The 72,089-nt window shown below is 45.6% G+C and overlaps 2 protein-coding genes and 2 pseudogenes across 4 annotated transcripts; 3 read left to right on the top strand and 1 right to left on the bottom strand.

The window, feature by feature from the left end:
• The window catches only part of LOC123129165 (disease resistance protein RGA5-like), a 5,427-nt pseudogene extending 3,724 nt beyond the window's left edge, over positions 1 to 1,703 (top strand).
• A 32,802-nt stretch (positions 1,704 to 34,505) lies between these two features.
• On the top strand, positions 34,506 to 38,634 carry LOC123129861 (disease resistance protein RGA5-like). The gene is made up of 2 exons (XM_044549844.1): positions 34,506 to 35,323; positions 36,618 to 38,634. The coding sequence occupies exons 1-2, from the start codon at positions 34,506 to 34,508 to the stop codon at positions 38,632 to 38,634; spliced, it is 2,835 nt and encodes a 944-aa protein (XP_044405779.1).
• A 9,156-nt stretch (positions 38,635 to 47,790) lies between these two features.
• LOC123129167 (histone acetyltransferase HAC1) lies at positions 47,791 to 49,984 on the bottom strand. Of its 3 annotated transcripts, none has more exons than XM_044549398.1 (3): positions 49,484 to 49,984; positions 48,355 to 48,575; positions 47,791 to 48,243 (listed from the first exon to the last, which is right to left on the bottom strand). In XM_044549398.1, exons 1-3 carry the CDS (start codon positions 49,868 to 49,870, stop codon positions 48,171 to 48,173), a joined length of 681 nt encoding a protein of 226 aa, XP_044405333.1. In that variant the 5' UTR covers positions 49,871 to 49,984; the 3' UTR covers positions 47,791 to 48,170. The 3 variants fall into 3 exon arrangements, with proteins under 3 accessions (XP_044405333.1, XP_044405334.1, XP_044405332.1); XM_044549399.1 differs by having other exon boundaries at positions 48,418 to 48,575; XM_044549397.1 differs by having other exon boundaries at positions 47,791 to 48,575; positions 49,484 to 49,979.
• A 2,452-nt stretch (positions 49,985 to 52,436) lies between these two features.
• On the top strand, positions 52,437 to 57,521 carry LOC123129860 (disease resistance protein RGA5-like; annotated as a pseudogene).
• The last annotated feature ends 14,568 nt before the right edge of the window (positions 57,522 to 72,089 follow it).

The following is a 72,089-nucleotide window of genomic DNA, read 5'->3' as shown; positions in this document are numbered from 1 at the left end:
CTTGCCTCTTATACCTAAGCATATATCTAGAAGATTCTACTATTGAGAAGAATGGCCTGATAAGAAGATGGATTGCTGAAAAATTCATTCATAGCGATGGTAGATACACGGCATATGAGTTCGGAGAAAGGTATTTTAGTGAACTACTTAATAGAGGTTTGATCCAACCTGGAGAGACAAATAGATATGGCAAGGTGAAGAGTTGTCATGTTCATGACACAATTCTTGATTTCATCATATCCAAATCAATAGAAGAGAACTTTGTTTCTTTACTTGGCGTTCCCATTCTGACAATTGGGAATCAAAGCAAAGTTATTCGTCGACTCTGTCTACAAGGTGTAACAGAAGGAAATTCAACAGTACTGACAGCAGGTCTTGTGTTGTCCCATGTCCGATCACTTATTGCGGTTAGAGGTCTGTTGGAAATCCCTTCTTTGAAGGAGTTCAGGCATCTGCGTGTTCTCCACTTGATGGATTGCTCCGAATTCAAAGATCATCATCTTGAAAATATAGTGAGGTTGTTCCAGCTGAGGTACCTGAATCTCAGAGGTACAGGAATAAGCAAGCTCCCAGAACAAATTGGTCGTTTAGGATGCTTAGAGGTGCTGGACCTAAGAAAGACTTTATGTAAAGGAATTACCTGCATCTATTGTGAATCTCAGAAAATTGATGCATCTACTTGTTGATGGTGTTGTTTTTCCTGATGGGATTGCAAAGATGAAAGCACTAGAGACGTTGAAAGATGTCGATGCCTCCATTCAGCCATTAGACTTCCTATGCGGCCTTGGTCAACTAATGAATTTGAGGAATCTGCGGCTTGCCCTTGATTTCGAATTTGATTCTGACACTGAGGAACAAAAAAAAGCTCTTGTCTCCTCCCTGCGTAAGCTAGGCACCCGGAATCTCCGCTCCCTGACTATTGGGCACCTCTTACATGAGGAATCTTTGTGCCTGCCTACCCTTGAGGACCTTTCTATTCGTTTTTCGGCCTTCCCACAGGTTCTGACATGGGTTGGTTCCCTCAGAAACCTCCAACGGCTGTGCCTTATTGTGGAGGGGCTCAAGCAGGACGACCTCTGCACCCTTGGGGCTTTACCCAGTCTGCTCGTTTTGTATCTGGTGGAACCTCCCTTGATGACATGGTCAAACGGAAAGCTCAGATTCAGTGGTGAAGTTGGGTTCCGATTCTTGAAGATTTTTATTTATCATGCACGTTATGGATCATTAGATCTGATGTTCGGGGCAGGGTCAATGCCAAAGCTAGAAAAACTCGAGCTTAAAAAGTTCTGCATAGATGAAGCAAACTCTCTCGGCTTTGGAATTGAGAACCTCCTTTGCCTCACCAGTGTCAAATGCATTAAGGTTACTGGTGATGATGGCATAGTTGAAGTCGTCAAGACTGCCATGGAGAGAGCAGCCAGCAAACATCCCAACCACCCAAGTCTACTCTTTCAGAAATTACGCTGATACTTCGAATTAACAAGCCAAAAACAGGGGAGTTGCTTCTGCTCGTCGTCGGGCCGGCCAGCCGGTTCTCAAGTTTAATACTAGTGTCTAGCTCGATTCATCTCTCTTTTATGATACACTATTCTCTCCGTCGCATAATGTACTATGGATAATCATACAAAATTGTAGAATTGAATAAGACTGCTACTGTACTGCTTTCTATAATAATCAGTCATCCGTGTGTTGATGCTTTAATATTATTGGGGGACCATTCGTAGTCGCCATGCTATTTGGCAATTCGTCATTATGTAGCTGTACCGGTAATGCATTTCTCCTTTGCTCTTTTATCCACCTGTGTGTAGTGGTCGTGCTCTTTTATGAAGCATGCTTTTGTGCCCCTGTTACGCTCTGCTTCTTCTCAATAGTTCTCTCTACAATTCAGACGTTGTAATATATGTTTGCTTACGGTTGTTTACAGCTTAATATAATCCTGTCAACTGGTATATATTACTGTCAGTTAAATCTTAATTTCACAGTTCATCTGTTAATCAATTGCAGTGGTAACCAGATCAGTACTGGCTGATTATTGGGTGCTTGAGTGCTGTATCTGATCTATGTTGTTGGAAACCATCTTGAGGCCAGATTAATTGCTGCTGTCAACAATCCCCGTTCAGAGTTGTCGTTCAGAAAATGTGTGCTCTTCTGAATGGGTAAACTGCCTTCAGTCAGAGATTGGTGCTGACAGTTGTTTAAATTATGCAATGCCATTGCATTCTTGGTTAGCTATTTCTGAAGTTGGTAATTTTGAAGGGAGCTCAGTACCCCTATTATATTGCATTCTTGGTTAGCTATTTCTGAACTAAACACTTGATGAGCTCCTCTTGTTTCCACGACAATTTGTATGCTGTTATATATGATTACAGTCTTTCATAGTTCAATATACTATTGATATATTATATATATTGCTGTTAAAATTTGATTACCAACAATCAATTAATTTACATCAGCAGATGACCATTGCTGACTACTCTCCTGATGCTTCGGTACGAGTCTGCAATGGATGTGTCTAAGTTTCTGCAGACATGTCCTTTCTGCTCGTCTTGTACGTGGTAGGGGATCAAACGTGCAGGTACCTGAGAATACATTGCTCTTTGAAAAGCCAGACATGCATCAAGCAAGCTTTTGTGCCCATGTTACAGCTGGACGAAACACTTGATAAGCTCTGCTTCTTGTCATTAGTTCTCTTGATAATTACAGCCTGACTATGGTTGTTTACATCTTAATATACGCCTACCACCTGGTATGTACTACTGTCAATTAAACTCTTGACTTTGCAGTTCATCTGTTAATCATTTCCAGTAGTAACCAGATCAGTACAGTCCGATTGGGCACTTGAGTGTTGTGGCTGATGAATGCTGTTGGCAACCAGATTGCGACCAGATTAATTCCTGCAATCAACAGTGTGCGAGCGGTAAACGTCTTACCCTTGTCGAGGGCGACGTGTTCACGTTATATAGCAGGGGAGCCAAAACCCTAGATGGCTTTACATGCGGTTTGAGAGAGAGATAAGAGAGAATCTAAGATACATCTTGAGAGAGAAGAAAGGAGGAGATGGTTACAAGAATATCTCCATACAAACTACCTCCTAGCCTTATCTCTAATATGTACCGAACAGATATCTCATGACACATATATGTACCGCATATGATGGTGTTTAACATCCCCCCCCCCTAATCACAACTTCATCAGGTTGAGATTATGCTTAAATTCTTCTAAGCTTCTGATAGGCAAGGCTTTAGTAAACCCATCTGCAACTTGATCTCTGGAATGAATGAACCGAATATCAAGCTGTTTCCGTGCAACTCTTTCTCTGACAAAGTGAAAATATATCTCTATGTGCTTTGTTCTAGCATGAAAGACTGGATTTGCAGATAAGTAGGTAGCACCAAGATTATCACACCACAAACATGGAGTTTGAGGACTTCGGATACCAAGTTCCTTTAGCATTGATTGAACCCATATGATTTCAGCTGTGGCATTTGCTAATGCCTTGTACTCTGCCTCTGTGCTAGACCTAGACACTGTGGCCTGTTTTCTTGCACACCATGAAATCAAGTTTGGTCTAAAAAATATTGCAAATCCACCAGTGGAGCGCCTGTCATCCAGACAGCCTGCCCAATCAAAATCAGAGAAAGCACTAACAAGAGTTGAGGATGACTTGCTGAAACTAAGACCAATGCTCAAAGTATGTTTGACATATCTGACAATGCGTTTTGCAGCAGTCCAATGCACAGTGGTAGGAGCATGCAGAAACTGACATACCTTGTTGACAGCAAAAGAGATATCAGGCCTTATTAGAGTCAAATACTGTAGTGCACCTACCAAACTCCTGTACTTTGTACTGTCCTCTTGATTCAAGAGTTGCCCTTCTGTGAGAGATAGCTTTTCTGAGCTAGATAATGGAGTGAAGGAGGGTTTACAACCTTGCAAGCCTGCCTTTCTTACCAAATCGGTTGCATACTTCTCTTGAGAGAGATGAAGTCCATCCTTGTGTTTATTCACCTCAATTCCAAGGAAAAAAATGCAAATCTCCAAGATCCTTGAGAGCAAATTCTGCACTTAAATCCTTCAACAATGATGCAATGGCCTCACTAGATGAACTTGTAAAAATAATATCATCAACATAGATGAGAACAAATATGCATGTATTGAGCTTATTGTAAATAAATAGTGAGGTATCTGACTTGGAAGGGACAAAACCAAGTGATTGCATCTTGTGACTAAGACGGGAATACCACGCCCTTGGGGCTTGCTTCAAGCCATAGAGTGCTTTATCAAGTTTGCACACAAACGAGGGATTAGACTTGCTCTTAAACCCAGGAGGATGTTTCATATACACCTCTTCTTCCAGAATACCATGGAGAAACGCGTTCTGTACATCTAGCTGTCTGAGACTCCATCCTCTAGAAACAGCAATAGACAGAACAAAGCGAATGGTGGCAGCTTTTACAACTGGACTAAATGTATCCTCATAATCAATATCATATCTCTGTTTAAAGCCTTTTGCAACAAGCCTAGCCTTGTATCTATCAATAGTTCCATCAGATTTTCTCTTAACTCTGAACACCCACTTGCAATCTATGAGATTTTTACCTTGCCGTGGGGGAACCAAATGCCATGTTTCATTTTTCTTCAGTGCCACATATTCTTCCATCATTGCTTTTCTCCACTTCTCATCTGTAGAACAAACGAGGCCATATTTGCTTAGATTTTTGTAATTAAGGGGTTGAGTTACACCTTTTTGTAACCGTGTGAGCCGCTTAGATTGCACTGCTGAATCAGCCGGCGTCGAAGATTCGAAGCCGCGCACAGGAGTCCCTGGTGCAGGCGATCCCGAGGCAGATTCACCTGGCACCCGCACCGGATCCTCTGTGGCTTCAGGACATGATGGCGAAGTTGTATCAGCCGCAGAAGATCCTAGCGCACCAGCCGGCTCATCATGAGCCAATGATTGCGCGGGGCCATGAGGATCAGCACCGAAGCCCGCGCCCTCCTGGCTGGTGGAGTCAGTGCTGGATCCCGCGTCGGTCAGCCGCGCCTGGGCCCGCCGCTTGTAGCAGTGCGGTTGGTCGGGGAAGCACACGCCGCCGCCCGCTCCACTGGGACGCCGCCGCGTGGCATTGGGCGAGCCGCCAGCCGAGGGCTGGTCCGCACGCGCGGCAGATTCCGTCACTGGCGGGTCTGGCGCGTCTGCCAGCGCTGATCCCGGCGCGGATCTTCTGGACTGCAGCTGGTTCGTCGCCGATCCCAAGGAGGATTTGTTCCCCAAATCTGGACACAGCCAATATGGCACTTGGGGGCCATTTTCTTCATCATTTTTTTCGCTGGTTGTTCCTGCAACATCACCATAGAACTCGGTTGACCATTAGGAGGGTTAGTCGGCATTGAATCATCACAAGTAATTCCCCCATGATCAAGGCCGGTGAGAGAAGAAGGCAAGAGTAGAATTTGTTTGCGAAGTAAGGCACCGGCGTTGGGATAAAGATCAGTGAAAGGAAACTTTGTTTCGTCAAAAACAACATCACAGGAGATATAAACTCGCTCCGTAGACACATCTAGGCACTTAACACCTTTGTGTTGGGTGCTATACCCAAGAAATACACATTGCTTTGACCGAAACATAAGTTTGTGTTGATTGTATGGACGAAGATTAGGCCAACATGCACACCCAAAAACACAAAGAGACATGTAGTCAGGTTTAGTGTGGAGTAGCCATTCTACTGGAGTTTCATTATTGATAACACGACTAGGAAGCATGTTAATGATGTGAATGGCAGTGAGAAAGGCTTCATCCCAGAATTTCAAAGGCATGGAGTGAAGGAAATATGCCCTAGAGGCAATAATAAAGTTATTATTTATTTCCTTACATCATGATAAATGTTTATTATTCATGCTAGAATTGTATTAACAGGAAACATAATACATGTGTGAATACATAGACCAACAAAGTGTCACTAGTATGCCTCTACTTGACTAGCTCGTTAATCAAAGATGGTTATGTTTCCTAACCATGAACAAGGGGTTGTTATTTGATTAACGAGGTCACATCATTAGTAGAATGATCTGATTGACATGACCCATTCCATTAGCTTAGCACCCGATCGTTTAGTATGTTGCTATTGCTTTCTTCATGACTTATACATGTTCCTATAACTATGAGATTATGCAACTCCCGTTTACCGGAGGAACACTTTGGGTACTACCAAACGTCACAACGTAACTGGGTGATTATAAAGGAGTACTACAGGTGTCTCCAATGGTAGATGTTGGGTTGGCGTATTTCGAGATTAGGGTTTGTCACTCTGATTGTCGGAGAGGTATCTCTGGGCCCTCTCGGTAATGCACATCACATAAGCCTTGCAAGCACTGCAACTAATAAGTTAGTTGTGAGATGATGTATTACGGAACGAGTAAAGAGACTTGCCGGTAACGAGATTGAACTAGGTATTGGATACCGACGATCGAATCTCGGGCAAGTAACATACCGATGACAAAGGGAACAACGTATGTTGTTATGCGGTCTGACCGATAAAGATCTTCGTAGAATATGTAGGAGCCAATATGGGCATCCAGGTCCCGCTATTGGTTATTGACCGGGGACGAGTCTCGGTCATGTCTACATTATTCTTGAACCGTAGGGTCCGCACGCTTAACGTTACGATGACAGTTATTATGAGTTTATGCATTTTGATGTACCGAAGGTTGTTCGGAGTCCCGGATGAGATCACGGACATGACGAGGAGTCTCGAAATGGTCGAGACGTAAAGATTGATATATTGGAAGCCTATGTTTGGGCACCGGAAGTGTTCCGGGTAAAATCGGGATTTTACCGGATTACCGGGAGGGTTACCGGAACCCCCCGGGAGGTAAATGGGCCTATTGGGCCTTAGTGGAAAAGAGAGAAGAGGCAGCCCACACCTGGCCGGCGCCCCCCCCTTTCCCAAGTCCTAATAGGACTAGGAAAGGTGGGCCGGCCCCCTCTTTCTCCTTCCCCCCAAGAAACCTAGTTGGAATAGGATTGGAGGGGAGGAGTCCTACTCCCGGTGGGAGTAGGACTCCCCCCTGCGCCTCCCTCCTAGCCGGCCGAACCCCCTGCCCCTGGCCTTTATATACGGGGGCAGGGGGCACCACAAGACACACAAGTTTATTGTTCCTTAGCCGTGTGCGGTGCCCCCTGCCACCAAATTCCACCTCGATCATACCGTTACAGTGCTTAGGCGAAGCCCTGCGTCGGTAGTACATCAAGATCGTCACCACGCCGTCGTGCTGACGGAACTCTTCCTCGACGCTTTGCTGGATCGGAGCCCGAGGAACGTCATCGAGCTGAACGTGTGCTAAGAACTCGGAGGTGCCGGAGTAACGGTGCTTGGATCGGTTGGATCGGGAGGAAGACGTACGACTACTTCCTCTACGTTGTGTGATCGCTTCCGCAGTCGGTCTGCGTTGGTACATAGACAACACTCTCCCCTCTCGTTGCTGTGCATCACCATGATCTTGCGTGTGCGTAGGAAAATTTTTGAAATTACTGCGTTCCCCAACAGTGGTATCAGAGCCTAGGTTTTATGGTTTGATGTTATATGCACGAGTAGAACACAAGTGAGTTGTGGGCGATACAAGTCATACTGCCTACCAGCATGTCATACTTTGGTTCGGCGGTATTGTTGGTTGAGACGATCCGGACCAACCTTACGCGTACTCTTACGTGAGACCGGTTCCCTCGACGTGCTTTGCACATAGATGGCTTGCGGAAGACTGTCTCTCCAACTTTAGTTGAACCAAGTGTGACTACTCCCGGTCCTTGAGAAGGTTAAAACGGAGTCTATTTGACGAACTATCGTTGTGGTTTTGATGCGTAGGTGAGATGAGTTCTTACTTAAGCCCGTAGCAGCCACGTAAAACTTGCAACAACAAAGTAGAGGACGTCTAACTTGTTTTTGCAGGGTATGTTGTGATGTGATATGGTCAAAGCATGATACTGATTTTATTGTATGAGATGATCATGTTTTGTAACTAAGTTATCGGCAACTGGCAGGAGCCATATGGTTGTCGCTTTATTGTATGCAATGCAATCGCGATGTAATGCTTTACTAGATTACTAAACGGTAGTAATAGTCGTAGAAGCATAAGATTGGCGAGACGACAACGATGCAACGATGAAGATCAAGGTGTCGCGCCGGTGACGATGGTGATCATGACGGTGCTTCGGAGATGGAGATCACAAGCACAAGATGATGATGGCCATATCATATCACTTATATTGATTGCATGTGATGTTTATCCTTTTATGCATCTTATCTTGCTTTGATTGACGGTAGCATTATAAGATGATCTCTCACTAAATTATCAAGAAGTGTTCTCCCTGAGTATGCACCGTTGCCAAAGTTCGTCGTGCCCAGACACCACGTGATGATCGGGTGTGATAAGCTCTACGTCCATCTACAACGGGTGCAAGCCAGTTTTGCACATGCAGAATACTCAGGTTATACTTAACGAGCCTAGCATATGCAGATATGGCCTCGGAACACAGAGACCGAAAGGTCGAGCGTGAATCATATAGTAGATATGATCAACATAACGATGTTCACCATTGAAAACTACTCCATCTCACGTGATGATCGGTTATGGTTTAGTTGATTTGGATCACGTGATCACTTAGAGGATTAGAGGGATGTCTATCTAAGTGGGAGTTCCTAAGTAATTTGATTAACTGAACTTAAACTTATCATGAACTTAGTACCTGATAGTATCTTGCTTGTTTATGTTGCTTGTAGATAGATGGCTCGTGCTATTGTTCCGTTGAATTTTAATGCGTTCCTTGAGAAAGCAAAGTTGAAAGATGATGGTAGCAATTACACGGACTGGGTCCGTAACCTGAGGATTATCCTCATTGCTGCACAGAAGAATTACGTCCTGGAAGCACCGCTGGGTGACAGGCCTGCTGCTGGAGCAACGCCAGATGTTATGAATGTCTGGCAGAGCAAAGCTGGTGACTACTCGATAGTTCAGTGTGCCATGCTTTACGGCTTAGAATCGGGACTTCAACGACGTTTTGAACGTCATGGAGCATATGAGATGTTCCAGGAGTTGAAGTTAATATTTCAAGCAAATGCCCGAATTGAGAGATATGAAGTCTCCAATAAGTTCTATAGCTGTAAGATGGAGGAGAACAGTTCTGTCAGTGAGCATATACTCAAGATGTCTGGGTATAATAATCACTTGATTCAGATGGGAGTTAATCTTCCAGATGACTGCGTCATTGACAGAATTCTCCAATCACTGCCACCAAGCTACAAGAGCTTTGTGATGAACTATAATATGCAAGGGATGAACAAGACTATTCCCGAGCTCTTCGCAATGCTGAAAGCTGCGGAGGTAGAAATCAAGAAGGAGCATCAAGTGTTGATGGTTAACAAAACCACTAGTTTCAAGAAAAAGGGCAAAGGGAAGAAGAAGGGAAACTTCAAGAAGAACAGCAAGCAAGTTGCTGCTCAGGAGAAGAAACCCAAGTCTGGACCTAAGCCTGAAACTGAGTGCTTCTACTGCAAGCAGACTGGTCACTGGAAGCGGAACTGCCCCAAGTATTTGGCGGATAAGAAGGATGGCAAAGTGAGCAAAGGTATATGTGATATACATATTATTGATGTGTACCTTACTAATATTTGATACTGGTTCTGTTGCTAATATTTGCAACTCGAAACAGGGACTACGGAATAAGCGGACACTAGCAAAGGACGAGGTGACGATGCGCGTGGGAAACGGTTCCAAAGTCGATGTGATCGCGGTCGGCACGCTACCTCTACATCTGCCTTCGGGATTAATATTAGACCTAAATAATTGTTATTTGGTGCCAGCGTTGAGCATGAACATTATATCTGGATCTTGTTTAATGCGAGACGGTTATTCATTTAAATCAGAGAATAATGGTTGTTCTATTTATATGAATAATATCTTTTATGGTCATGCACCTTTGAAGAGTGGTCTATTTTTGTTGAATCTCGAAGATAGTGATACACATATTCATAATGTAGAAGCCAAAAGATGCAAAGTTAATAATGATAGTGCAACTTATTTGTGGCACTGCCGTTTAGGTCATATCGGTGTAAAGCGCATGAAGAAACTCCATACTGATGGGCTTTTGGAATCACTTGATTATGAATCACTTGGTACTTGCGAACCGTGCCTCATAGGCAAGATGACTAAAACACCGTTCTCCGGTACTATGGAGAGAGCAACAGATTTGTTGGAAATCATACATACCGATGTATGTGGTCCGATGAATATTGAGGCTCGCGGCGGATATCGTTATTTTCTCACCTTCACAGATGATTTAAGCAGATATGGGTATATCTACTTAATGAAACATAAGTCTGAAACATTTGAAAAGTTCAAGGAATTTCAGAGTGAAGTTGAAAATCATCGTAACAAGAAAATAAAATTTCTACGATCTGATCGTGGAGGAGAATATTTGAGTTACGAGTTTGGCATACATTTGAAAAATTGTGGAATAGTTTCGCAACTCACACCACCCGGAACACCACAGCGTAATGGTGTGTCCGAACGTCGTAATCGTACTTTACTAGATATGGTGCGATCTATGATGTCTCTTACTGATTTACCGCTATCATTTTGGGGTTATGCTTTAGAGACGGCCGCATTCACGTTAAATAGGGCACCATCAAAATCCGTTGAGACGACGCCTCATGAACTATGGTTTGGCAAGAAACCAAAGTTGTCGTTTCTTAAAGTTTGGGGCTGCGATGCTTATGTGAAAAAGCTTCAACCTGATAAGCTCGAACCCAAAGCGGAGAAATGTGTCTTCATAGGATACCCAAAGGAAACTGTTGGGTATACCTTCTATCACAGATCCGAAGGCAAGACATTCGTTGCTAAGAATGGATCATTTCTAGAGAAGGAGTTTCTCTCGAAAGAAGTGAGTGGGAGGAAAGTAGAACTTGACGAGGTAACTGTACCTGCTCCCTTATTGGAAAATAGTACATCTCAGAAAACTGTTTCTGCGACACCTATGCCAATCAGTGAGGAAGCTAATGATGATGATCACGAAGCTTCAGATCAAGATACTACTGAACCACGTAGATCAACCAGAGTGAGATCCGCACCAGAGTGGTACGGTAATCCAGTTCTGGAAGTCATGATGCTAGATCATGATGAACCTACGAACTATGAAGAAGCGATGGTGAGCCCAGATTCCGCAAAGTGGCTTGAGGCCATGAAATCTGAGATGGGATCCATGTATGAGAACAAAGTATGGACTTTGGTTGACTTGCCCGATGATCGGCAAGCAATTGAGAATAAATGGATCTTCAAGAAAAAGACTGACGCTGACGGTAATGTTACTGTCTATAAAGCTCGACTTGTCGCGAAAGGTTTTCGGCAAGTTCAAGGGGTTGACTACGATGAGACCTTCTCACCCGTAGCGATGCTTAAGTCCGTCAGAATTATGTTAGCAATTGCCGCATTTTATGATTATGAAATATGGCAAATGGATGTCAAAACTGCATTCCTGAATGGATTTCTGGAAGAAGAGTTGTATATGGTACAACCAGAAGGTTTTGTCGATCCAAAAGGAGCTAACAAAGTATGCAAACTCCAGCGATCCATTTATGGACTGGTGCAAGCATCTCAGAGTTGGAATAAACGCTTTGATAGTGTGATCAAAGCATTTGGCTTTATACAGACTTTTGGAGAAGCCTGTATTTACAAGAAAGTGAGTGGGAGCTCTGTAGCATTTCTGATATTATATGTGGATGACATATTGCTAATTGGAAATGATATAGAATTTCTGGATAGCATAAAGGGATACTTGAATAAAAGTTTTTCGATGAAAGACCTCGGGGAAGCTGCATACATATTAGGCATAAAGATCTATAGAGATAGATCAAAACGCTTAATTGGACTTTCACAATGCACATACCTTGACAAAATTTTGAAGAAGTTCAAGATGGATCAAGCAAAGAAAGGGTTCTTGCCTGTGATACAAGGTGTGAAGTTGAGTAAGACTCAATGCCCGACCACTGCAGAAGATAGAGAGAAAATGAAAGATGTTCCCTATGCTTCAGCCATAGGCTCTATCATGTATGCAATGCTGTGTACCAGACCCGATGTATGCATTGCTATAAGTTTAGCAGGGAGGTACCAAAGTAATCCTGGAATGGATCACTGGACAGCGGTCAAGAACATCCTGAAATACCTGAAAAGGACTAAGGATATGTTTCTCGTATATGGAGGTGACAAAGAGCTCACCGTAAGAGGTTACGTTGATGCAAGCTTTGACACTGATCCGGACGATTCTAAATCGCAAACCGGATACGTATTTACTTTAAACGGTGGAGCTGTCAGTTGGTGCAGTTCTAAACAAAGCGTCGTAGCGGGATCTACATGTGAAGCGGAGTACATAGCTGCTTCGGAAGCAGCAAACGAAGGAGTCTGGATGAAGGAGTTCATATCCGATCTAGGTGTCATACCTAGTGCATCGGGTCCAATGAAAATCTTCTGTGACAATACTGGTGCAATTGCCTTGGCAAAGGAATCCAGATTTCACAAAAGAACCAAACACATCAAGAGACGCTTCAACTCCATCCGGGATTTAGTCCAGGTGGGAGACATAGAGATTTGCAAGATACATACGGATCTGAATGTTGCAGACCCGTTGACTAAGCCTCTTCCACGAGCAAAACATGATCAGCACCAAGGCTCCATGGGTGTTAGAATCATTACAGTGTAATCTAGATTATTGACTCTAGTGCAAGTGGGAGACTGAAGGAAATATGCCCTAGAGGCAATAATAAAGTTATTATTTATTTCCTTACATCATGATAAATGTTTATTATTCATGCTAGAATTGTATTAACAGGAAACATAATACATGTGTGAATACATAGACCAACAAAGTGTCACTAGTATGCCTCTACTTGACTAGCTCGTTAATCAAAGATGGTTATGTTTCCTAACCATGAACAAGGGGTTGTTATTTGATTAACGAGGTCACATCATTAGTAGAATGATCTGATTGACATGACCCATTCCATTAGCTTAGCACCCGATCGTTTAGTATGTTGCTATTGCTTTCTTCATGACTTATACATGTTCCTATAACTATGAGATTATGCAACTCCCGTTTACCGGAGGAACACTTTGGGTACTACCAAACGTCACAACGTAACTGGGTGATTATAAAGGAGTACTATAGGTGTCTCCAATGGTAGATGTTGGGTTGGCGTATTTCGAGATTAGGGTTTGTCACTCCGATTGTCGGAGAGGTATCTCTGGGCCCTCTCGGTAATGCACATCACATAAGCCTTGCAAGCACTGCAACTAATAAGTTAGTTGTGAGATGATGTATTACGGAACGAGTAAAGAGACTTGCCGGTAACGAGATTGAACTAGGTATTGGATACCGACGATCGAATCTCGGGCAAGTAACATACCGATGACAAAGGGAACAACGTATGTTGTTATGCGGTCTGACCGATAAAGATCTTCGTAGAATATGTAGGAGCCAATATGGGCATCCAGGTCCCGCTATTGGTTATTGACCGGGGACGAGTCTCGGTCATGTCTACATTATTCTCGAACCGTAGGGTCCGCACGCTTAACGTTACGATGACAGTTATTATGAGTTTATGCATTTTGATGTACCGAAGGTTGTTCGGAGTCCCGGATGAGATCACGGACATGACGAGGAGTCTCGAAATGGTCGAGACGTAAAGATTGATATATTGGAAGCCTATGTTTGGGCACCGGAAGTGTTCCGGGTAAAATCGGGATTTTACCGGATTACCGGGAGGGTTACCGGAACCCTCCGGGAGGTAAATGGGCCTATTGGGCCTTAGTGGAAAAGAGAGAAGAGGCAGCCCACACCTGGCCGGCGCCCCCCCCCCTTTCCCAAGTCCTAATAGGACTAGGAAAGGTGGGCCGGCCCCCTCTTTCTCCTTCCCCCCAAGAAACCTAGTTGGAATAGGATTGGAGGGGAGGAGTCCTACTCCCGGTGGGAGTAGGACTCCCCCCTGCGCCTCCCTCCTAGCCGGCCGAACCCCCTGCCCCTGGCCTTTATATACGGGGGCAGGGGGCACCACAAGACACACAAGTTTATCGTTCCTTAGCCGTGTGCGGTGCCCCCTGCCACCAAATTCCACCTCGAACATACCGTTACAGTGCTTAGGCGAAGCCCTGCGTCGGTAGTACATCAAGATCGTCACCACGCCGTCGTGCTGACGGAACTCTTCCTCGACGCTTTGCTGGATCGGAGCCCGAGGAACGTCATCGAGCTGAACGTGTGCTAAGAACTCGGAGGTGCCGGAGTAACGGTGCTTGGATCGGTTGGATCGGGAGGAAGACGTACGACTACTTCCTCTACGTTGTGTGATCGCTTCCGCAGTCGGTCTGCGTTGGTACGTAGACAACACTCTCCCCTCTCGTTGCTGTGCATCACCATGATCTTGCGTGTGCGTAGGAAAATTTTTGAAATTACTGCGTTCCCCAACATGGAGGCGCCAGCTAAGAGAGCTAGACCGACCTCAACAATGTGCCTGTGCTTGCGTTCAACAGAGCCGTTTTGTTGGTGAGCGTGGGGGCACGACACATGGTGAGAGATGCCGAGAGTTTGAAAGAAAGAGTTTAATTTCTCATACTCTCCGCCCCAGTTTGATTGGACAGCAAGTATCTTGCTGTCAAATTGGCGTTCAACGAGTGCTTGAAAGTTCTTAAAAACTTGAAAGACATCGGATCTTTTCTTAAGAAGATAAATCCAGGAAAATTTACTGTAGTCATCAATGAAACTCACATACTACGTATGTCTACCTACTGAGTTGGGGGCAGGACCCCAAACATCTAAAAAAAATAATTGCAATGGTTTGGTAGACACACTAGTGGATATAGGATAGGGTAGCTGATGACTCTTAGCTCGTTGACAGAAATCACAAATAGTTTCAATATTGCGCTCATCAACAAACGGGAGCTTATTCTTTCTAAGTAATTTTTCAACTAAAGAAAAAGAAGCATGTCCTAGACGATCATGCCATCGTGTGGACGAAAGCTTGATAGCACCACAAGCTTGTATATTCAGTCTCCTAAGCTCCGGAATCAACGGGTAGAGTCCACGAACGCATCTACCTCGATAGAGAATTCTCTTCGTCACCTGATCCTTGATCAAAAAGAAGTAAGGGTGAAACTCAAGGAAGACATGATTATCAAGAGCAATTCTATGGACAGAGAGAAGACTTTTGTCGGCATTAGGAACATGCAAAAATTTTCTAAGATGGATTTTACGAGAAGGGGTACTAAAACTTAAATGACCAATGTGACTGATCTCCATACCTTCACCACTAGCCGTGTGGATTTGGTCCTTGTTGCGGTATCTCTCCTTCACGGTCACCTTCTCGAGCTCGTTGGTGATGTGGTTGGTGGCGCCGCTGTCGACGTACCAGTTGATGTCGATTCCGGAGGAGCCATCTGCAGCCGCCGCCACCTTGTCATCATCTTGAGAGGAATCGTCGTCCTCTTCGTAGCGGTACCAGCAATCTTTTGCTGTGTGCCCCAACTTGCCACATATCTGGCACCGAGGGGCATCAGGACGTGCGCGAGGATTGCCGCCCCCGCGGCGAGATCTGTTGCTGGTGGGAGCACGCCCGCTGTTGCGGGAGTTGGAGCCACCGTCGTTGCCTCCTACATTGGACCTCCCCCTGCCATGGGAGAAGCCGCCACGCCGAGAGGAGCCACCACGTCCACGAGAGGCCGAGTTCGCGGAGGACTTGAAGCCGCCGCCGCCGTTACCGTGGAAGTGTACCATCCGCTGATCGAAATTGGAGAGCATGGCGAAGAGCTCGTCGATGGTGACGGGGGTGACACGAGCATCCAGCGCAGAGATCAGCGGCTGGTAGTCGGCGTCGAGCCCGTGGATGATGTAGGAGATGAGCTCATCATCGAGGATCGCCTTGCCCGTCGCGGCCAACTCGTCGACGTAGCCGCGCATGGTGGCGAAGTAGGAGGCGACGGAGAGGTTGCTCTTCTGCGCATTGATGAGAGAAGTACGGATGTTGTTGATGCGACTCACCGATTGCGACGAGTACATGCCAGCGAGCGTCGTCCAGAGCGCTCCCGCGATGGTGACCGTGGTCACCGTGAGGAGCACCTCCATCGTGAGGTTGCTCAACAGGTAGCCAAGGACTTGCTGGTCCTCCCGGACCCAGATTGGGTGGAGAGGGTTGGGCGTTGAAGTCTCCTTGCCTTCTTTGTCGGTGGTGACGAGGAGCTTTGCCGGCTCCGGCTGGGTGCCATCGACGTAGCCGAAGACCCTGGCACCGCGCAGTTGGGGTATGATCTGCGTGCGCCATAGCACGTAGTTCGTGCGGGATAGCTTCTCGGTGACCTGGCCATTGAGACTAGGCTGGAAGGAAGCGCCGGAGGAGGAAGACATGGTGTGGCTTCGATATAGGTGGTTCTGGTAGCTAGATGAGTTGAAGAAGAGGGGCTCTGATTACCATGTGCGAGCGGTAAATGTCTTACCCTTGTCGAGGGCGACGTGTTCACGTTATATAGCAGGGGAGCCAAAACCCTAGATGGCTTTACATGCGGTTTGAGAGAGAGATAAGAGAGAATCTAAGATACATCTTGAGAGAGAAGAAAGGAGGAGATGGTTACAAGAATATCTCCATACAAACTACCTCCTAGCCTTATCTCTAATATGTACCGAACACATATATGTACCGCATATGATGGTGTTTAACAAACAGTTCCTAAAGTTAGAAATTTATAAAGTCATATGTGTGCACCTGTTACAGGTTCTTGAACTGAACACTTAATGAGCTCCTCTTATTTTCTCAACGATTTGGATGCTTTTATATCTGAACGCAGTCTTTCAGGGTTCAATATACGACTTCTATATATTGCTGTTAAAGTTTGATGTTACCAATCATGAATTAATTTGCACTAGCAGATGAGCATGCTGGCTACTCTTTCGTTTCTGCTTCGGTAGCAGACTGTAATGGATGTTTCTACTAGGACAAGCACTGCCATTGCGAGAAAGCTAATCAACCTCGCAGTTTCTTTGGACACACACACACACACACACACACACACACACACAGTGATGCCCGCTTCAGAGTTTCAGAGAAGAAGGAGGAAACAGAGAATATCAATTTGCTATATTTTTGTAGCTTTTGTGTTGGCTGTTGTTTCTCCTAGAGAGCCTTGTTCTTGGCTTCTTGCTGACGTTTTGGTCCTTTGGCTAGAGATGTACCGTTGGGCTGATGATGCATGGTGGCTTGGTTGAGATACTAATTGTTGATGCAAAGCAAATTCGTTGAAGCTGCAATCTCAAAAGTTTGTTGTTGTTTCGTAGATCGACGGGTCGGTTCATCGTTCTGCGGTGAGTGCTTATTGTTGCTGAGATGCAAGCACTGCTGCTTTTTTTTTTAGAAAATTTGGCTACGGCCACTGCGAGAAAGTTAATGAACATGCAAACTGTGTAGGCCTCTCTCGCTCTCTATTTTCTTCAGCGTCTCAGAGAAGAAACAGAGTAACGGAAAACAGAGGAGCAGTAGTACAACGAATGCCTGAAATATTTACACAAGATTGCGTTGCCAACACAACCAACTTAAACACTGAACCGTCGCATCCAACTGGTTCAACTCACCAGGACAGCATAACCGGGGCTTGGGTTGTTTGCATCAGTAGAGTATAATGGCTCGTGGTCGTGGGTCACCAAGCCAAAAACCAGGAACATCACCAAGAGGGGAGTTGCTGCTGGCTCAATTCGGTGTCCACCTTGATATTTGCTTCTTACTGGCTCATCCGCTTCTCAAGTTAATTTTTCAGAGTTTTCGGCTGCAAACTTCTCTCAACAAGTAAACCGTCTCTCTCTCTGTTGCAAAATGCAGTAACCCATGGGGGTTTACCTTTAACCATAATCAGCATATCAGCATGTGCATCATGAAAAAAAAAATGTGGTAACTACCAGCATAGGTGTCTGCAGATCGTTTCCAGCGAAAGTTCAACTTTGGAGAGCTTGAGTGTCTCGCATACATCAATGGAGCCGAGTATTTTCTATCAGGTTATAGCTTAAACAGCTCTTTCTTGTTGGGAAACTCTTTGAGACATCACTCGTTTTCTGGGATGAGTGTGCCAAAGTTCTTATTTGTAAAGTGCTTGCTCAATTCTGTGTCCACCTTGATATTTGCTTCTTACTGCTACTTTGAAAAATATGTTTTTGAGGTGCATGCATGCCAATACGTCATCCTGCATTATGCAGCTGGTATTTGAATTGGCAAAGCTTCTTTGCATTATGTACACTTGTGTGTTGTACGGATGAGTTAGCTTAGCTGGGCTTGCTACTTACAGGTTCTTGGACTAAAAATGTATTAGGCATGTCCTACAGTACACATGTAGTAAAAAAATGTGGAATAATATAAAATCTGTTTTCCAAATCATCCATGCTGTGATTAAACATATGTCGAAGATTCTTAATTTCAGTGGCGCAAACCGCAAATATGTGGTAGTGGAGATTTTTGTTTACAAAGTATCGTTGCCCACTATTCCAGTAATATGTGAGTGAAAGCATCGCAAATACTATGTAAATTAGCACTGATCAGGGCATCAGTAACAAAAAAGATTACTGACTAACTAGCCACGTCTACCTTTGAACAAAACTTTAAAGGAATAACTCGGGCCAAGAAAACTAATACTGACGCCTAGCAGCGGCACGCCCTGCGAATGCAGAGTTCCAGATGAGAGTTGAAATGGAGACAACCCTTGCCTTACTTAATAACTAATGTAATGGCTGGTAAACCTAACGAATCTTTGCTTTTTTTAGGGGAAAACGAATCTTTGCTGAAATTAGGGCGCATGCATGCATATACCTCGTGTCGGCAAAATGGCTTTTGGTCTCTCTACAAGGGCAACTTCACAATTTGATGCCTTCTCCCCGTTCTTTGTTGTTAATTAACTGGCAATCTCTGGACGAGACAACTATTGCTCGACTGACATCACGGATTTGTTGGAAAGCAGTGCATTGTAACTACATCCGTCTCAGTTTATGTGGTGTCTATGTATTCTAGGGATCAAGTTTAACTATCAATCTGATCAACAAATGTAGAATATGTGTCATAGAAGTTATACTAAAGAATTCACAGAACAGTGTTCTTAATAAAAGCAGTAACGACAACTGCATAAAGATCAACTAGGAAAGCAAGCAGGGCATTAGTAACCAAGACGACTGATTGTACTAAAGAAACCAAGACAACTGATTGTCTGACTGGGTACATCGATCTTGATTGACTATAGGTTCTTGTCTGTCCTGATGATCTTGTTTATGTTGGGTTGTCTCTTCACTGGTAGAAAAAGAGGCTTCCGTCCAGCCCCATTAGTCGCGAAACTGTAGGAACCGCGACTAATGAAGTCTTTAGTCGCGGTTCGGCAGACGAACCGCGACCAAAGGCGGCCCAGGGCGCTCGGTGGCCAGCTGGTGCACGTGAGGGGCTTTAGTCGCGGTTGGCCAGCCTTTAGTCGCGGTTGGCCAGGCCAACCGCGACTAAAGCTCCTCCCCTATATATACCAGTTCAGCACACTCACTTAGCCATTTGGTGCCACTTCTCTTAGCAAGCTTCACAAGGGGGTGTAGGTTTGCTTTTGGTTCCTCTTATGCACACAAGGTGTTTGATGAAATGCCCCAAGAGCGTGAAACAAACATGATATGAAGTGTTGGAGCCACACTTGAGGTTCCTCATTTATTTTTTCCTCCTCGATCGCGGTTAGCAACTTGAACCTTTCATGCATGTGTGTCATTGATAAAATATGCATGTGTGTTGTTCATTGTTTAATTTCTATTGTTTATAGCTAGTTAGTTTAACAAATGCATGATGGTTAATTATATATTTTATATTATAATAATGCAGATGAATCGGCAATGGATGTACGGTAACCGACTCTCCCGCGAGTTCACTACGGGTTTGAAAGATTTCCTCGTAGTGGCTAATGCGAACAAGCAGAAGGGTTTTGTTACCTGTCCATGTGTTGACTGTAAGAATCAGAAGGGTTACTCTTCCTCAAGAGAAGTTCACCTGCACCTGCTTCGGCACGGTTTCATGCCAAGCTATAATTGTTGGACCAAGCATGGAGAAAGAGGGGTTATAATGGAAGAAGATGAAGAAGGGGATGATTTCATCGATGAAAGCTATCTTGCTCATTTCGGTGATACTTTCATGGAGGATGCTGAAGGTGAAGGGGAAGGTGAAGGGGAAGGTGAAGGTGAAGAAGAGGCACGTGATGAGACCGTTGATGATCTTGGTCGGACCATTGCTGATGCACGGAGACGCTGCGAAACTGAAAAGAAGAGGGAGAATTTGGATCGCATGTTAGAGGATCACAGAAAGTCGTTGTACCCCGGATGCGATGATGGTCTGAAAAAGCTGGGCTGCACACTGGATTTGCTGAAATGGAAGGCACAGGCAGGTGTAGCTGACTCGGCATTTGAAAACTTGCTGAAAATGTTGAAGAATATGTTTCCAAAGAATAACGAGTTGCCCGCCAGTACGTACGAAGCAAAGAAGGTTGTCTGCCCTCTAGGTTTAGAGGTTCTGAAGATACATGCATGCATCAACGACTGCATCCTCTACCGCGGTGAATACGAGAATTTGAATGAATGCCCGGTATGCACTGCATTGCGTTATAAGATCAGAGGCGATGACCCTGGTGACGATGTTGAGGGCGAGAAACCCAGGAAGAGGGTTCCCGCCAAGGTGATGTGGTATGCTCCTATAATACCACGGTTGAAACGTCTGTTCAGGAACAAAGAGCATGCCAAGTTGTTGCGATGGCACAAAGAGGACCGTAAGTCGGACGGGGAGTTGAGACACACCGCAGATGGAACGCAATGGAGAAAGATCGACAGAGAGTTCAAAGATTTTGCAGCTGACGCAAGGAACATAAGATTTGGTCTAAGTACAGATGGCATGAATCCTTTTGGCGAGCAGAGCTCCAGCCATAGCACCTGGCCCGTGACTCTATGCATCTACAACCTTCCTCCTTGGTTGTGCATGAAGCGAAAGTTCATTATGATGCCAGTGCTCATCCAAGGTCCGAAGCAACCCGGCAACGACATCGATGTGTACCTAAGGCCATTAGTTGATGAACTTTTACAGCTGTGGGGCAGACCTGGTGTCCGTGTGTGGGATGAGCACAAAGAAGAGGAATTTGACCTACGAGCGTTGCTTTTCGTAACCATCAACAATTGGCCTGCTCTTAGTAACCTTTCGGGACTGTCAAATAAGGGATACAATGCATGCACGCACTGCTTACATGAGACTTAAAGTGTACATTTGCCAAATTGTAAGAAGAACGTGTACCTTGGGCATCGTTGATTTCTTCCGAAAATTCATCCAGTAAGAAAGAAAGGCAAGCATTACAACGGCAAGGCAGATCACCGGCCGAAGCCTGCGGAACGCACTGGTGCTGAGGTATTTGATATGGTCAAGGATTTGAAAGTCATCTTTGGAAAGGGTCCTGGTGGACAATCAGTTCCGAAGGGAGCTGACGGGCACGCAGCCATGTGGAAGAAGAAATCTATATTCTGGGAGCTAGAATATTGGAAAGTCCTAGAAGTCCGCTCTGCAATCGACGTGATGCACGTTACGAAGAATATTTGCGTGAACCTCCTAAGCTTCTTGGGCGTGTATGGGAAGACAAATGATACAAAGGAAGCACGGCAGGACCAGCAACGTTTGAAAGACCCTGATGACCGGCATCCGGAATGGTTTCAAGGTCGTGCCAGCTACGCTCTGACCAAAGAAGAGAAGGTCATCTTTTTTGAATGCCTGAGCAGTATGAAGGTCCCGTCTGGATTCTCGTCCAATATAAAGGGAATAATAAACATGGCGGAGAAAAAGTTCCAAAACCTGAAGTCTCACGACTGCCATGTGATTATGACGCAATTGCTTCCGATTGCTTTGAGGGGGCTCCTGCCGGAAAATGTTCGAGTAGCCATTGTGAAGCTATGTGCATTCCTTAATGCAATCTCTCAGAAGGTAATCAATCCAGAAGTTCTACCACGGTTACAGAACGATGTGATCCAATGTCTTGTCAGTTTCGAGTTGGTGTTCCCGCCATCCTTCTTCAATATTATGACGCACCTCCTGGTTCACCTAGTCGAAGAGATTTTCATTCTTGGTCCTGTATTTCTACACAATATGTTCCCCTTCGAGAGGTTCATGGGAGTATTAAAGAAATATGTTCGTAACCGTGCTAGGCCAGAAGGAAGCATCGCCAAGGGCTATGGAAATGAGGAGGTAATTGAGTTTTGTGTTGACTTTGTTCCTGACCTTAAGCCGATTGGTCTTCCTTGATCGCGGCACGAGGGGAGACTAAGTGGAAAAGGCACGATCAGAAGGAAATCAACGATATGTATGGACGGCCATTCTCTGACTGAAGCACACCACACTGTACTGACCAATTCCAGCTTGGTGGCTCCGTACTTTGAGAAACACAAGAATATTTTACGCTCGGACAACCCGGGGAAGCCTGAATCCTGGATTAGGAAGGCCCACATGGAGACTTTCGGCAGTTGGTTGAGAAAACATTTAATGAATGACAATGATGTTGTAGATCAGCTGTACATGTTGGCCAAGACACCATCTTCGACTATAACGACTTTCCAAGGGTACGAGATAAATGGGAATACATTTTACACGATCGCCCAAGATAAAAAGAGCACCAACCAAAACAGTGGTGTCCGCTTTGATGCAGCAACCAAGAATGGGCAAAAGGTCACATATTATGGTTACATAGAGGAGATATGGGAACTTGACTATGGACCCTCCTTTAAGGTCCCTTTGTTCCGGTGCAAATGGTTCAAGCTAACAGGAGGTGGGGTAAAGGTGGACCGGCAATACGGAATGACAATGGTGGATTTCAACAATCTTGGTTACCTTGACGAACCATTCGTCCTAGCGAAAGATGTCGCTCAGGTTTTCTATGTGAAGGACATGAGTAGCAAACCGAGGAAACGGAAAGATAAGAAAACGATCAGTACATCATGCGATGATCCAAAGCGCCACATTGTTCTTTCAGGGAAAAGAAACATCGTGGGAGTGGAGGACAAGACAGACATGTCAGGAGATTATAATATGTTTGCTGAAATTCCGCCCTTCAAAGTGAACACCGACCCAAGCATTAAGTTAAATGATGAGGATGCTCCATGGATACGGCACAATCGTAAGCAAGCAGGGACACAAGGGAAGAAATGATGTGTAATAATTTATTGTACCAAACTTTGTTGAATGGATCATGTGAATTATATTACCCGTGATGTGTTTGGTGTCCATTTTCGAATGATTCGAGATATCACTGATGATACATGAAATTTGGAGTGATTTAGTCATACTCCTGCCTAGGCGTATAATATGCATACTCGTAGTCTTCATAGCCGCCGTCGTTGTACTGGTAGTCGTCGCCTTCTAAGTTGCCGCCGTCGTCGTCGCTGCTGTCGTCGCTGTCGTCGGGCGGCGCTCGTGGCTCGAACTGAGGGTAGCGCAGGCGGGGGATATCGCCGGCCGTGATGTAGTCCATGACGCTCTGCAGAGTCCGGCCGTACCACCATAGCCGATGGACGGCCTCGTGGAAGTTCCCAGGAGGCAGACCGTCCTCCTCATACCTGGCGAGCGCCCTCTCACGCCGATTGATGAAGAAGGCGTCCCAAGTATGCTGGTTATCGGGATGCCAGCGGGGATTCATCCGCTGCTCCGGCGTGAGGTGGAGGTAGTAGTGGTTCGTGATGGCCGCCCGGCGCGCAGTACCCTGAGGGACGGGAGGGACCGGCACGCCGCCGGCGCTTAGGCTCCAGCCGGTGGGGACGCGGTAGCCCGGTGGACAAGGGTAGTTCGAGGCGCAAAGCTCCTCCACCTGCTGGTAGGTTAGAGTGGGTGCGGTGGAAGCCATGAGAGAGTGATGAGAGATTGTAGAGATGTGATAATGCTGGCCAAGCCGGGCTACATATATGTAGTGAGAAATGGCGGGAAAAATGGGAGCGGGAAGACAGGAGGCGGGAAGAAAGTGGCGGGAAGAAAGAGGCGGGAAGACAGGGAAGAAATGGCGGGAAGAAGAGGAATCCAGAGCTGGTCATCTAACCTTTAGTCCCGGCTGGTTGGTGCAACCGGGACTAAATGTGGTTTTTGTGTCATCTAAGAAAACTGTCGGTGGGATAAGGACGTTTGGGTAAGCTTTAGTCCCGGCTGGAGGGTGCAACCGTGACTAAAGCTGTCGGCAGGATAAGGACGCGTGGGTAGCGCACGACGCCCTGTCGGAGGAACAAGACAAAGCAGAAGCGGCGCCGTGCCTATAAAAGGAGCATCGATACGCGGGAAGATAAAGGCGTGAAGAAATGGCGGGAAGACATAGGCGGGAAAGAACTGGCGGGAAGACTGGCCGGAAAGAACTTGTGGGAAGACAGAGGCGGCCGGGAAGAACTTCTCTAAATTTTTTGATATATTATTTGTATTTTTAGAATTTTGAAATGAATTAGTTCTATTTTTCTGAATTTTTTGATATATTATTTGTATTTTTAACATATTGAATTGAATTAGTTTTATTTTTCTTAATTTTTTGATATATTATTTTTAACATACAGCTCGATTACGATCCCCGGGCTCCGATCCAACAATGCTTTGGGGAGGAGTTCCGTCAGCACGATGGCGTGGTGACGATCTTGATGTACTACCGACGCAGGGCTTCGCCTAAGAACTACAACGGTATTATCGAGGTGGAATATGGTGGCAGGGGGAACCGCACACGGCTAAGGAACGATCTCAATGATCAACTTGCGTGTCTAGAGGTGCCCCCTGCCCCCGTATATAAAGGATCCAAGGGGGAGGGGCTGGCCAGCCAAGAGGAGGGCGCAGGAGGAGTCCTACTCCTACCGGGAGTAGGACTCCCCCCCCCCCCCAATCCTATTCCAAGTAGGATTCCCAAGGGGGAAAGAGAGAGAGAGGTGGCCGGCCACCTCTCCTAGTCCTAATAGGACTAGGGGAGGGGGGAGGCGCGCAGCCCATCATGGCAGCCCCTTTCACCTTTCCACTAAAGCTCAATAAGGCCCATATGGCTCCCGGGGGGTTCCGCTAACCTCCCGGTAATCCGGTAAAATCCCGATTTTACCCGGAACACTTCCGATATCCAAATCTAGGCTTCCAATATATCAATCTTTATGTCTCGACCATTTCGAGACTCCTCGTCATGTCCGTGATCACATCCGGGACTCCGAACTACCTTCGGTACATCAAAATGCATAAACTCATAATAACTGTCATCGTAACGTTAAGCGTGCGGACCCTACGGTTCGAGAACAATGTAGACATGACCGAGACACGTCTCCGATCAATAACCAATAGCGGGACCTGGATGCCCATATTGGCTCCTACATATTCTACGAAGATCTTTATCAGTTAGACCGCATAACAACATACGTTGTTCCCTTTGTCATCGGTATGTTACTTGCCCGAGATTTGATCGTCGGTATCCAATACCTAGTTCAATCTCGTTACTGGCAAGTCTCTTTACTCGTTCCGTAATACATCATCCCACAACTAACTCATTGGTTGCATTGCTTGCAAGGCTTAAGTGATGTGTATTACCGAGAGGGCCCAGAGATACCTCTCTGACAATCGGAGTGACAAATCCTATTCTCGAAATACGCCAACCCAACATCTACCATTGGAGACACCTGTAGAGCTCCTTTATAATCACCCAGTTACGTAGTGACGTTTGGTAGCACACAAAGTGTTCCTCCGGCAAACGGGAGTTGCATAATCTCATAGTCATAGGAACATGTATAAGTCATGAAGAAAGCAATAGCAACATACTAAACGATCGGGTGCTAAGCTAATGGAATGGGTCATGTCAATCAGATCATTCAACTAATGATGTGATCCCGTTAATCAAATGACATCTCTTTGTCCATGGTTAGGAAACATAACCATCTTTGATTAACGAGCTAGTCAAGTAGAGGCATACTAGTGACACTCTGTTTGTCTATATATTCACACATGTATTATGTTTCTGGTTAATACAATTCTAGCATGAGTAATAAACATTTACCATGATATAAGGAAATAAATAATAAGTTTATTATTGCCTCTAGGGCATATTTCCTTCAGTCTCCCACTTGTACTAGAGTCAATAATCTAGATTACAAAGTAATGATTCTAACACCCATGGAGCCTTGGTGCTGATCATGTTTTGCTCGTGGAAGAGGCTTAGTCAACGGGTCTGCAACATTCAGATCCGTATGTATCTTGCAAATCTCTATGTCTCCCACCTGGACTAGATCCCGGATGGAATTGAAGCGTCTCTTGATGTGTTTGGTCCTCTTGTGAAATCTGGATGCCCCTGCCTCCGTATATAAAGGCTCAAAGGGGGGGGGCGCCAAGAGGAGGCGCGCCAGGAGGAGTCCTACTCCCTCCGGGAGTAGGACTTCCCCCCCTTTCCTAGTTGGAATAGGATTCCCGGAGGAGAGAGGGGAGGAAGGGGGGCCGGCCCCCTCTCCTTGTCCTATTCGGACCAAGGGAGGGGAGGGGCGCGCGGCCCATCTCTCGCTGCCTCTCCTCTCTTCCACTAAGGCCCACTAAGGCCCATACATCTCCCGGGGCGTTCCGGTAACCTCCCGGTACTCCGGTAAAATCTCGATTTCACCTGGAACACTTCCGATATCCAAACACGAGCTGAAAAACTGCCAGAGAGGCTCCATGGGTGTCACAAAAGAACAGGTGGGAGAGAGGCTCCGATATCCAGATTTCACAAAAGAACCAAGCACATCAAAAGACACTTCAATTCCATCCGGGATCTAGTCCAGGTGGGAGACATAGAGATTTGCAAGATACATACGGATCTGAATGTAGCAGACCCGTTGACTAAGCCTCTTCCACGAGCAAAACATGATCAGCACCAAGGCTCCATGGGTGTTAGAATCATTACTGTGTAATCTAGATTATTGACTCTAGTGCAAGTGGGAGACTGAAGGAAATATGCCCTAGAGGCAATAATAAAGTTATTATTTATTTCCTTATATCATGATAAATGTTTATTATTCATGCTAGAATTGTATTAACCAGAAACATAATACATGTGTGAATACATAGACAAACAGAGTGTCACTAGTATGCCTCTACTTGACTAGCTCGTTAATCAAAGATGGTTATGTTTCCTAACCATGGACAAAGAGATGTCATTTGATTAACGGGATCACATCATTAGTTGAATGATCTGATTGACATGACCCATTCCATTAGCTTAGCACCCAATCGTTTAGTATGTTGCTATTGCTTTCTTCATGACTTATACATGTTCCTATGACTATGAGATTATGTAACTCCCGTGTGCCGGAGGAACACTTTGTGTGCTACCAAACGTCACAACGTAACTGGGTGATTATAAAGGTGCTCTACAGGTGTCTCCAAAGGTACATGTTGGGTTGACGTATTTCGAGATTAGGATTTGTCACTCCGATCGTCGGAGAGGTATCTCTGGGCCTTCTCGGTAATGCACATCACTTAAGCATTGCAAGCATTGCAACTAATGAGTTAGTTGCGGGATGATGTATTACGGAACGAGTAAAGAGACTTGCCGGTAACGAGATTGAACTAGGTATTGTATACCGACGATTGAATCTCGGGCAAGTAACATACCGATGACAAAGGGAACAACGTATGTTGTTATGCGGTCTGACCGGTAAAAGATCTTCGTAGAATATGTAGGAACCAATATGGGCATCCAGGTCCCGCTATTGGTTATTGACCGGAGACATGTCTCGGTCATGTCTACATTGTTCTCGAACCCGTAGGGTCCGCACGCTTAAGGTTTCGATGATAGTTATGTTATGAGTTTATACGTTTTGATGTACCGAGGTTGTTCGGAGTCCCAGATGTGATCACGGACATGACGAGGAGTCTCGAAATGGTCGAGACATAAAGATTGATATATTGGAATCCTATGTTTGGATATCGGAAGTGTTCCGGGTGAAATCGAGATTTTACCGGAGTACCGGGAGGTTACCGGAACCCCCCGGGAGATGTATGGGCCTTAGTGGGCCTTAGTGATAGAGGAGAGGCAGCCAGAGATGGGCCGCGCGCCCCTCCCCTCCATTGGTCCGAATAGGACAAGGAGAGGGGGCCGGCCCCCCTTCCTCCTCTCTCTCCTCCGCGAATCCTATTCCAACTAGGAAAGGGGGGAAGTCCTACTCCCGGAGGGAGTAGGACTCCTCCTGGCGCGCCTCCTCTTGGCCGCCCCCCCCCCCTTGAGCCTTTATATACGGAGGCAGGGGCACTCCCTAGAGACACAAGTAGATCCACGTGATCATATTCTTAGCCGTGTGCAGTGCCCCCTTCCACCATAGTCCTCGATAATATTGTAGCGGTGCTTAGGCGAAGCCCTGCGACATTAGCACATCAAGATCGTCACCACGCCGTCGTGCTGACGGAACTCTTCCCCGACACTTTGCTGGATCAGAGTCCGGGGATCGTCATCGAGCTGAACGTGTGCTAGAACTCGGAGGTGCCATAGTTTCGGTGCTTGATCGGTCGGGCCGTGAACACGTACGACTACGTCAACCAAGTTAACGCTTCCGTTGTCAATCTACAAGGGTACGTAGATCACACTCTCCCCTCTCGTTGCTATGCATCACCATGATCTTGTGTGTGCGTAGGAATTTTTTTGAAATTACTACGTTCCCCAACAGTTTCATGATTTTTTCAACGGTCACTTAGAGTTGTTTCATCTCAACTTCGGTACGATGACGCTACTACCAAAGAAAGAAGAGGCAATTCGGATAGAGCAATTTAGGCCTATCTGTCTAATGAATGTGAGTTTTAAAATCTTCACAAAGGTTGGAACCAATAGATTGACGCAGATTGCTCAAGACGTGGTCCAACCAAGTCAGAGGACGTTCATGCCGGGGCGACACATACTAGAAGGGGTGGTCGTCTTGCATGAAACGATCCACGAGATCCACTCGAAGAAACTAGATGGGGTTATCTTCAAAGTGGATTTTGAAAAGGTGTATGATATAGTCAAGTGGCCTTTTCTTCAGCAGGCAATGCGCATGAAGGGTTTTAGTGAAGCCTGGAGGAACCAAGTAGATACCCAAGTCCAGAAAGGTAGTGTTGGAGTCAAGGTGAATGATGACATCGGTCATTATTTCCAGACTCATAAGGGGTTGAGACAAGGGGATTCCATGTCTCCTCTTCTGTTTAATATTGTGGCTGACATGCTAGCTGTCCTTATTGGTAGGGCCAAGCAGCGTGGCCATGTAGAAGGTTTAGTTCCTCATCTAGTCAATGGAGGGGTATCCATTCTACAATATGCAGATGACACTATTCTTTTCATGGAACATGACATGGCTAAGGCACGTAATATGGAACTCATCTTATGTCTCTTTGAACAATTGTCTGGGTTAAAACTTAATTTTCATAAGAGTGAGTTGTTCTGCTTTGGGAAGGCCAAAGACGAGGAACACACTTATAGACAGTTGTTCGGATATGAATTGGGTGCTTTGCCATTCAATTACTTGGGCATACCGATCCATCATCGTAAGTTATCCAATAAAGAATGGAAGTGTATTGAAGAACGAATTGAAAAAAAAACTCAGCTGCTAGAAGGGCAAGCTTATGTCATATGGAGGTAGACTAGTCCTGATTAACTCGGTATTGACTAGTATGCCGATATTTTTACTCTCGTTCTTCGAAATTCCGAAAGGAGTTCAAAAACGTCTTGATTTCTTTAGATCTCGTTTTTTTGGCAGTCTGATGAGGCCAAGAGGAAATACCGTCTTGCGAGATGGGATATTCTGTGCCGACCTAAAGACCAAGGGGGTCTCGGTATTGAGAACTTAGAGATTAAGAATAAATGCCTTATGAGCAAATGGCTTTACAGGCTCGAGACAGAGCCAGAGGGTATGTGGTCACAAATCTTGCGCAATAAGTATCTACAATCCAAAACATTAGCCCAGGTTACCATGAGACCGACAGACTCGCCATTCTGGAAGGGACTTATGCGAACGAAGGACTTGTTCTTTCGTAGGGTCAAATTCTTGGTTGGCAATGGGATGTCAACAAGATTTTGGGAGGATACGTGGTTAGGAGAGGCACCTCTGGCCGTCCAATATCCCACCTTTTATAATATTGTGCGACGTAAGGAAGATTACGTAGGCACAGTTCTTCAAACTATTCCCCTGAATATCCAGTTCCGACATGCGTTAGTTGGTGAGCGATGGAATGCTTGGATGCAGTTGGTTCGGAGATTGATAGAAGTTCAACTCTTGGACCAGCCGGATTCGATACAATTGAAGTTAGCTAAGAATGGGATTTTTACGGTGAAATCTTTCTATTTGGATTTGATTAATTCTGGCCCAATCTCAAGGTCATTACACATATGGAGGGTTAAGGTTCCTTTGCGGGTTAAAATTTTCATGTGGTTTGTCCACAAGCAAGTGATACTCACAAAGGACAACTTACTCAAAAGGCGATGGGTAGGGAGTTCACGGTGCTGTTTTTGTGATCATGATGAAACAATACAACACTTATTTTTTGAATGCCCACTTGCCAAACTTCTTTGGAGAACGATTCATATAGCTTTCAATATTAATCCTTCAGTTGATATTGCATCGTTGTTTGGGACGTGGTTAGCTGGGGTTGAACAGATTATATCGGCTCCTATTCGGATTGGAATATGTGTGCTATTATGGACTATATGGAATTGCAGGAATGATGTGATTTTTAACAGACAACACTCTTTAACTTTCTTGCAGGTTATCTTCAGAGCTACAGCTTGGATCCGTACGTGGTCCTTACTCACTCCTATGGACTCCAGGGAGCTTTTGATTACTGGGTGCAACCAATGGGAGATGGTAGCTCGGGCTATATTCAACCGGTTCGGATGGCGCTCGCACAATAGGATAGGAGTCTAAGGAGCTTATCCCACATATCACCGTATCGGCTACTTGTGTCAGCATGTAATTTTCTTTTTTGTTTTGCTCCGTTTGCGAGCTGTCAGATATTTTTTGTTGATACTGAGTGGATTTCTAATAAAATGGCTGTATGCATCTTCATGATGCAGAGGCCGGGGGCTCACCTCCATTTCCAAAAAAAAAATGCTTATAGCGTTTTGCACTGTAATATATGCTTGCTATCACAGTAGATTCTAACTTTCAAAATCACTTGCAGTGCTACTCTCCGGATGCTTCGGTAGCAGGATGCTGGATAGACACACTTCATCTCTTGGTTAATGAGCTCAAGAAGCTGCTACCCTTCATGATTGTGTTCTGTTGGATGTTACCGGAGAGTCTTCTGTTGTTGGTTCAAGAATAAAACCCTGTACAAGTTAAATCATCTTTGTAGGTTATAAGAATTGTACCAGCAAAGTTGCATGTTGGATGCTAACCAGGCCCTAGGCACGCTGCCACTTCAGTTACTAATCCCATGCAGTCGTTTAAAGAACCGATGTATAGTCTTTGCCTTACAAAGGAAATTACTGAGATTTCTGTGTACGTCATTGAGTATGATGTTACAAATTCCTGTCCTCAGGCATCTTCTTGTGTGGCAATCTGCTGACGTGTCCATGAAGGCACATGTGCTGACGTGTTGTCTATGGTGTTTGTTGTTGTCTTTCGCTGAGTAGGTTCATCACGGCCATAATAATTTGCACTTTGCAAACTATCTGTAATCAGCTGCAATAGAAGTGTGTTCAGTTAGTTCTTGAAACATTCGGCACAAGCCTGACAAAGCAAGCTTTTTGTGCCACTATTATAGTTGGACCATAATAATCCAAGTTGCCAGAAATGATCAATTTGCTATGTTTTTCTAGTTTTTGCATTGGTTGTTGTTTCTCATAGAGAGCCTTGTTCTTGGCTTCTTGCTGACATTTTGAAGACCTTCCATGTCTTTTGGCTAGAGATGCACCGTTGAGTTGATGATGCGTGCTGGCTTGATCATGGTCTCCGTACTAAATGATGATGCGAAGCGATTTTGCCGAGGCTGCAATCTCAAAAGTTTTTTGTTGTTTTGGTAATTGATGGGTGCTTATGGTTGCTGAGATGCAAGGACTGCTTCTTCTTTAAAAAACAAATTGGCTACTGCCACTGCGAGAAGGCTAATGAACATGTTAACTGTGTAGGCTGGGAACCCTCTGCAGTGATGGGTCTCTCTCGCTCTCTGTTTTCCGTGGACACACACAAACAGTGATGCCCGCTTCAGAGTTTCAGACAAGAAACAGAGTACTGAAAACAAAGGAGACAGTACTACAACCGTACAACGAATGCCTGAATCTCAACATTTATACTACGTAGAAGATTTAGTTGCCAACACAACCGACTTCAACACATTCTGTTCCCTCAAAAACACACACACACACACACATTCTGTCACGTGTTGCACGACGCTGTACTTATGCACATTTGTACCTTTCACACCTATGCACTTGTTCGACTCAATGGCACAAATCTGGACAATTCGACTCCCGCTAAAGATCCAGATTTTTCTTTGGCAATGAATCCGGGGCCGGGTACCTTCAGGGTGGAGATCCTCAAGAGGAATGGTCCCGGGGATGGTACTTGCCCATTATGCGAGACTACTGAAGACTCTAATCACATCTTCTTCGAGTGCGCTTTCGTGCAATTTCTTTGGAGTTGCTTTCGTGAGGTGGTTGGCCGGCGTTGGTGTAACAGCAACTTCCCCGGCCTCTTTGAGGAACTTCAGGTTTCCGCGCAACAATCCCGTCACATTAGGTGGCTGGGTATTGGGTTGCTTGCGTGGACGCTCTGACGGTTTGCGATAAGCTAGTGGTTCAGCGTGCACCTCTCCGACGATTTACTGACGTGATTTTCAAAATGTGTGGATATTTACAACTTTGGCGGCCGCTTAGCCGTCCGCCGGATCAGGACACCGTCGGCATCTTCGTTGCTGATCTTCATGCGCTGGCTCCTCCGATCCCCCTCCACCTCCAAAGCCGGATTGGCCCTTGGGACTCGGTACGGCAATGCCTAGGACCGTGCCACTGGCCATTGCCTTTTTTATTCTCTTTAGGGCGTGTTGAGATATGCCCTCAGCATAACCTTGTCGTACTTTGCATGTGTGCGTGTGTGCTGCGAACCTTTATGGTTCTGGTGAAACCTTTTTCGATGAAGTGGACTGACCAGGCAGTAGATTGGGCACTTGTCGAGGTCGGGCCTAGGGTCGTCGGAGCCCGAGTGGCATGGCACGCGCTTGACCTCCAGGATGAGCCGACGCAGCCTTTTGAGAAGATCCCCGAGTGGTGGTTCGGTCTCCATGGTATTTCGACGGGGCGATGCCGCTGAAGAGGCCACCATCACGACCACACAGATACTCCCGCGCCAAACGCCGATTTGATTGAGGATGGTACTTCTCTCGTCATGGTCGTTTTGTGTCCGTTTACCCCGAACGGACACCATGGAGTTGGCCTGAGGGAACACATCCCTCCTATGCCACGTGGAGTTGGGCCCACAGAGCAGAGAGACAGACATAGGATAAGGCCAAACAACGACGACCCGGCGACGACCTCTGCTTCTTTGTTTACGCGTTTTGGCGACGACTAGACCAGATAGATCCATCCATCCATCCATCCCCTTCTCGCTCGATCCACTCCACACTCTCTCGCCCACTGCTTGCCGGCGTCGAGCTTCATCGTCGGGCTACTCCGTCCGCGGTGCACGGCATCTCGATCCCGCTAGGTACGGCCCCGTCCCCTTCCCCACTGCGGCGCTTCCATCTCCACTCGTGCCGCCACCGTCGCCGCCTCGCATTGGCCTGCGCCGGCACGGGCTCGGTCCATAGCTCGTTCGGCGCACCAATTCTTCGGCTCACCTCCGTCAATCGATTCTCTTTCAGGGTTCAGATCGATGGCGCGGACAAGGGAGTAAAATTAATTACACTGTTCACCGTCGGTGCGCTCGACCCACAGAGCGAGCAGATAGAGCCAACTCTCAGCTGTTCACGTGTCGCCGGCGTCCGAGCTTCCCTGCCCTTGGCTTCTCCGTGGCCGGTCGTCCTGCACGGCCGATCGATCCCTCTCGGTACGACCCCGTTCCCTTCCCCACTCCGGGTGCTTCGATCTCCGGATCCTCCTGTGCCGGCGCGCATTGCCTGCTCCCATCCCGCACGGAGGTCGATCCCTAGCTTGTTCGGTACAGCAATGGCTTGGCTCACCGCCGTGAATCCATTCTTGCAGGGTTCAGATCCACGACGCGGAGAGAAAAATACGATTCACTGTTCACCGTCAGTGTACGCTCGACCGGCACCGCGAACCGAGCGGCGGCCAGATCCCAGCCACTTCGCGGCCGGATCCACCCAGCTAGGTATGTACGACCCCATCTTTGCAGGTGGTGTGCTTGGATTTGGGCCTAGTGGCTTACCTTCGATGATTTTATCCATCTTCAGGTTGTACATTCACGGCCTCCACTGCAAAATTGACTAGGCGAGCTCTCAGCTATCACGGCCATGGAGGCGGCTTTGGTGAGCGCGGCGACGGGGGTCCTCAAACCTGTCTTGGCGAAGCTGGCCACTCTGCTCGGCGACGAGTACAAGCGTTTCAAGGGAGTGCGCAAGGAGATCAGGTTCCTCATGGATGAACTTGACGCCATGCACGCCTTTCTCCTCAAAATGTCAGAGGACGAGGACCCTGATTTGCAAGATAAAGTTTGGGCAGCGGCGGTGAGGGAGCTCTCCTACGATATGGAGGACACCATAGACGACTTCATGCAAAACGTCGATGACAAAGACGCCAAGCCAGATGGCTTCATTGAGAAGATCAAGCACTCGCTAGGGAAGTTGGGGAAGATGAAGACTCGCCATCGGATTGGTAGCGAGATCCACGATATGAAGAAGCTAGTCATTGAGGTGGCCGATAGGAATGCAAGGTATAGGACTGGTGTGACTATCTCCAACTCCAAGAATGCGGCCGTTGACCCTCGAGCTCTTGCTATCTTTGAGCATGCCTCTAAGCTTGTGGGAATTGACGAGCCCAAGGCTGAGATAATCAAATTGTTGACTGAAGGCGCGTCAACAGATGAGCAACCGAAGCTGGTCTCCATCGTAGGATCTGGAGGAATGGGCAAGACAACTCTTGCAAACCAAGTGTATCAAGACCTCAAAGAGAAATTCGAGTGCAAGGCTTTCGTATCGGTGTCACGAAATCCTGACATGACGAGTATCTTGAGAACCATTCTTGATCAAGTTAGACAAGGTTGTACTAACACTGAAGCAGGGAGCATACAACAACTGATAAGCAAGATTAATGATTGCCTAGCAAATAAAAGGTACAATTTCTATTATATGTATACTTGTTCTCCTCGAACATATATCTAATTACAGATCAAAGAAATCTAATTAAGAAAGTTCTTTAGATATTTCACATGAAAATATTACCAATAATTTGTAAAGATCAAGTAGCCCTGTGCTAACATTCCCTCAGTATTTTATATACATGGAAAGATCATTTTTCTCCCTATACAATCGACTTGTCTCACTTTTCTTCCTAATTCTTTAGGGTTCTCAATCTCCCATGATGCCCTGAGCCATTTTGTTGGAGTGCTATACCTGTACCCCATGACTAGCTTTGGGCAGTGCTTTTGATAATAGATTGATGGCAATTTGCTAGTGTAGCATCTATACACCTTTTAACACCAGGATACTTACCTTACCATCTTATTCCTCCACCTTCTTCTATAACTCTTCCATCTTCAGAGCAGATCCTCCGTGCATCTATATGCATGTGCTCTCGTAGTCTCGTTTCTCCTGCTTCTCTCTTATCGCACCATCCAATGTTGTGATGTTGATCTGTAGAGTGCAGCTGCCATGAGATCTTGAGGCCTTAGCTACTGCTGTTGATATCCCATGAACATTTGCGTCACTAGCCATCCATATCGGAAAAATATAGTTTAGGGGTTTAGTGGGTCCATAAATCATTTAGAGGGGAAGTGTGGCAAACCAATACATTAGAGGGCAAATTAAGTACTACGTAGCTCTTCTTGATTCTACATCACCAGCTGTTTGGATCCACAACTAGCTAGATTCTTTGTTCTCCGCACATGATCACCTGATCCATGTCCTTTAAATTGATGTTAAGCACATATATAGGATATTCATCATAATGTTTCGGTACATCCCTTGTTTGAACTGCTGCGTGCTTGTCAACATTATTGATCACTCTTGATCCTTGTTTAAACTGTTGCTTATCACCTAGTTTTCTGTAATTTGCCAAACAAATTAGCATGGATCGGTGTACAAACATGAATTAAATCTGTAGAACATACCATATAACCAACGTCCAAAACAGCGCTTGGGATAAGTTTCTAATTTTGCATGTGCCTAGCTAGCGCCTATTTCGCTGACACATGCACCTAGCAGGATTAAGCGCTAGGCTATCTTTTGTTGCCTAGTGCCTAGGCACAATTGTCTTGGCGTGCTTTTTTTAAACAATGATTTTAGCAGGTGTAGCCTTCTTACATACTTCTTTTTTATGTTGTCATTGTGCTCAACTTTCTTTTTCTATGTTGTTGTACACTCTTAATATTGGAATCACACTGTTATCATATGTGAATCCATGTGTAGGTATTTCGTTGTCATTGATGATATATGGGATGAGGATGCATGGAATGCTATTAAGTTTGCATTCCCCATGAGTAGTCCTGGAAGTATCATAATCACCACTACTCGGATAAATGATGTTGCCAAATCATGTTGTTCACCATTCGATGGTGACATTTATAGTATCAGACCTCTTAATCCGGTGCATTCAAAAGAACTATTTCACCGAAGACTATTCGACTCCAAAGAACAATTCCCTTCACACCTTGCAAAAGTTTCTGATGAAATTTTGAAAAAATGTGATGGCTTACCTCTGGCAATCATTGCTATATCTGGCCTGTTGGCTAACAAAGAGAGAACAGAGGATCTATGGAATCAGGTGAAAGATTCAATTGGCCATGCACTCGAAAGAAATCCTACTGTTAAAGGGATGATGAAGATATTGTCACTGAGCTACTTTGATCTGCCTCCTCGTCTAAAAAGTTGCCTCTTGTATATGAGTATATTTTCGGAAGATTCTATTGTCAAGAGGCGGTGTTTGATAGGGAGATGGATTGGTGAAGGATTCATTCAAAACGAAGACAGATATACAGCACATGATATAGGGGAAAGGTGTTTTAATGACCTCCTCAATAGGGGTTTGATCCAACCCGCGAAGATAAATGAATATGGTCAGGTGAAGAGTTGTCGAGTTCATGACACAATTCTTGATTTCACCATATCCAAGTCGATGGAAGAGAACTTTGTTACTTTACTTGGTGTTCCCATTCTGAAGATTGCGACACAAAACAAAGTAATTCGTCGACTCTCTATGCAAAGCGTCAAGCAGGCAGATCGATACGGACCAACAACAGAGTTTCAGAAAAAGAAAGTAGCAACAACAGATCTAGTATTGTCTCATGCCCGATCACTTCATGTGTTTGGAGATTCCATGGAAATCCCTTCTTTGGAGGAGTTTAGACATCTGCGTGTTCTCGATTTGAGATATCAACCATTGGAAGACCATCAGCTTGAAAATGTAATGAAGTTGTTCCAGCTGAGATACCTGAACCTCCAAGAGACAGGAATAGGTAAACTCCCAGAAGAAATCGGACGATTAGGGTGCTTAGAGATGCTGAACCTAAGAAATAATGCCATGGAGGAGTTACCTGCATCAATTGTTAATCTCAGAAAATTGACGCATCTACTTGTTGACTTTGATGTTAAATTTCCTGATGGGATTGCAAAGATGCAAGCACTGGAGACACTAAAACATGTCAGTATCTACAAGCAGCCACTCGACTTCCAATGGGGCCTTGGACAGCTAAAGAACTTGAGGAACTTGAGGCTATTTGGCCACGTTGAGTTTGGCACTGAGGTCATGGAGGAGTGTCACAAAGCCATCCTCTCTTCCCTGCATAAACTAGGAACCCAGAACCTTCGCTCTCTGATTATTAGCGATGACTGTTACAACATGTGCCTCTTACAGGAACCTTTGAGCCTCGAAAAACTTATTGAGTGCTCTTTGGAAGTCCCGCAGGTTCCGACATGGGTGAGCTCCCTCAGAAACGTCCAACAGCTATGCCTTCATGTGGAGAGAGTCGAGCAGAATGATCTCTGCATCCTTGGAGCATTACCCACTCTGCTCATTCTGCATTTGTCAGAAGAAGAAGATTCAAAGGAAAAGCTCACAGTCGGTGGTGCGGTTGGGTTCCAATTCTTGCGGATTTTTATTTATATTGCAAGTTCTCACCCAGTAGATCTGAAGTTTGTGGCAGGATTCATGCCCAAGCTAGAGACACTTGTGCTTATGTCTTTGCGTGTACTTGAAGGCGACTCTCTGGACTTTGGAATCATCAAGAACCTCCCCTGTCTCAGTACTATCAAATGGGTAGTAGAGGGGGACAATGACATTGTTGAAGCTGCAAACACTGCCATGGAGAGAGCAGCCTGCGCACATCCCAACCACCCTACTGTACTCTTCACAGTTGATAGACTTCCCAGAGATGTCTGCTCTGGAAGGATTTACCGAACAAGCCAAAAACCAGGAACGAGGGAGTAGCCACTGCTCGTCGATCGTCTGGCCAGCGGATTCTCAAGTTTATGAGTGTTTAACTCAATCTTATGTTTTTCATGATACACCCGTACGCTGTATTTTCTCTATTGGATACGGCATTATGTATGACACCTATGTTTTCCATATCTTGCATTTGACCATAATTACTTGACAACATGTGGAGTCGTGTCATAAGCACTTATATTTTCTGTGGTTGTGCTTTCCCCCCATCATGCTTATGCAGTGCACTGTGGTGAATATCTCTTGAGCTTTGTACATACACCATCCAGGTTTTCATTCAGAAAATGTGTATGCTGTTTCTCAATAGGTACTTGCTCAAATCTGTCTTTGTTGTGGTTGCTGTGTCTCACAGCGTCCGCCTGCATGCTTCAGCCTTCAGTTGAAGATTAGTACAAACATGTGCGGTGCCGACAGTTGTTTGGATTGGATAATGCCATTGCATGCTTGGTTAATTATTACTGTATTTTCTTCAGCAAGGTCTTTGGCAAGATGGACATGGAGGAAACCCAGGTTTCAGTGCCACTGTCATTGGTTCCTGATGACCTGAAGTAAACAATTGATGAGCTCTTCTCGTTTTCTGAACGATTTTGGTGCTGACAAATATGCTTACAGCCTTCCACGGGTTGATATAAGAAAGCTACATAGTATTTCTGTTAAATCTTGATGTGACCAGTCATTGATTTGCAGTAGCGGATGATTATTGGTTGCTACTCCAGATGCACCAGCACGTAGCAGATGATCATTTATGTGTTCACGCTGATGTTTTGGACACTATGTCTTCTTCACTTCTTGAGTGGGGCTGCATCAACAAGAAGATGATGCTGATGGCGTTGGGCATCGAAAACTAGCCAAGAGCACAACAAGCGGCTGGTCTGGAGGCTGCAATGCCAAAAGTTCATCGCTGTTCCAGAGATCGATGTCTCGGTGGTTCACCGCTGTCTCCATTGGGTGTGCCTAAGCTTCAGTTGGCATTCCCTTTGTGCTTACTTTAGCGAGGTGGGAGGGAATCAACCGTGCCCTGCAGGTGCTTATTGTTGCTGAGATGCAAGCACTGGCACTGGTGCTGTTTTGAGATCGGCTACTGCCATGTGAGAAAGCTGATCAACATGTGTGACTGTAATGGCTCTCTCTATCTCTGTGTACACATTTGTATGTCACTTGGATTGTCCAGCTTGGTGCTGTTGGAAATGGAGAGGTTCTCTGTTTCCTCGACGAAGATGACGCTTGATGGATTTGGGCATTGAAATCGCTAGCAGCTGTTCTCCAAATCACTGCAGGATGGGTTTGGACTTTTGTATTAAAGTTTTGCCACCTCATAAATTTCCGTATAACACCAGCTACCAGCATTTTGAGCTACGACTCTGTAATGGCACCATTCAGGATGGACACGGTCCGGGCCGGTCCGGTCCTTCACCGAGCTGCCATTTGGACCGGCGGCCGGCGGTCCGGACCGGACCGGACGGACCAGCCTCGCGGTCCTGTTTCCAGGGACCGGATCGGCAGCAGCGAAGCTCGGGCCGGACCGAGTGGACCGACCAACCATCACCGGCGGCGACTTGCGCGGGTGCAGAGAGGAGGTGGGCGACGTGCGCAGGTGCCGTGGCGAGGTGGCAGACGTGCGCGAGAGCCGGCGGCGAGAGGTAGACGACGTGCCATTGGAAGTGCTGTTAGCCATGAGCGTGTGCATGTTTATCTCTTAGCAGTTTTATCTGTTGCATGCAAGCAATCTATCACGCGCATGTGCCCACGATTATGCATGTCTGGCCTTGCCGTGGATGAGTAGATAAAATTGGACGTGGAGTTAATTGCGGGATGGCACCCTAATTATCGGATCGTAGTTGTTTCTCCCGTTAGTTGCGAATAAAGGGAAACAGGAGCGTGGAGTAAGTCGTGGGATTGACACGACCGTGCTAGGGTAACTACTTTTACGGAGGGAGTACGTGGAAATAAGGAGAGAATGGATTGAAGAATCCTGGGCAATTATTCCCATATAGGTATAGCAACAAATTATCATGTGATTGCTCCGTGATTATTGGATCACCACTTTTCTCTCCGTCTCCTTCGGTCCGAGCGAGCGGACCGGGCTTTAACCGGACCGGACCGACGAATTTTCGGTCCATATTTCACGGACCGGACCGGCTATTTTTTTAAGCGGGCCAGGACCGAGCTGGGCGGGACCGAGCGGGCCACGAGCGGGCCGAAAAGCCCGCTCGTGTCGTCCACCCTGAGGCACCACTGACCGTATCATCACAATTGGTAGAAACAGAGTCCAACGGCTAAAATCAAACTCATTACCGAAAAAGGGTTTCCTCCCGCTTTGTATTCCAAAACAACCAACACCGATACAGGATCGCTGGGGCGAACAGCACAACAAGCCCAAAAGAAAAAGAAGAAGAAGCAAATGACAACAACGGCAGCTCGACAGAGCGTGGATGACCCGCCACCGCAACGCCCACCAGACACAAACCACTACAACCCGAGGCTCCGGACCACCGCGTACAAAACAGCACCTCCAAGAAGGAAAGCGACACCGACGACGCTGTTGTCCGGACATGTTCTAGGGTTTCCCCGGCACGCGGAGGGAGGTGGGGGATGGATATCACCGACACCCTCCAGGAAGGAATGGTGGCACCCGCAAGTGTCACCGCATCGGGCCGAAGACCGGCAAGGATTTCTCCCGAACTCCAATCCCCACCGCCTCACGGACCGGAGCCGACCAGCCAGACCGCCGCCCACCACCATGCGCCATCGCGGTTGCGCCGTCACCCATGCCGCCTCACTGCGAACACCAACACGAGGCCAATAGGACCGGGGAGAAGCGCCCCGCGGAGGGAGAAGCAGCACCGAAGCCGAACGGGAAGGAACCACCTCCACCGCCGTCGTGCGGGAGGCCAGAACCTCCGGCACCGTCACGGTAGCCGTCCGGACGCGGCAGCAGGGCATGCCAGGCCACCTGGATAAGGGTCTAAATGTACACCTGGATGCTCAGGTATAACATTTTGCCTTGTGTACAGCCTAGGATAATTTTCATTCCTTATTTCTCCTCCATAATTAATTTAGCCATTTCCATAATAACAAAAAAAATGATGAATGATGTGCTACTATTTCCTTGTGCAATGGTCCATGTTTCCACCGAGAAAGAAAAATTCTTGTTAACAGCAAAGCTAGACAACAGGGGACCTCGGTTGATTTTGGGATATGATGCTAATGGTATTAAGCATGGAAATCACTGCAACATGGCCTTGAATCTTGCCCTAAACTCAGTGATAAGTAAATGACATAATTTGTTTTTTTACCAAATTAAGTTTCACCGTCCATTTAATTTAAATCTGAAGGCGCCGTATAGTGGAATTTTAAGATAGACCTACGTTTGTCTTAGCAAGCGCTAAGAGATGTGATATGTCGCTCCTTCAATTTTGGCTCCTTGCATCACATTTATGTAGTGAAATGCTATGGATTTCCCTCTAGCTAGACCATCCAAGTTGCTGTTACAAAATATATATGATGTATTTACAAGTCATGTCTCAGTTCTCTTGTGGAGAGAATACTTCATCTTACAACGGCGTGAGTATTTTTCAGTTTGTTTTACAGAGAGTGTTTCCGCCAGAAGAACAAGTCCTTTTGCCAACCCTCCCGGATACTCCATCTACACTAGACGACTTTCACTCATCATGCTGCAACTTGCAAAGGGTGGTTGGACGTGTTATTGGTTTGGAAATGCACAGGTTGTTTCACGCGAGTGTGGTTTTTGTGCACCCATGATAGAAAACTTAGCAAAACATTTCAAAAAAATCTGAAATTTTTTGATGTTATTATGACCAAATGTTTTAGGTGCTTGCAAAATTTGGTAGCGAAATGATTCGAGGAGTTCTGTACAAAAAAAAGTTTGTGCTGAAAACATGCAAACAGTAACGTGGGTGCAGAGCATCATTTGTATTTCATTTTGTATGGAGATCATTTGATGTTGCAAGCTCTTAAAACATTTCCTCATAATCATATCCACGAAGTTTCAGAATATTTGGAATTTTTTAAAAATTTTCTTTCGAATTTACTGTTCACTCCACGGGTGCACCGAAGGTGGGTGCAGCCACTACCTTCCATGTTTCACGCAGCAGACAAAGTCCAGATCGACAAACCGTCTAGTTGATGCTTCACGATCATACAACCAACCTGCCTAAACTTTATATATGCATTGTTTTTGCTATTGATTAGCATAAATATGTCAATATATTCATAACTGGTCTACCAGACACGTATAATGACAATCAAGAATCAACAATTCAACATGGCTGGCTAAATCAACACGGTAGACGAGCTTAATTAACAATTTCAGGACAGCAAATTGTAGGACTTTGTTAAGCAAGTGGAGTGCTTATTTAATTAGCATGACGATGCATTTTTAATCTTTATCAGCAAGGAAATGCAGCTATGTGGCCGGTGTGGAAGAGCATGATCATCCGTTCAACTTGCGCGCTGCTACCCCATCCATCCCAGAAAAAATGAACTAGTGTTTTGAGCAGTTGAGCCTTGATCATAAGAGTTTTCGCACCTCAATGCTTGTATGGATCACAATGATGTAGAATTCGGAGGTTCCAAGCTTTGAGCAAGAAAGAGTTTCCGCACCAGCTTTGAATTTTCAGTGCCACGGATGCGAAAACGTTACTATCTTACGAGCTGAGCTGCAACCTGAAGGGGTCACTCATGGATTACATAGGCACTGGTTTGGAAATGAATCATTTCAGAAGAACAAGTCACGTATCAACTATGATTGTGACACTTGCATTGTAGGTTTACTATCAGACACGTTGCCAGCCCTGTTGTAGAAGTGACCTTCCCTGATGGTTCATCTGCAAAACCATGCTATGTATTTTTCTCAGTTTGTTTCTCGTAGAGCGTTAGTTGCAACAAACTTATGTTACTCACTTAAGTAACCTTATATCTCTAGAGTTTCGAATTTTGAAAGGCCACTTTGGCGGCTAGCTACTTTTATTTGCCAATGTCATGGAGCTGCATATTAACTATACACCATGTTATATAAACCTTCGTTCATTGTGCTGTTACTTACAGGGTGGATGGAGATGCTATATTGCTATTAGTTTGGTAGTGGACAAGTTGTATCTGTCAGCCGAATAATTATGTCCTTTGTCAACTATGCTGTTCATATAACTTTTTGATGCTTCACAACCACGCGTTTAGACTGCTAGTTACAGCAACATACCAATCTTAACCGGCCAGCTTGATCGCCCTAATACTAATCCTAATCAAACAAAACTAGCACACGGCTACACTTACCTAATCATAACTCTCACATGTGTGGATTATTCCAACACTACTGAAGAATGTAGACACATATCTTCAAAATTGCGGTCACCACAGATTTCTCACTATCGATGGGATTGTTGCATCCCACTGAGGGAGTAATCCGCATTAACTTGTACGCATCACCGAGTCAAACTGTCTTGCTTTACGATGTTCCCTATCGACAGCAATAGTCCTTTAGTTGGCCCCTCCTTTCTTGGTTTCCTATGTTCCCTAACGGTCTGGTGCTAAAGCTCAACCTATTCCTCCGGCAAAGGCAAGATAGGAAGCAAGCAGTTAAGGTTTCCGAAACCTGAAAGCAACCGAGCTAACAAACATTGAAGTAGATTTTTCTGGCTTGATAGCACCTAGAGTACCCGATATATCATTGTTAATTATCATCACCACTAACTGCAAAACATAAGGGTCGCGTCTTTCCAGCTAGAGATGAGTGAACTAACTGTAAAACAAATGTGTGCGTCTTTTGAGTCACTAATTAGCGCACCAACAACAAAAAGGTAAGCATGTGCCTTTCAGGTTGCCCAGATGCAGAGGCCGGGGGTACATCCTGCTTTAAAAAAATGTGCCTTTGGGGTAAGAAAAACTAGTTTCATGCAACTAGACTTGAGTAAGATGAACATGGTAATAAATCTGGTTAAGCTAAACGGTTGTAGTGAAATTAATCAGAAGTGATTAAGACAAAGTTTGAGTAGGCATCTAACAACGCGGCATGATTAAGCACTCATTGAATATAAGGCACTGCGTCCTCCGGGTCAGAGAGTTTTGCCTCGGGTAGTCCTGGCCATGGGAAGCCCGGCCCGGCCCGACGCTGCTCCCGGGCCGGGCTCGGGCCTGGCCCGGACCCGTCATTTTCACGCTTTTCTGAAGGGGTCCGGCTCGAGGCCCGGCGGGCTTTTACGCGTTCAGGTCGGGCTTGGGCCCAAAAAACAGGCCCGATGGCTGGGCCGGGCCTTGGCTTTTTGCCTCGGGCTTGGCTAGGCCTGGCCCGAGGTTTGGCCAGGTATAGTCCCGGGCAACGTGGGGTGGCGTGTGTTTGAACATATATGAGCTTGATGAATTATTGAGCAAGAACCAACTAGGCAGCAAAACTTTAGATGTGAACTAGATATGACCAATATATCATGGCCATCGAAAACATACAAAAATGACACTAAATGCGACCAATATATCATGGCCATCGAAAACATACAAAAATGACACTAAATGCACTTTCAAAAATATATGTCAGATGTAGAGTTCATTGACAGCTACACATACAGATCTGATGATGAAATAGTTGATCGAAAATGCTTCAAGAATTGATCTCAAAACCATTAACATTTAGCAGAGCCAGACTGAAAACTTCAACTCTTAAACAAAAGCCCAAGTTTTGCTAGTATCCATAGTAATTTTAAATTACTACTTGAGGAGATTTTTCTGGCTTGATACCACCAAGTGTACAAGATGTATCATCATTAATTATTACCACTAATTGCAAAAACTAAAGGCACCGCTTCATTCCTATTTCAAATGAATGCGCCAACTGACAAATACGAGATGTATCCACTTGATGCGTCTTTCAAATCACTAATTAGTGCGCTGACAACGAAAAATAAGAGCATGTTTTTTTCCAAAAAGGAGGTTGAAATCCCTGGCCTCTGCATCAATAGATGCACACAACCAACTTTATTAAATTATTCAACAAAGGTCTGATAAAGACATACATCAAACAACCCGAAGCCACTACACACACCTACAAACTCGACAACTGGGAATGCCCTCATGCCCCACCATCTAGAACCGGGGTCACCGCCGATGCACCCGCATGACGTATCAGGATCATACACCCGGTGCAGCAGACCCAAGGCGTACACCGCATGCACGAGCAGGGGCGGAGCCAGGATTTTGGTATAGGGGGGGCCTAGTCAAGTTCATAACTTTTTTTCTAGACAGAAAAGATAACTATCATCATACCATAATATGCGACATGGATATAGTTGTATGAGTTTGAATCTAACTCTACCATTGCCAATAAGATGACAAAAGGTTAATAATGAAGAGAACTTACCTTTTAATTTTTTTTCGACGTATATGATCATGCAATGCCGAAGAAAGTCTCCCAGTTGGCGTTAAAAGGATAGATTGATATTTAGAGTGTTTCAGGGCACTTCCTAGCTGATATGGTCCGTTAGATATATAAAAATATTGATATTCATCTTGCTTGTCCAGTGGCACCTCCCAATTTGACAGGTTTTTGCATGTTCTCCAACATCAACCATGTCCGGCATATCCTGATCGTTATTGTCAATTGGATTGGGATTTGTAACTTGCACATCAGCCTCATTAATAATTTTAGTAGGTTGAGAATTTTAAGCAACCAGCTTATAATCTTAATGGTGTTTTGCTCCTCATAGCTGCTGAATTGCAGTCTCGCAATAAGCTACTGTATATTGGACAAGTAGGACATAGAAAAATTTTGCATCACAAATAAGAACTAATGCAAGATAATTTGCATCATGATCATGATAATTTTTAGGACACATACAAGATAGAAATTCTTCATAGAATGATAGCATCACAAATCACAGAACCAAAACAAATAAACAACACAAATCTGGTGTATAAGTTCAACAACGATACAAGATGAGGAATTAGGGATTTAGATTAGTAGATGCATGGTGTGATGTACTGATGTGTCAAACCTTGGGTTCTTGGCAACTTCCCGCTGGTTGGATCCGGATGATTTGACAACTGAAGAAGGCTGCGTCGCACCGTCGCGGTATGAATAGGATCGGCAGAAGCAGGTCCGGGAGAGCGAGCAGAGGCGGCCGGGCGTGCGAGGGCAAGAACGGCAGTGACTACTTTCGCGTACTAACCAACATACAGGCTAATCACACGTGAGAACGTACCTAACGCCCAGGAGGCCAGGAGACAAGAGCCAATCGGCCTATCTGGCCACGCCCACTACTGGGCTTCACATGGGCCTTTTCCTTTCTTTCTTAAATTAGCGTTGAGATAGGGGGGGCCGAGTATGTATAAACCTGAGAAATACGTGCGTTCGTATCGCTAATTACGTTGCATCGCTCGATCGTTAGGGGGGGGGGGGGCAGGCCCCTGCTCGCCCCCCCCCCCCCCCCTGTCTCCGCCACTGTGCACGAGGCTCAGAAGCTGCCACCACCATCGAACTGCTGACCCATCTCCAGAAAAGGGATCCGCATAACCCTTGCCAGGCCGGCCGGCCGGCGATGCACATGAACAGAATGCATGAACTAGAGAAGGAGGATGAGCAGAATGCATGAACTGGAGGAGGAGGATGAGTGAGAGAGAAGCTGCTGGATGGAGAAAGGATGGGGAGAAAATGCAGAAGGTGGTGCAGGCTGCTGATTAACTCCTCTAAAACAATAATGTGGGATCAATACAATTATTGTGTGATGGGGCATACATACTTATTGTGTGGTGGGGCATTCTCACTTATTGACCGTGTTAGACATGGACTATACAACATTGATACACTGCCAAGAAATCAATATACATGGCCCGTTGTACAAATACTGCACTGATCTTTGTGCAGCGAACAGATGAGATACCATCCTCGCGTGGCTGCATGTCCACCCGTGATTTATCGCTTTTGGTGATCGTTTGGAAGAATCTGTAAGTTTTAGTAACCATTTTAAATCTGGTAGATTTCATTCATTTAATCAACCTGACACTATAATTTTTAGTAACCATTTTAAATCTGTTCCCTTCGTCCAAACTAGACGAGCATTTTCGCATTCAAAATTTCCAATGTGATGATCTGACTGGATCATGCATTTCCTGACAAGAAAGAAAGGGCACAGATGCTGGATTTGCTTACTTTGCTTTATACTTTTAACTAAACATAAAGATTGGACCTACAAAATGGGAGGGGGCAGAAATAAACAGGGCCCTGTGTGCACATCCCCATCTCCCTTTTTCTTCCTACTATACCCCTCCTGAGGTAACAAGAAACTAAATTGGAGGGGGAAACAAAACAGCTTAACCATTGTCTTTCAACAATAGACGACATGACGTCAACGAGATTGACCCTTCCTTCAGAAAAAAGGTAGGCTTCCGAGCCATACGTTAATCATCGGCGAAGAATGCCCAGCACCTTCTTCCATCTCCAGTTGAAAGATCCATCTAAACGTCTTGCCTAGATTCTCTAGTTCAACCATCCCAAGCTTCTGCTGCCCGTTGTGTAATCATTTCGTTAACAGCAGCCCTCTCCTGGATTCGGACTGCTGGTGCAACCTTCTAAGATGGTCTTTCAAATCCCTGTGTAGTTTCCAGAAGTGGTGGTCAGGTGTTACTCCAGATTGCAATACTGTACGCGCATGCAGAAGAGAGGTGGAGGTAGCAGGACAAATGATAGACGCGCCCATCCACCTGCACCTCGGCATACTGCATCCTGAATCTCTGCAAGCTTGGGCATGGAGCCGAATCATGTACCACACTTTTTTGCGCAGGGCACACCCTCCTGAAGCACGCCTTTTGCACTCCTTCGCATGCAGAAATAGTTCCTTGACCTTAAGGCAGTTAGGAAATTGGCAGCTACGAGAGCGACATGTCGAGGCATGTACCAGAAGATCGAGCATTATTTTCCTTAGCTGCAGGATCATTATAAAAAGAAAATTGCAATGTGATACTATTAAGCAAATGGATTGTAGATAGTGGAACACATAACTATTGAGTCTCTCCATACCAAAAAAACTGCAAATTGAAGCTGTCTTTGCACAATAACTACTTTACAAATTGCAACCGCAAAAATAAAAGATGCACTTGTTGATTATTTCCACAATATTGTGCATCACCTGATCATAAACACAGAGTATATATTGAACGTTTGAGAATGCTGAAAGAATGCTTATGCCTAAGCTGCAAATTGAAGCCGTCTTTGCACAATAACTACTTTACAAATTGCAGCCTCAAAAATCAAAGATGCACACGTTGATTGTTTCCACAATATTGTGTATCACCTGATCATAAGACAAAGAGTTTATGTTGAACGTTTGAGAATTCTGAAAGAGTGCTATGCCTTTCAATTTGTGAAGCTCCAGCTTAAGTTAATTGCAATGACTGGATACCAGCCTATTACATACAAATATTGAAGAATAATTGGACAGAATCACAATGGGCAGGCAGATCATGGTTCCATTTCCCAATTAGGGATGATACGGACCTATACAGCAATGGCACAAACTGGCCAATGCTAATCATATTCAGATCTATCCTGATAATTTGATGCATCCTTCAAGTACCTGTCTCAATAAGTGAAACTGACTGTATACTACCTTATCTAAAACTTAATAACCCAATTTATGCAACAGGATACCATTATTTACCATAGATTTAGGGGAAAAAAGTATTTAAGTTTGACAACTATCAAGTTTCTGACTATGAAGCACCACAGTTTTTTTGGCACCTCCTTTTTTTATTAGAATAAGCGGAAAAACACGACTTCAGCAATGGCAGGTCAGGAACAAATTATTAGTGCGAACCATCTAGAAGAGCTTACCTGCTGAACACGCAATTGCCGGGCGTCCTTGTTTTTGGCATCATGGTCGGCAGCAGATGGATGGTTTGTCAACTTCTGAGGATGATGCTGTGCAAGCTGCTGCTGCGTGCGCGCTCTGCTTGCCGCTGCTGCGTGCGCATGTTGCCGGCCGCCGCTGCTGCTTGCCCCTTTGCTGCCGGTTGGGAAGCTCTGTGGCCACCAGCTCGCGCCCGAAACCGCCGGGAGGCTCGGTGGCGTCGCCATGGCCTCCATCCCGCGTCCGAGCAGCCGTACGGGAGAAGCCGGTCGGAGGCTCGCGCCATCTCGCAGGCCAGCAGCAGGTGCTGCCTGAGCCCAACGCCACTTGCCATGGCCGCCATCTCCTTGGGTGCCTGAGCGCCTCGCCATGGTCGCCGCAAAGCTCCTCCTCAACGCGCTGCGTCGGAGCTCCTCAACCACGCCGGCAGCAAAGGACGACCATGGCGACTTTGGTGGCTGCTTTTAATTGGCGAGAAGGCTCTTATTGGCATGAAGTTATATCACCTTTCACTCGTCATCCTGCAAGTAGCAGGGGTGGACGTACACACGTTACTGGTTCGGAAATGCACTAGCTGTTTCCCTCAGCAGGACAAGAAGAACAAGTCTGATGGCCAAAACCCTTAGTTGATGCTTCACAATCATCCTGTATTTTTTGAGCCTGATTTGTTGAGTGTTAGGTAGAACCAACCTATCTAAACTATATCTGTGCATTTTTTTCCTATTGATCGGCACAGATATGTCAATATATTCATATTCATAACCGGTCTACCAGACACGCATGGTGACAGTCAATTAGCATTTTCAGGACAGCGAATGGTGAGACTTTGGCTATCAAGTGGCGTTACTTGTTTAATATGAATGATAACCCGTGTTTATCGTCAAGGAAATACAATTATGTGACCGGGGTGAGGCAACATGCATGAGCATCCATTCAACTTGCGCTTTTACCGCATCAATTACATAAACAAAACCTGAGCTGGGTTTGGAGTCTAGAGTTTCTGCCCCTGCTCAGGATGTTTCGTGCCGTGGACTCGAGCATGCTACTACTCCCTCCGTTCCTAAATATTTGTCTTTCTAGAGATTTCAAATGGTCACCACATACGGATGTACATAGACATATTTTAAAGTGTAGATTCACTCATTTTGCTCCGTATGTAGTCACCATTTGAAACCTCTAGAAAGACAAATATTTAGGAACGGAGGGAGTATATCTTACCAGCTGACAACGGTATGGGCTGCAACTTGAAGGGGTACATGCATGGATTACATGGCCACCGGTTTAGAAATGAATCACTACAAATGATTGAACAAGTTGTTTTCGTCAGAAGAACAAGTCACGTCTCAACTCTGTTTGTGGATACAACTTCACACAACCTTCCTTGGATAGTTCAGTTTGTGACACTTACATTATTGATTTATAATTGAACAAGTTGCTTCCGTCAGAAGAACATGTCTTTGTCAGCCCTGTTGTAGAAGTGGCCTTCCCGGATGCTTCATCTGCAAAACCATTCTATAGTATTTTTCTTAGTTCGTTTTTCGTAGACCGATAGTTGCAACAAACTTATGTTAATCACTTAAACCTTGTCTATATAGATTTGTTTTGAATGGGCGGCTACTTTTAGTTGCCAACGACGGGGTGCTGCAAATTAGCTATGCACCATATTATATGAACCTTCATTCGTCATGCTGCTACTTGCAGGGTATAGATGGAGATGCTATTGGCTTGGAAATGCACAAGTTGTATCAGTCAGCAGAACGAGTCCTTTGTCAACTCTGATGTCCACAAAACCTTTTGATGCTTCACAACCATGCGTGTAGAGTGCTCATTACAGGAGCAACAAACCTATCTTAACTATATCTATCCAATTTTTCAGATCGAGACTGGATCTGATAACGTCTATTCTTCTAAAAGATGTCAAATAGTTTTTTGACAAACATCACGTACAACTTAGACGCACACATTCACACCACCACATACACACACTAGCACACCGCCTACTAAACAACAAGAAGCAGATCTTCAAAATTGCTAATCACCACAGATGCCTCACTATTGATGGAACTTCGCTGCATCCCACCAAGGGAGTAATCCACATTAGTGAGACATCACGGCGTCAAACGGGCAGCCTAAGGTCGAGGGGAGCATCGTTTAACCTGCACATGACCTCGGGTCTATATGCGTCGTTGCACATTTCGATGCCTTTTGAACTTTATTATATTAACGACCAGTTGGAGACAGTGCATGCAACCCGGCATCCTTTTCCCCTTCTTCAAGGCCAATTAGCATCTAAAGCTAATTAACAGTTAAAACTACTATAGTGATCGGGTTGAGAGAAGTCTTGTGTGAGCAACATGGGGCGCACGCGGAGTATTCTTTTCCCCCCTTCTTCGATGTAATTTCGGGATGATAAAATTATTGCTTGAGCAATGATTGCGATAAAAATGCATGGTGGTTCTTGGAAATTGTTGTTGCTTATTTGATAACAGTCTATTGGCCGGAGTGTCTCCACGGCAAACAACGACGACCCAGTAACGACCCCCTTCTCCCTAACATAACTCCACTCTCGTGCCATTGCGAAATCCTCACTCCGCCTCTCATCTCACCACATGCGTAGTCGTCCCTCTGAGCTGCTAGGTTCCAATGCCGCCACAGTCCAGTTTCTGTCCGGCCATCCTCCACAGCTTGATTGATCCTGACCGGTAGGTACGACCCCATCTCCTCTTGCATGTCATGCTTGCATCTACTCAAGCCTACCTCGTATGCCGCCACGCCTCATGTTGGCTTGTGCCGGCACGTGTGTTGAGGGACTGGGTGTTCTGTCTGGCTTTGATTAATTCCCTTTTCAGGGTTTAGATTGATGACACAAATCTAGTTATTGTTCTCATTGCATTCCACCGCTTACCCACACAAGATTAACTAAACCGGCACACGGCCATGGAGGGGCTTTTGGTGAGTGTAGCGACGGGGGCCCTCAACTCCGTTGTGGAGAAGCTAGGCACTCTGCTGGTCGACCAATAAAAGCTGCAGAAGGGGGTGCGAGGTGAGATCAAATCTCTGACCAATGAACTAACATCCATGAACACCTTTCTCCTAAAGATGTCTAAGGAGGAGGATCCTGACCAGCAAGATAAGGTATGGATGTCCACGGTGCGGGAGCTCTCCTATGATATAGAGGACTCCATCGATGACTTCATGCAAGACGAAGACAACAAAGACGCAAAGCCAAATGTCTTGGGGAAGAGGAAGGCTCACCATCAGATGTTCCAAGATCTGAAAAAACAAGTCACTGAGGCGGGCGAAAGAAATGAAAGTACAACTTTTGACCCTAGAGCTCTTGCTATCTTTGAGCATGCCTCAAATCTTGTCGGAATTGATGAACCCAAGGTTGAGGTGATCAAATTATTGACCCAAGGAGATGGAGTTGCATCAATGCAACCGCACCAAGTGAAGATGGTATCAATTGTTGGACCTGGAGGTATGGGCAAGACAACTCTTGCAAACCAAGTGTATAGAGAGCTCAAATGGTGGTTCAATTGTGACACCCCAAAAATTTGGCCTTGTTTTAATGAATTAAAATTTTGTCAGGAATTAAAACTTTGAATTTCTGAGCTCCATTTTGATTTTTAATCATTTTCTTCCCTGTTGTGATGAGTTTTTCCCAAGGAGAAAACTTTTCAAATATGTTATTGGACTTATTTGATCTCTCAAGAGAAACTTTTCCTTATTTAATATAACTAATTAAATAATTAAGTTGCTTGATCTTTACTTTCTTGAAAATGGTTTTTCAAGGTTAAATGGCCATATTTGAACTACAACCATTTGATAAATTCACTTAAAATTCCCACAAAAATTTGGAGATGTCATGTGATGTTATTAAATAACTTTTGTGCAAAAACATCTTTATTTCATGAAATATTTTGAGCTCTGCACCCTTTTTTCTTCTCTGGTCCAGTGGGCAATTTTGCATTACAACCCATTTAAATATTTTCTTCTAGCCTCCACCAAAATTATGGGATGTTGGTAATAGCCTGTGATTCAACTTTATGCAAAAACCTGGTGTTGTTCTTTGAAAATTTTGAGTGAATCAGCATCATCTTCATTCTGGTCCAGCCCTCTGATTTCTACTGCAACCCTATTTATTTTTGCTCCAGTGACCTTGTGCTTTCACCTGCTTGTAGACCACCCTACCAAACCCCTAAGTCCAGGAGCATGCACCCTTTGGATCATTTTTGGTTCATGAAATGATGCCATTTATTCCCTGTCCAGAATTGAAGTTCAGCAAAACTTGCACTAACAAGTTGCTGCATTTGACAAACTAACCTCACCACTCTCTCTTTCATCTAAAGAGACTTCCATCTGGAGTTTTTGACCACTCCAAGACTTGCCTAAGTGCCCTTGACATTTTGTCAAACACCTTATGGGCATGATCTGTTTTGGCATGAATTTTTGGTTTGCACTGTGAACCTGATCCCCTGACCAAACCAGCTTGTCCACTGATCTCCTTGCAAGCCCAAACCTAGACCTGCTAACCCCCAGCTCCAACCGAGCCACCTAGCATGCCATGGCATTTCGCCGAGCATCTGGTGGGCGTGCGCTGGGCGCGCCCAGAGCGCGCAAATTGCAGCCGCGCACACGAGCCGCCGCGTCGCGCCCCTGTCTTGGCCCACACGGCAGCACCTCGCCACGCACTCCCCGCCTCGCCACAACACGCCAGCCCACCCTGGCGCCCTACAGCGCCACCGCCAAAGCACTTTTGGCGGCACGCCGGCGTCGGCAGTGCGCCTCTGCCACGGGCAGCGCCGCCCAAGCCTCTCCCGCTCGCCACCTGGCCCCTGGGAACAGCGCAAGCCTATCCCTTCGCTCGTCGGCTAGCTCCCGTCGTCGCCACGTCGCCATTGCTACAGAGAGGCGGTTCGCCGTCATCCTTATCGCCGGCCGCCTCGGAACCGACCTCCACCGCGTATATAAGGACCCCGGAGCTCAATCGAGACCGGGAGCAACCTCATATGATCCTCCTAGTGCTTCCTTGGCCAGTAGTCGAGAGAGGGAAGGCCTTCTTCCCCGAGTCCGGCCGGTTCGGCCGCCGCCAAGTTCCGGCCGATTCCGTCGCCACCAGTGCCTCTCCCTCTCCATTCTCTCCACCAAGAGCTCTCCCTCCCTCTCGTGAGTGCAACCCCACGCTCGATTTTGGTCAGAGACCACCGCAGCCCCAAACTCACTATCCACCCGAAGCCTCCTCCGCCGCGAAGCTCGCCGCCGGCAGCTCCCTCCGTCCCCACCGGCCTGGCGACCACCTGGAGGACCGCACTGGAGTGGCGGATCCATCCCCGCCCTCGGGGCCCCGCGAGGAGCCGCCAGTCGCCGACGACGATCGCCGGAGCCCCGCCTCCACTCGGAACAGAGGAAGAAGAGGGAGGGAGGAATAGTCAAACCTGACTAGTGGGCCCCCTGGACCCACTATCATTGACACACCGCGGCATCCACGTGTTTTAAGTCAAGACGTAATCCGCCCAGTACGTTTCCCCCGCTCCAAAAGCGTATTCCTCTCTGAAACGTTTTTCTTTTTCTGTCTTATTTAAATCAGTTTTTGACCAAAACTTTGACTGACTATATCTTTTTAATTATAAATCCAAATGAGTTGATTCTTTTTCCTACCTTCCTCAAATATTGTCTAGTTTATTTTAAGATTTATTTCAAAAAATTTCAAACAACTTTTTTGTGCTGCCTTGGATTTGTGTGTTAATTCAAAGATATTTTAAAATAGGATTTTTGGAGAGAGAGAAGAAACTTTCAAAAGTTTTGGAGAGCACCTCACCCCTCCACAACTTAAAGGCAAGCATTCTGAACCCTGGCATAATATTTTTGATGTGTTGGTTGACACGTTTATAACACCACCTTATTTCGGAGGCCTTGTTATTTCATGTGACATGATCATTTGCATGGAAGCATATTAGTGATTTCCTTGCTGTTGGAAATAAATATAATTGTGATGGTAATCATCCTCATGTGCCTTGCATGCATGCCGGAAAGGAATCCGGGAAAGCCTCGACCTTGGGTAGGCGTGAGCTTGTCGCCGGTCCCCGTCGGGACGGTTATGTCCGGTATGGCATGGTAAGGTATATTGAGTGGTGATTTTTGTTGGTTGAAATGTATTTGTTATACATGTCATGCAGGGAACTTATAAACCTCCTGAGTCGACCGCAGATCGAGTCTTGTTCCAGTAACCCCCATACTTGCCTCGTACTACCACTCGTCCCTGCCGCAGGTAGGGTACAGTTCAGTAAGTCGTCAACCCCTTTCCAGCACACACCGTACAGAGAGGCCATGGTGGAAGATATCGGTTGTAGCCGGTAGGCATGCCACCTGGTCGGGGGGCATGGGTGTTTCCGGTTGGGACCGAGAGGGGAGGCCACCCCTTAGAGCGCGCGATATAAATTTGATCCCATGCTACGCGAGGTTGTAGCCTCCCCACTTAGAGTTTTGCTTAACAAGTGTGGTGGGTGATTCCAGACACCGATGAGTTAAGCTGGTGTGTGCAAGTTAGGCGTGTTTTCAACTAAAAGACCGTAGACGGAATTAGTCCGATGGACTAAAGAAATCCGTTACTCGTGGGTAAAGAGTACACTCTCTGCAGAGATATTAAACCTATTTGAATAGCCGTGTCCATGGTTAAGGATTACAGTCTGGGATGGGTCAAGTGTTGGTCTTAGTGTCGGTCTTCGGAGGTGAAATTATTAAACCAAACTTGGATACCGACCGGTGACTTGTGAGGACCATGATTATTATTTTATGATGGACTAATCCGTTGCATTATTTGTATTGTCGAGTATCCTGGGATGGTTCTACCTCCTGGATATTCATTGTGATTATTTATTTTTAAGCCTTTTATGTGGTGTCGCTTAGACGCCCGACTGTGGCATTTCTTCTTAAGCCCTTTATGTGGTGTCGCTCAGACGCCCGACTGTGGCATTCCTTTTAAGCCCTTTATGTGGTGTCGCTTAGACGCCCGACTGTGGCATTTCTTCTTAAGCCCTTTATGTGGTGTCGCTCAGACGCCCGACTGTGGCATTTCTTTTAAACCCTTTATGTGGTGTCGCTTAGACGCCCGACTGTGGCATTTCTTCTTAAGCCCTTTATGTGGTGTCGCTCAGACGCCCGACTGTGGCATTTCTTTTAAGCCCTTTATGTGGTGTCGCTTAGACGCCCGACTGTGGCATTTCTTTTTAAGCCCTTTATGTGGTGTCGCTCAGACGCCCGACTGTGGCATTGCTTGTTATTTATTTACGTTGTAAGCCCTTTATGTGGTGTCGCACAGACGCCCGACTGCGGCATTTTACTCCCACTCCACTATTGCTTATTCATGTTGCATATAAATAACCTGCTTGCATGCATAAAAGATATTTTATCTGTGACTGACGATGTGATCATAGAATATTTCAGTGCATAATTATCAATTATATTATCCCAGTGTTCAAAATGTTTGCGAGTACATTCAAAGTACTCACTGGCTTGTCCCTGGCTATTGTCTTGGCCAGATTTCTGCATGGAAAGGAGCGTTGCGGTGACAGCCCCGGAAACTAAGCAACGGTGATAGCAGCCTCGCGAAGATAGGAGTTGACCTGGTCAGCTGTTCCTGTGGGAAATGGAGTCCCATAGACACTGATGACTCACAAACCGCTTCCGCCATCAACCACTAGAAACCTTTTCTTGTACTAATAGGCCACAATGGTCTTGTACTACACATTTTGTGTTTTTGCTTAGAATTTATGTATCAAGTTGGTGCCTCATCAGCTAACAGTAATCTTGGGGCTGGTGAGCACGACGGCCATTTTCTGGAAATCAGTGTCCGGAAAATCCGGTCGTGACATCAATTGTTGGGCTTTCATATCCGTGTCATGAAATCCAGACATGGTGAATATCTTCAGTGAAGCTAGTGGTCGAAGATATGCTAGCACGGAAGCAGGGAGTATACAACAAATCATCAGCAAAATCATTGAGTTCCTAGTCTACAAACGGTAAAATTTCTATTCCATGTCTACTTGTTCTCCTCAAGTATACTCCCTCCGTCTGGAAAATACTTGTCGGAGAAATGGATAAAAATGAATGTATCTAGAACTAAAATACGTCCAGATACATTCATTTCTCCGACAAGTATTTTTGGACGGAGGAAGTATATTTTGTATATAATCAATAGTGTTATGCACGCATTTGAGTGGCTAGACTTTTATTTATAATTATTATATTTGGTAACTACCCAACCCGGCTTGTCCTTGTCCTCCGCCCATGCTAGTTACTAGTGGCTGGGGCGCGCCCTTGGCGCGCCTCCTCTGCGTGATTGGGCGCACTAATCCAGCTGATGCACTTTGGATCAAATGAGGCGACCCTGTGAGGTGCCGGGTTGGTCAACGCCCATTCGGCTTGTCTTTTGGGTCATCACTAGGACATATGCAGATGCAAGTGACAAATAACATTATAAGCAGCTAAAATGCTCAGTCGGGCAGTAGGACTATGCTGAAGAAAGCATGTGTATCAGAAGTAGTAAAACATCGAAGTATGACATAATCATAAGAAACACACCAATATATCATGAAACTTTATTCTTTTAATAGAACCTGAACAACAGGGTAACATCGTGTATGGCTTCTACAATCTGATCCAAAAGGACCACTTGTAAATCATCATTGATGCTCCCTTGCATTTCCCATATTCTTGTAGTCCATACAATAAGTTTGTAGTGATAGGACTTATTATTTGTTATATCTTTCCACAGAGACTAATCCACTGATCTGGTCTTGTTCGCGATGATGAATACAAAAATGACAGCAAAGAAGCTTTGAGTCAGCCACCAAGTAAAATATTTTATGATTAACAGGAAAGCAACATTGGTTGGGACAAAATGAAAAATGCACAACTCCAATTATGTACCACAATTTTAAGGGAAACAATAGAATTTAGGAAATCCTAAATGGTCTAAAAATCAGTTGCAATTTTTTGGATACCAAGAAAAATAACAGTTACGAATCTACTAATCCTTTCGTTTTTTTCTGAATGTAAGTTAATCGGCAATCAACATCCATTTCTAAGCTAGTATTTGCTGAAAGAAAGTAGGGAAGCAGGTCACCTTCAAGTAGGTGCACTGGATGCTGTGCCCATAGAACAAAAATAATTTCATCTACCAGACGGCATACAGAAAATCAGCGCAAGCTACCATAGCTTGATTGCAACATCATATGTCATGCGATCTCATGTTAGGCTGATTACTTTTCAGAGCGACATGAATAAAACAGAAACGGAAACAGGAACACATAATTTTAATTTGTGACCTAAAGAATCAGATAGTCTTAAGAAATCTTTGATGATTTACTCCACAATCAAACACCAATATGGCATTCATCAGAACTCATATCCCAAAGTTTTAATATACTTGACAGATCGACATAGTAGAAAACCAAATTCGCACTATATTGATCATCCAAGGTGGAGAATGAATAAATGGACACTAACACTGAAGCGCTCTTAGTTGCCCCCAGCAAGAGCGAGAAAGCTTAATGTTGATCACCACAAATACACACCCTAGAAAGAAGTATCAGCAGCAGATTCTTGCAGATAATTAGAACTTCCAAAGTTTAACACAATATTGAGCAAGACTAAGGTAAAAGCAAGAAAGCTTAAAATTTGATCAGCACAATTACACAAAGAGGCGTATTTCAATCCAAAGAATAAACAAATGTTATCTTCTTCATTTGCTTATAGAAATTGAGGAACATGTTTGGAACTATTGGAAACAGAAAAAAAATTGAACTATATCCAGTTGAAAATAGGAGTACGGGGTAGCTTCCACAATTTTGTAAAGTTAAAAATATAGAAAGGGCCAGCCACCACTTGTATGTTACCTACCATTGAATAAATCTACAAGTTTTTAATATAAAAGGATCATGCACGTTTTCACACATCAGTATATATGGCCATATTTAACCAATCCTAATGCAAAGAGCATAGATACTGCAAACCAAGTGGAACATGAGATCGCAAGACCGAACCTCCTGCCGGACGGCAGGGAGGATGCCAGCGTCCACCCGACAAATCTCTCTATGAATCTTCTGCATCAGCAGCTCGACCACCGACAACGACACCTCTGCCAAGCCACAAAAAAACACAACCAATGCTAAATCCCTAAACAGCGAAGCTTGAAAACAGCGCACTTGCAACTACATGGAAACAACAAACAGATAGAGCTAGTACCAATTGCAGGATTTTTTTTTGCAACAACGTGTAGTCATGCACAACACTGTCAATTCTAAGATGCCTATGCAATTTGATCAAACAGAGACAATATTTCAAGGCAGAATATGAGGTGATGATTGCAAAACTTAACCAAAAGGTGTACTGCAGAAGGAGGAGCAAGACAGATATATGCCGAATAAGTGAATCTGTATTTGCTACAAGATCATTCCATTTCTCTTCAATATGGCTAAGTATTCCATCGGCTTGTGTTGGAATAGATAGAGACGAAGATATGGCCCAAAGGTTGCCAAGTAAGATGAACCTAAAACCCATGTGAGCTGGCTGTAGATTTCCAATAAGATAACCCCCTTTCGCAGGAAACCAATCAACAAGCCATGAAGGGATTTTGCTCGTGATAAATGCTAAATTTGTTAGTTGCAGCATGTGAGTATTCTTCTGTCTTAGTGTCTTGTATCTGCAGATCTCGTTTATCCTATAGATATCGACCCAGTAGTATTCCTTAATGACAAAAGACAATGCACTAAGCATGTTGTTGGTGGCTCAGATAAGGAATCATTTCCGTCGAGCATCTTTAGAGCAGAATAGAACAAAGCCTGAAAACAGGCAAAGCCTCGTAAGTGACAACATGTTAGATAAGAGCATCTTCAATCGCGCCCCCAATAAGCCCCCCCCCCCCCCCAAGGCCCTGTATTATCGCCGGCGTCAAAAAATCGGCCCAGTCGCACCCCCAGAAACCCATATTTCGCCGGCTCGAGCCCATTTTGGTGCCGGCGGACTCAGGCCAAACCCAGCGCGCTGGGGGTGCCCGGGGAAACATTTTTTGGTGCAAAATGAAATGGGCCCGCCGAGACAGCGACTCGCCGTCTTCATCGTCCTCATCGCCTCGGTTCCCGCGGAATCAATGCCAAGGCTGCCGCGCCGGTCAGCCTTCCATTGATGTCTCACGGGCGGCACAGTGAAGTCGCGGGGATGCGTGTCCCACCCACTCCCGCCACGCGGCACACGGCGGCAGCCCTCTCACCGCCCATCCGCGGCTATAAAAGCCAACCTCCCTCACCGTTGAACGCACAAGCCCTCGCCACCGACGCCCCTCTCGCCCCCTCTCGCCGCCAACTTCTCCGACGCCCCTCTCTCCCCCTCTCTCCTCCCCGTCGACAGGCAATGGCCGAGCGCTTCCCAGACAACGGTGCAACGGTGAACGGCTTTGGCCGCCGACATCTGCACGAGGACGAGGCACGCCTCCTCTATGAGGCCGACTACCCGGCACCTCCCGACATGCGGGTGCCGGGCTCGTGGAGGCTGAGCGCCGGCGGTGTCCCGGTGCCCCCGGCACCCACCGGTGCTGAACGGCGCGCCGAGATAGCGCGCATCCGGTCGTCGCTGTCGGAGGAGAAGCTGAACGAGCCGAGGTACGCCTCCGACAGCCACACGCTGTGGACGATGTACTTCGACCGCCGCCACGCCGACCAGGTCACCTCGACAAACGGCGTTGCCTCAACTCCGACGGGCGGCACGAATGGTGGGGCGTGCCCGGCCGCACCCTCGAAGCCGTCCTCGAGCACATCGAGGGCGGCAACACGCCGCGCCTGGAGTACCCGGCGCCCCCGTCCTTCTCTCTCGCCGCCGCGGTAGTTCCTAGATGCCGCGGCGAATGGAGACAGCGACCTCCTTGTCGTCGGGCTCCGGCTCTCTATCCTCCGGTTCGCCGGCGCTCCGCCTCATCAAGCCGGAGCCGCAGGAGACGCCGCTTGGGCGCCGCACCCGCAGTGGCGCCCTCGTCATCAACGAGGGCGGCCGCCCCTCTTGTTCTTCCTACCGCCTCGCCAGGCCGAAGACTAAGCCGGGTTTGCTCCCCGTGAAGAAGGAGCATGAGGCCATGGCCGTCGACCACGAGACCGCCCTCAAGTGGGCGAAGGCGGACTACGTCCGCGAGCAGATGGAGCGCTAGCGTCGGGCCTTCAAGGAGATCAACGCTCGGTGCCGCGAACGCGAGGAGGGCAGCGTCATCATCCTCGACAGCGACGAGGAGGAGGCGCCCGGGCCGTCCAACCCCCAGCGCATCGGCGACGCTGATCAGGGGTGCAGCAGGGAGGGTGGCAGCATGCAGGACGGCGGCGGCGACGATGTTGGCGACGACGACAACGACGACGGCGGCGACTACACCCGGTTCTACAGGCTCCTCGAAATGTAGAAGGCGGGCGGCGGCGTAGTAATGTCGTTTTTAGTTAGTTTTAATTTATGTTTTTTAGTTTTTGTACAAATATGAATGAAATCGCCGAGTTTGGACGAGTTTTGTGTCGTGTTAGGCCGATTTCCCTTTTCAAAAAAGGGTGTCTGGGGCGACCTGGGGGCGGCGGCTGGAAGCCCGATCGCCCCCATGCCGAAGTTATCGCCGGTTCGCCCCGAGGCGGCGCTTTTTTCTAGCCCCTGGGGGGCCGAACTGCTGGAGATGCTCTAATACGTGTTCAAAGTAGCAGCATCATATTCTTTCAAAATTTCGAGCATCTTAGAGCAGAATAGAACAAAGCCATGTAAGTAAAGGGATTCTCTCTTGGCGACGACACGGTAGATAATACGGATTTAAAGTAGCAGCATCATGTTCTTTCAAAATAGTATTGCATTCAGTAAAAACATTGGTTGCTTCGTTGCAACAGGCTAGAAATCATAAGCCATTCTACAACTTAAGAACATCATCTGTAATACATGTAGATTTAAACTATTGAGATAATACAGTTGTTCAGGAAAGACCACACTGTGAAGACTTGAGTCTAAATTTCAACTTACTTGAATCTCAAGAGGATGCGCATGTATCCCCATCCTCCTGTCTATCATGCATGATCCCTCTCTGACCAGTAAAGTGGGGAACATGTCAAACCCATCAGACAAAACACAAACTCAAGATCAGCTAAATTAATCCCACTCTTTCTTGCAATGAATAGTCTCCTGTAGTATACTGCAGACAACCAATAACTTGGACTGACCCATAAATTTCAATAGTAGGAATGGGAACTAACCAGACCACTTTGTTGTGCCAACAGCAAAAGTCATGTTTAATGAACAAAAAGCCAGCGATGATACAGAAGCATTTGCTCCATCCAAAGTAACATCTGACACCTGAGGTAAAAATAGTTTTAGTCTTCGTGCATTGATCTAGTAGTCATCAGTCAACAACTAAGAACACAGTATAAGTGACCTTTGCATCCAAGACAAACATTGGCATCAGAATAGGAAAAGTTGCATCCCATATTCTAACAGAACCATCTTGATAGCCTGCAACATATATTCTTTCAACTACATGATCTTCCTTCAGTGACATTTCACTAGGAACCCCACAAGTCAAAGGCCATTTCATATTCCCTGATATCGGAGGTGCGACAATTTGCCTAGCACAAAATTTCTACCAAAAAACATGAATATATGATCTGGTAAAAAGGTTGCAGTTAAGTTAAGTAGAGTAAAATGTCAAGAATCCACATAAAACCGTGCATTCAGTGAAATACTTGGATGCTCTCTCCCAGTTAGTGAATACATATTCGTAACTGTTATGCTGGGATCAATTGTAGGAACTACGACTGAAAATTTATGTGCCTCGGACTGAGCATATTCCTCTTCTGATTTCCGTGCAGAAAATAAAGCACCACCATCACAGAAATTTAACTGCCCAGGATTTGTCAATATAAAAGGTGCAGAAGTTCGTATTTTATTTGGAACCAAGTATATGGAATAAGAATCATATCAGCAAAGGATCCATCAAGTTTGAGGTCCACCTGCGCCACACATCTTACTGACTCTAATCCATTAGATGATTCCAGACTAAGAACCTACAAGAGAATACAAGTTTTCATTGAACAAGGTAATGAAATATTAATATATAAATCGTGTAACTGCAATGAGCTAAGAGGGGTTATGGACTGTTGCGCGCCTCCTGATTTCAGCTTACTATTTATATAGACGCCTGTTGTATTGTCTTGAGCCTCAATCTTGTGTAGGCACATCACAGTGACTGTTTGGGTTCTGATTTCAGCTTATCTTGGCCACAAGTCGTAGCAGAGGAACCTGGGTCATGGTGCATCAATGAAACATATGAGAAACCACAGCAACCAACCTAAATCTCGACATCAACACGTACTCCCCTATTGTCAGAATCAGCATAAGCAACTGAGTTATCCTGCTACAAATTACCTGGTGACAACAACAAATGGAATCTAAATGGGTATCAAAGAAGATGTTAAATTACCTCCAGAATTGATGGCCGCACTTCAATGAATTGAATTCAGGGCTTTGTCGCTGACTGACGCTCACAGACGAGGAGGCACGGCTGGAGCCATCTTCCCCAGGTCAAGATCGCCAGCACGGTCCTCACGGTGGCCCGGCGCCGTGCTGCTGGCCCTATACCACGGCCCCGTCATGCAGTTCTCCTGGGCGTAAAGGGCCAGCACCACGCCGGCGGTGCGGCAGACGCCGCCGACAGAGCGGCGTGGCTGAAGGGGACCATCATGACCATCGCCTCGTGTGTGGCCTGGCCTGACCTTTGTCCGCTGTAGTACGAGTGACTGGTGCATCGCATCCAATGCTTCTTTGCTCTGGGACTCCTTGGTACTGTCGGCACCGGATCCCCTCCAGGCGCCGGGAAGGGCCCCATGCTCCTTCTCCAGAGAAGGAGATAGGCGGTCAAGGAGGGGGCGGTGCAGGGCTGGTGTATGGCTAGGAGAGAGGAGCGAGGAGGGGAAGGCGCAGCGGCGGCGGCGGGACGCGAGAAAGCGATGCGGTTGCGTGGAGATTGAGGCTTGCTTCGTGCGTAAGGGAAAGCAAAGGTATTGTACCTGGGCCAATCACGAGAGCGAGACAAGTGTTGTAAAAAAAACACCTGCGACAATGAATGTGCCTACGTGGCATAGCCCAGCGGCCGCACTTCACGCGACTCTTATTGGGTTTTATATGGCACCACTCTCCTTCTCAGCCGTGACGGCGCCAGTCAGGCGGTCTTCGATCAACACCCCCTATGCTTCTTGCAGGCTCTTAGAACCCCTTCATTGCTAGGAGGCTACGGTAGCTAGTAGAAGGACATGGGATCCCACCAGCAGTCGGCTAGCGGCAGATACCCATACATAGGTATGCTCACCACGTCTTCCTCAGCCCACCATTCCACCGCGGCGTCAAAGTCCACCCAGGTGACCTCTCGCCGCTGCAGAAGCTGGGAGGGATCCGGAGAGACTTGCGTCTGGTGCACGACATGGAAAAGGGCGGAGATGATCCATCGCCATGAAATCGATTGGTAGGGGGACCCCGCCCGGTCCACCAACACCGCAAACCATCGCCTGCACGACTCCGGAGGAGGTGGGGTCACGGGCCTAGCTGCCATCGCTTCATTGCCAGTGACAGTGCGATTAGCTGGCATTGGCAGAATGCTCTGATAGGACCGATCACACTAAGGGAAGAACGGAAAGAGAGCATGGACGTGATAACAAACGCACGCTGGGCAGGAACTTTTGTAGTGAATCCACAGGAGATGGCTTCGCCTGGTGTACGAGACGGTAAAATCTACGGCTAGGGGTTGTGTCGCGCTTGTTGATAAAGCCGTTGTCTACGTTCCGCCTCATGGCTCATGGGGCTGGGGCACGTCACCTCCATTGCTGCATTAGAAACAACTAGCACAAATGTCCGTGCGTTGCAACGGGAGAAAACAGTGACTTCTATCGATCAAGGTTGGCCGGGTCGAGGAATTATGTAGTGGAAGAATGTTCGCTACTAACAAAAAGGATGGATCATTTGAGGATCGTGTGGCGTGATCTCGAGATGAGGGTATGATTCCATTTAAACTAATTGACTGAACAACATTAAGTTTAGATTATCAGTTCTACTAACAAATTAGGCATAGTAGCTCAAATTTTCTATGCAATAACACAATGTCCAAAAAATAAATAGCCATTTCTTTTATACACACACAGAAAAGAGCGATGTAAAATTTCTTTACAGAGAATGCACATTGGTACTTTTGGTTTTTTGGATGAACGAATGCTTATGATGGCACAGCCGATACATGCTAATTGTCTAGCCAAAGCATGAAGCATTATTGCATATAACTCATGAAGATCTGACATGAATTTTTTTAAATTAGAGGTATTTTATGTGAACTAAAAGAGTATCTTAGCATGATCTATTTTTTATCCAATTAAGACCTTGTAGGTAAGTTGTAATAAAGAAAATGCTTCTGGTGGCGGAGATAACTAATTGGAGCAGCGGGTGCCAGATGATTAGAAGTTGTATCTAAGGCCATTGTGCGCTCATGTTTAAATTAGATGGCGCAACCAAAAGTGGTCGAGGCCACCAGCCATCATGTCGTCGTCGTGTCATGTTCACGAACTGACGCACGTACTCTGCTCTGGCTTGGAGGCCGGCAATCACTTGAAATCACAAAGCTAGCCACCCGGCATCTCTCTACTCTAATCCATCCGATGAGGCATTTTAATTAGGGCCAACCAACCCAGCCGTGCATGTCCCTCCTCCCACACCCTGTCTTTATGTGGTCTCTTCTTTCTTTTTAAGTTGGATTTAATGGGTCTGTTTCGGCTTGTTGATTCTACAACAACTCACGTGTGCATATAAGTTGGTGAAATTTGATTTAAAGGAGCGAGGTGAGACTAATACATATTGAATCCGTTATTTAACGCAAGCTGGATATAGGGCAGCTGGCTCTAGCCTTTGTGGCCAAAAGAAGAGGTTGGGAGCCGAAACATATATTTTTACTCTTTTTCTCGTCAAGGTGGCAGGAGCAGGCCCATCAATGGAAGGCCGAGGCCCACTATGTTTTCCCAACGCACAAAAAGACGGCCAGAATTTCACGTGAATAGTACCACCTCATCAGATAATACGAAAGTCCAAATATTAAAATCACTTAAACGGGACGAAATCAAGAATATCACCTTGCTTTAATAGTAGGTAAAATCACTTAAGCGGGACGAAACCAAGAATATCACCTTGCTTTAATAGTAGGTATATAGATATAGATAAGGTGTGCCCCTAAAAAAACAATAAGTTGTGCATCAAGCTCGTTCGCTCGCTTATGCCACGTTGAATATTTTATTACTGTCGCAGGTATATACCCTAGATAACACCTCCCCACGGTAAATTCTTGCCTTATTTTCACCTGGAAGCAAGCCAAGCACGCAAGCTCTTTCCTCCCAGCCCGCAACCTCCCCTGCCCCCCTCTCTCGTTTCCTCTCCCATGTGGAGGAGCGGAAGCGGCTGCGAGCCTGCAGCACGCAACCGGCATTGGGTCGATGGTGTCGTGCCTCGGCGGTCGGGACCAGGCAAGGTAGATGGGAAGCAGCAGCGTCCCCTCTCCCGAGCTCCAGATCCATGACAGTAGCAGCGGCAAACACGCCTTCACAGAGGTGGTGGTCGGCGTCTAGAAGGTGGAGGCCAGGAGGCGGAGCAAGAACAAGGGGATGGAGGGGCAGAGGAGGCGGATGCAGAGGAAGGAGAGCAGGCAAGCTGCATCCGGGTCGGCAGCAGGCAGAACGAGGAGGAGCTGGGCGGCGAGGAACCAGGATCGACACCTCCCCTTCTAGATCTTCCGCGAGGGACACGAGGTACGTACCGCTCGCCCATGGATCCCCCCCCCCCATTAGGGTCGCGATGCACGACGTTCGCTGATGCGTTCCGCATCAACCTCATCCTCTTCGGCATGGTCTCCCTACTCACTGCCACGGTGTTGCCTGGCTGCTAGGCAAGTTCGATTGATGCCATGAAGCTACTCCCCCCACTCCGTCACAAAAGCCAATAAGTAATAAGTAATCCTTACCTCTTTATTTTCTTTTCTGCAAATCAGTTAGTTCTTCTCACTACAAAATTTTAAGGAAGGCAAAAATACATTGGTGTCTACTGTTGGTTTGCGAATCTGCCATACTTTAAGAAATATGGGTATTGGATGATTGGGAATTTAAGGATATGAGATATTGTCCACACACACAATTTGAAGTGTTGTTCCTGGAACATCAAAATTATTATGACACAATAGATAGAAATTTTCAGCAGAAAGAAGGTGCATATTCTTCTCCATATCACCATGTGACATGGTTTGTTAATAAGCATCAATCTTCTCTGTTCAATGCGGAATGATCCTATGATCATGTGATTTTATGTATAGAAGATAAGCATAGTTACGTACAAAATGAAATCACACGAATGTACTATTATTCCCAACCAGCAAGATAGAAAATGAAGCTACCTATAAAGGTTGTCTGATGGTTGGATCTGTTTGCTGTGGTTTATATGCTTGCAGTAATGGAACATACATTGACTAGCAGGTAATGTGCCTTATTTTATTTTGTAAAACTTATGATATGTATCTAAATTGTTACTTTGAAATTTTGGACAGGATCGAGAACTAACTGCAGGGGTCTTCAGCAACACTAGCAATAGGAAGGTTTGTTTCATGAAGAATTCAAAGCTAGCTACCCTGTAAGTTCATCATTTGTGGAGGTATCTGCTGAAAAAATGTATACGCCATGCAACAATTACAACAAATATTTTGCTTACCATGCCCTCCCCTAGATTAATTATTTCGAGGAACTCATGAAATTCAAATCTAGCAACCCCGTATGTTCATCATTTGTGCGGATATCTGCTGAAAACAAATGTATACATCATGCAACAATTACAACAATTATTCTGCTTACTATGCTCTCCCCTTGGTTAATTATTTCGAGGAACTCACAGAAGAATAGAGATAGCATAAGCATATCTCTAACCGTCCGACACGGTAGCTGCAGCAACTCCACCACAAGATGATGGACGCAACCCTGTTCCTTTATTGATTATGACGCCTACCACTCAGTAACACACATCCCAGTCCCATCAATCTACAGTTACATGTATAGATAGATGCATGCTGGATAGAACGTGTTGCTATGGATGCTTATACCGACAAATTTATCCCACAATATCTCCCATAACTTGATGAACATATATGCTAGATGGCAGGTCATGCAATGGATGAAAAACTTGGCGTATGAATTGTATATGATCTGAAGAACCTAATTGTTGTCCCACTACTGTCAGCTTTGATTTATAGGTCATCAAGAAGGCACTCTTCGGTTTATAGCATACATACATTTTACATACATACATACGGCGAGGAAGGAGCCGTGGACAAGGCCTAGGGCAGCAAAGCCAGCTCGAGCAAAGTGCTCGATTTGAAGATGTACGGCCTTGAATAATACTGATACATGCATTTTCACCTTCTCTCTGTAGACTTTGAAGGATGAAGAAAAAAGAACGCTCTATGATCAGTTAACAGTTTAATTCCTCTAATTATATACGTCTATTTTGCATTGACTATCAATGGCTGTTTCTTCTTGTATGTTCACGAGTTGCAAAGAATTGATTGCTTGAAACTTAAGATAATTAGACAGAAATATACTTTGACTAAGTCTCTGTTTTTGTTTGCATATTGCAAGGGTCACCTACTTCTCTAGAAAATTAAAACACCAACCTTTTAGAGTAGGCTTGCCCAGAATATCATGCTAACATGGAATCTGCATTAATAACTTTGCCTGGTTTTACAGGTTGGCGCTGACCAATATGAGAAAGCTGCTGCTGGAGGTGGTGGATTAATTCGAGGACGGTTTTGGAAATCCTATTGAGGATATTTATCAAGGAACTCGAGACGAATGTCTCAATTTTGAAGAAGCATAAAAGGAAGAAGTAAGTTGTCTAACCATTTGATCTGCCCTGGTTTGCTTGACTCTAATTGTGTAGCTTTTACATCGATCCATTTGGATCCAATGTTGCCTCGTGTAAAAAATAAACCATGTATCTTGCTTCAGCTTTTATTTTTGAACTAGGACAAATATTCTAACAAAACCTACATATTCACTCATGGCAACGTATAATAATAAATGGATAATAAGATATCTTGTATCATTGGTTTCAGACATCTGGATGAGAAGAAAAAGAAGCGCAAGGCTGGTAAGGTCGAGACTCATCTTGAATTCCCTGGACGTTAAAAGGTCAAATTTGGTGAAGTTGTCGAAGTTCCACCAAAGCTATCATTCACAAAGGTGCCGTCTCTTCTCACATCCTTGTATGTTATTAGATTTGGTCAGGTTTGTATGAAAGGTTGACTGAACTTTTGAAGGACGCCCCATATACTTCAGTGCTTCTATGTTTGTCTTAGATTCTTACAGTCTGATCTCTGACCATAGGATAGGAATTTTACTCTTGGCATTTGTTGTTACCAAATAGATCACTTTTCAGCCATTTAGAAATGAGAAGTTGACTTCCTGTAAATACCAATTTGGTGTACAGGATTTGACAACGAAAAATAATGTTATATGATGAATGAATATATCAAAGAATTAAAGTGGCCAAGCAGGGGCGCCCCCCGTGTGTTTCCAGTTCTAGGCGATGGCTCCTCCGTTGGTGACACATGCTTCTCTGCGGTTTTTTTTACTACTTCTACTTAATTACCGCTGAAAGGGGTCGCTTCTTTTCTTCCATCTTCTAGAGACAAAGAGAACGAAAGAGAGACATGGGGAAAACGAAGCAGCCATCCTGCTGCTGCAGCTGGCGGCCCATGCCGCCGCAGTGTCTCCGTCCTCCTCCTGCCCCTCATTCGCCTTTGCTCGGCCATGGGGTCCGCACCCGCAAATCAGCTCACGTCTCCACCGACCATACCGGCCGCCTCTGGTCTAGGGTTTGCCGCCGCTGGCCCTCCTGGTTGGAGGTTCTCGCGGCTCCCTGCATACGGCTGCTGTTGTGGGGTGGGCGGCGCTGGCGCCATCGCTGACTCGCTGTTCGGCCCGTCCGCGTTGGGGTTCAGTTTTTTGGGGTCCTTCGTTCTTCCTTTGTGTTCTGGTGTTGTTTGCTCGATTGTGCCGGTCGGTTGGATGTGGGGATTAAAGGATAGGGGCCGTAGTGGTGGATGCTTCTATGTGTATCTTCATGTGTTGCCATTGATGCAGACAGTTTGCTCGATTGGGCCGGTCGGTTGGATGTGGGGATTAAAGTGTAGGGCCAGTAGTGGTGGATGCTTCTATGTGTATCTTCACGTATCGCCGTTGATGCAGACCATTTGGGTTTGGATTAGGTGCTTTTCTAGCTTATTGGATGGGTTTGGTGGTCCATCGTAAATATTTACCCTCCATTTTCAGTTCAGATTTTTTTTCTCTTCTGAGGATATTCAGTTCAGAAAAATTATTTACCATTATCTTGCAAAGTAGCATTGCAAAGTGTAAGAATGTTTTTCCAAGACCAGTAGGCCTTCCCATATAAAATATTAATTCCCATTTGATGTCAGTTTTACATTGCTCTTTCAACCGTCAAAAGATCAATAATACCCTCAGGAATAATAAGACATCAATCAAAGCTTTGTATGTGTTATTCAATGAGATTCAGCTGCTAAACAATTGCTATGCACGCACCATCTGATTCATTTACATGCTGATTTTCTTAACCGCATTAACTTCCCAAAGTATTTAGTTTGTTGATCAGGAAATATCAGTCTACTGTCGGATAAGAAGTTCTCTCTGTAAAGAGGATTTTTTTTTATGTTATGTACTTTGCTCCCAGAGATAATTTGATGCACCAGCATTATGGATTCTGTTAGGCATTGATCAGTTAACTGTGCGTGTTCTTCTTTACCCCTTGTTTTTCTCCTTCTTTACCTTTGATGATTCAAGGATAGGCCTCGGGCGATTCCTGTCAGCATACATAGTTCAGGTTTGTATACCTGTCAATTGTCATTTTGGTGTCATCCATGTGCGCTAGATCAAGTATTGTCATAAGTACTCTAGTTAAGTAAGTATTTCGGATTTATAACTTAGTCTGTTGGTGTTCATGTCTGCTACAAATAATTCAAAAAAAGAAGCAGCAAAAAGTTATCTATCAATAGTTCAATACACAGTAAACTAGATCAGGTACTGTAGCAACATGTCATTACACTCTCCAAGAGGGGACTGCAGGGCGAGCGATGGGCCTGTCCACGTAGGCAGAAGCAGGTGCCTTTTATCGTACTAGGAACATATGCAATGTTTGGTCATCTCTGTCATCTTACTGTCAAAAGCATCTGTCGAATGCAATGTGGACTGTAATACTTCTTGAAGAGACAATACTTTTATTCGTATGCAATTTTCTAACTGCATTGGCAGGAGAAAGGTCCGGTTTCTGTTAATGTAATCTTCATACATCTTTATCTGCTGCCGGCACTTTAAACTTCTGTTCCACTTTCTATTTATTCTCTGGTGAAGTAAGTAAAAGAAGTGTGATCCAATAATAATACTTAATATAGATATAAGAAGGTGAAACGGGCACACCCCATCTAGCACCGCCCCAACTTTC

Source organism: Triticum aestivum, chromosome 6A, assembly GCF_018294505.1.
Source record: "Triticum aestivum cultivar Chinese Spring chromosome 6A, IWGSC CS RefSeq v2.1, whole genome shotgun sequence".
Lineage (NCBI taxonomy): Eukaryota > Viridiplantae > Streptophyta > Magnoliopsida > Poales > Poaceae > Triticum > Triticum aestivum.
Note: the sequence above shows the minus strand (reverse complement) of the source record. Positions and strands in the feature narration are given on the sequence as shown.

Coding starts and splice junctions, on each gene's coding strand:
- LOC123129861 (XM_044549844.1), top strand. CDS start 34,506: ATGGAGGCGGCTTTGGTGAGCGCGGCGACGGGGGTCCTCAAACCTGTC. Junction 35,324..36,617: donor GATTGCCTAGCAAATAAAAG/GTACAATTTCTA, acceptor ATCCATGTGTAG/GTATTTCGTTGTCATTGATG.
- LOC123129167 (XM_044549397.1), bottom strand. CDS start 49,870: ATGGCGAGGCGCTCAGGCACCCAAGGAGATGGCGGCCATGGCAAGTGG. Junction 48,576..49,483: donor GGCAATTGCGTGTTCAGCAG/GTAAGCTCTTCT, acceptor ATGATCCTGCAG/CTAAGGAAAATAATGCTCGA.